Source organism: Dermacentor silvarum, chromosome 8 (genome assembly GCF_013339745.2).
Source record: "Dermacentor silvarum isolate Dsil-2018 chromosome 8, BIME_Dsil_1.4, whole genome shotgun sequence".
NCBI classification, from domain to species: domain Eukaryota; kingdom Metazoa; phylum Arthropoda; class Arachnida; order Ixodida; family Ixodidae; genus Dermacentor; species Dermacentor silvarum.
Window position 1 is genome coordinate 101,015,073 of NC_051161.1, and position 66,227 is coordinate 101,081,299.

At 45.7% G+C, this 66,227-nt stretch overlaps 2 protein-coding genes across 2 annotated transcripts; one reads left to right on the forward strand and one right to left on the reverse strand.

Annotated features, from left to right (window-relative positions):
- The first annotated feature begins 26,469 nt into the window (after positions 1 to 26,469).
- Positions 26,470 to 32,854, forward strand: LOC125939753 (NADH-cytochrome b5 reductase 2-like). Its single transcript, XM_049655134.1, has 3 exons — positions 26,470 to 26,585; positions 31,360 to 31,625; positions 32,551 to 32,854. Exons 1-3 carry the CDS (start codon positions 26,487 to 26,489, stop codon positions 32,762 to 32,764), a joined length of 579 nt encoding a protein of 192 aa, XP_049511091.1. The 5' UTR covers positions 26,470 to 26,486; the 3' UTR covers positions 32,765 to 32,854.
- A 123-nt stretch (positions 32,855 to 32,977) lies between these two features.
- On the reverse strand, positions 32,978 to 42,015 carry LOC119462778 (uncharacterized). Its single transcript, XM_037724037.2, has 5 exons — positions 41,888 to 42,015; positions 37,798 to 37,958; positions 36,140 to 36,204; positions 34,425 to 34,508; positions 32,978 to 33,146 (listed from the first exon to the last, which is right to left on the reverse strand). Exons 1-5 carry the CDS (start codon positions 41,978 to 41,980, stop codon positions 33,013 to 33,015), a joined length of 537 nt encoding a protein of 178 aa, XP_037579965.2. The 5' UTR covers positions 41,981 to 42,015; the 3' UTR covers positions 32,978 to 33,012.
- Between the last annotated feature and the right edge of the window lie 24,212 nt (positions 42,016 to 66,227).

A 66,227-nucleotide genomic window follows, 5' to 3' on the forward strand; every position in this document is an offset into this window, starting at 1 on the left:
CCAATGGAACAAAGCTACCTCAGTCTCCTGTTATGTCTTCACAGGATGTGCCCAGGTATGAAGTTTAAAGAAGGAAGTATTATCAAGAGACACTCACACAGAGGACAGAGATGCTGACAGTGAGAAGGTCATGACTTAAGCAACTTCTGGCGTCCAAGATAATTTCTGCGTAAACATGCATAAACGAACGGTTGTTTTCTCGTTGAGTTCAATCTATCTTTGAGAGCGAATACATTTATTTCATGAATGGCTGTTATCTTTGTTTATGTTAAGGAAATATAAAGTCATAGTTCCTTGCCTTTTCATAGTACCAAATTTTCTATTAAAGCGATATTTTAGATCTGGTTCTGAAATTCCTCATCAGCAATTTCTTTCCTTCAGACATTTGGGTACGCTGGAGTACATAGTACAACTTGTTTCTCAACTGGCCTAAGACGTGACCATCTCCTAGGTCATCCTAGGCCATCTCCTAAACAAAATACATTAACAGTGGCGGAAACCTCACAAAATAACAAATAGAAGAGAGCGCCATACATTGCTAAAGAAAGGTGTACATACAACATGGATGTGAGAGGATCAAATATGCGAAAATAATGTAAATGTCTTAACAAGGAAAGAATGACAATTGGTTGAACACTATAAGGAAAAGATGTCCAAACAAACACTTTCTTATTGTTATTGTCCCTATATGAATATATTTTATTGACAGCTAGCTAAAATAAACCTATTTAGAGTTTTGGGCGATACATATTTTGTTTTAGTTGATGTAAATTCTTCATTAGCGCGACACGAGTTTATATGCAGAGTCAGTTATATTGCGTGTTGTTCCTTTACCTTTAAAATCTCTATTTTTCTCACGTACATCTCGCACTAATGGCCGATTTCTTTCCTATCCGTCTGTTTGGGTACGTGTCATAGTTGAGGAGCACCACCATCTTCATCAAATCAGAACTTCTCGAAATTAGAACTTGAGAAACATTACCAAATGCAAGTATTTAAACATACTTCACTTTTTATCATATTTATCTACCAAGAGAGAAGGGCAGCCGTCGCCAGAAAATGGCATCTTCTCTGTTAATTTTTATCGCATAAGGAAAACCACATTCATCATGGCTGCATGCCTAATCGGCCACAGGACCACTCAAATACTGACATGCAAGGCATACCCAAGTCGTGCCAATAGAGTCTCAGTCATGAGCCGATGGCGGAACTGCACCATCTGTTGACGAAACTGTGGGTCGGCATCAACAAGATATGCAGGACTGATCTATTATGGAATGGCCATGACCCTAATCAGAAGCGTCTTACTCGATCTTCAAGGGGTGACCTCTTTTGAGGAGTAGACGAGGCCGGCGCGCTGGGCCAGTGACACCCTGCTGGCCCTTATTACTTGCGTGCAGGAAGCCAGCATCCTGCTGGCTGTACCTATCATTATTCCGTTCACTCCCACCGATGCCATGCGCCAGCCTTTGTAATTCAAATTTAGTTCTATACACAGGGAAGGGCTTGCCGCTCTGTGTGATTTTCTCCAATCGAAAAATTGTTGAGTCTGTTAATTCCTACTTTATGTACTATTAATAAACTAGTATTTATAACTTCTTTCCGACCTCAATCGTATAGCGAAACTTCTGTTATTATTAACTGCAATTTTCCATTCTTGCAGACCTAAGACAGGCTTTATTCTTCACTTCCGAGTTTCACATTTCTCTAGCCTTTGGTTTCATCCCTGCGGGTATTGAATCCAAGTATCTTTTTTCGTTTGTTTGCTTTTTCCCCATTTTGCGAGTACTGGCAGCTGAGGTCTTGCCGAGTATACAGAGTGCTACATATTTCGCTGTGTATGTATGAAAAAGGGTTTCGTGCTCACTGCTCCACTGTTCCTGCTAAAATCTCGGAGTAGGATGGCATTTTGGAGTGTACGCCCTTCAACACTTGCTATCGTTAATCACCTGGTTTAAAAAAAAGGGGGAATTAGATTTCGCTTCTGGGGATGCGAACGGTGCAAGCATAAGTTTGTGTCACCGCCTGCCGGCAGCTCCTGAAATCAGCGTTTCAGGGAGGGCTTCCGCGTGTTCCAGGAGCGGGCACACGCGGCCACCCTCCCTCATCGGTTGCTTTTTGCAGAAGCCGGCAGGCGGTGGCACAAATTCATGCTTGCTTCGTCGCGGCAGCAGCTCGCATCCCCATAAGAGAAGGCAAACTTCCACTTTTTTCTTTAAAACCAGGCAATTACCTACGGCAAGTTTTGCACTGAATGACGTATCCTCCAAAATGCGAGCCTCCTGCAAAATTTTGTTCATGAATGTGACTTTACCGCAGCTTTATCACTTCAGCAGCAATGAGCAGTTACGAAACATATTACGATCCTAACAACGTGGGTCCCGTTCTGCTGCAGAAAAAATTGTGCTGTTTTTTTTGACAACTGTTTAAATTGTTACCTGTATATACATTGCGTGACCGCCTTGTTTAATGAACGAGGTTTCCGCTTACGAATGAAATGGTTAGTAATAAAATAAAAATATTAAGTAAAAGGTTAGTAATAACAGCATACCGTACAATGTGAATCGCACTTGTCATGTGGTCAAGCGACCGGCTGTAGACTGGGCGAGCGTCTGAGGCAGTGGTATACGTCGTGTTGCAGGTCTGTCTCATGGTCGAAACATGCGGCATGACCATGCAACTCTTAGTGCAGCGTTCGACCATGTTCTGTCTTTTTTTTGCGAAAGAAAGAAATAGAAACTTTTTTTTTCAGTCTTCTTGGTTACGTCCTCTACCACGCAGTCACGCATGCTACGGAAATTGTGTCCTCACAAATCGCCATTGGGTTATTTTTATGCGATCCACGTTGGATATTATGCTTTACAGAGCAAGAAGGCAATGCCGAAGCACAAAGATTATATAGGTACTATAGGTATATAGCTTAGCTTATAGTTACTATACCATACTACCGACAAAGTATTTATTTAAACTAAAAATATCACTGGAAATCAAGCGCCAGCACAGAACTGATAGAACGCTGTTTGAAGAAAAATATCAGGTTAAACAGACACTATACGAATCACAAAAATATAAGAGTTAAGTCCACATCACGTACAAATTATGGCTCAAAAAAATTAACATCACTAATACCAGAACTCCTGAACGAATTTAAGCTGACACCATACGAACTCCAAAAATTGTAATAGTTAAGTCCACATCACGTACAAATTATGGTTTATAGAAATGAACATCCCTAATACCAGAACTCCTGAACCAATATCCGAATACATTAAACTTCTGAAGGAGGAGACTCTCCCCTAATACAATTTAAGAAGCAAGTTAAGGCGATATTACTTTGTGAGAGCTAAGTTGTGCTGTGCTTGCATTATAGAATTCATTTTGTTGTATGATGTGTGGTTAGTGTAAAAAATCTGATGAATGTGTAACATTGTTTGTTTGCTCCCCGTATTTTTCTGCAGAGCAAAAAAGAATTGTTGTATGCGCATTGCTGTATATATCTCATCGTGAGTATATGATGTATAGCAATACCAAAGTGGTCACACTGCTGCGACTGTTGTCCTTATGACATAGCCTATATATAGTCAGGCACTTTCCTGGCCTTTTGCTGTGCCCCTCAAAGCAATTTGTACAAATTGTCTTGAATGAATAAATGAATGAAATAATTCATTATTATGTATCATACTGGTTTACCAAACACAGTAATAGCTGTTTTGAGCAAGGCCATCGGTGTCATACAGGAGGCTAACGTAGACTTAGTACAATTATTTCAATGCTACTTGACTTGAAAGCATGACAACGATGCCGATAGCTGACGTAAATGTTTTATAAAGACTGGCGCTTAGATGTGTCGCGCTCGTCTTGGGTTGGCTGTACATGAGCAATCTTATTTTGTAATTCCCACGCCAAGCGATCAGAAAGTGAGAAGATTTTACAATTCACGCTGGCAATTCAGAGACACCACAGCTCTTTGTTCAATAAAAACTGAACCAGCCAAAATAGTTGACAATAGGCACACACGCTGCGGCTAATGATGCGTGTTCCATTTTATTGCGATAGCAATTATATGGACACTCAAAAGCAGATTTCTGCCGTCGGCGTCGCCGTCGTCGTCGCCGTCGCCGTCGCCGTGAGGTTCCGTATGACGTCAATGGAGATGAAATCGTCGCCGCGCGCCGAACGCTGTATGTGCGAGTGAAAGGGTGCGAGGGGCGCGCGCTTTCACGGGGAGTGAACGCACGGCGGAGAACAAACGCGCGTTCTGCGCCGTGCTCCCTTAAGGGCTGCAGAAGTAGGCGTCTCTTTCCTCCTTTACAATCACCATATATGTAGAGCAAACGCGCCTTCTTCCGACGCGCGAAAGGCCGTGGGGAAGGGGAGGAGGGGGAGGGAAGGGAGGCGACGTTTAGCTGCGGCACTAAGTGCCTATTTGTATCAGAGGCTCCGGCAACAGTCACCAACGCCGCACGCATTTTGAGCGAACGCGGGCAAAACGCCGACGGCGTCGACAACAGTTCTGCGTGTTGCCGGTGCTGCTGCATGTCCAAGTTTATACAGCTGATAAAGCTAATATCATTACTCCGTATAGCTTTCTACAAATTTGCTATCGTAATTGATGCTTCGCCTTTCAGGTGAAACTGCGACAACTTTTTGCACAGCCAAGATTTATTTCCGGATATATTGTAGCTACTGCTGCACCTAAAGGCTGCACAGTGGTTGTTCTATTGGTGTGTTGATGCGTGTTCCATTTTTGCACAGCCAAAAGATATCTCCGCATATTGTAGTTAATGATGCACCTGAAGGCTACGCAGTGGTTGTTCTATGGGTGTGTTGATGCGTGTTCCATTTTTGCACAGTCAAAATATATCTCCACATATTGTAGCTAATGATGCACCTAAAGGCTACACAGTGGCTGATTGATGACCTCGTATGAACTGACATCACGTAAATTTCACGCAGAAGGAGCTAAAAAAATGTCCAAATTGCTCCGCAGCATGCGATGGCAACACATTCAAGCAGTGCCACGTCGGCTTACACAAACCAAGAGGAGAAAAAGCTCGCCGCGTGCCCTTTCCTCCTCGCGCCATGAAAACGTCCATAGATGATAATCGGTGAATGTGTCCGTAGCACAAGAAGTACACCTGAGTAATTATGGCGCAATAATATTGGGCTTCTTTTCAAAAATGTTATCTCAAACTTTGCTATCCTTTCGTGAATTGCACATTTAGCCGTTATGAATACTTTCCAAGGCTAATATGTTCTGCTATTATTTCAAGAATTTACATCTTACGCAGCCCGACTTTGTCTTCTAAGATTTATATCTCCTCATATGATTAACCTCCTACTTTTTCGCCCGTCCCCTGTAGTGGGTATGCATCATCGTATAAGAATCAAGCAATTACCAGAAGAAGAAGAAGAAGAAGAAGAATGCAATGGGTTTTTTACAGCTATCGTCATGTCAGCGGCGTCCCCTACTCTTTGTCCTCGCTACGATTGCTACCGCAGCCGGGGCCCTGGCACTGCTTTTTACGATGACCCGACGCCTCCGGTTCCTGCTCGGCGGAAAGGCGGTTCTGCTAGTCGACCGCAATGCCCTGTACACGGTCGTGCTGCAGCAGAGACAGGCACTCACGCATAATGTGTGCCTCTTGCGATTCAGTCTAGAAAACAGCAGACAGGTGAGTACTTAGCACGTTGGTCAGAAGTTTCGCAGTCAGCGCTTGAATGCCCAGACTTCCTATTGCCCAATGCGGCTGGGATGGCGATCTTCTCTCCCATGCAGCCATAGAGTGAGGACATACACTGTGATGCTGGTCAGATTACAATAATAAGTGTTAAAATATGCTTTGAAGGCATCTTTTCGAGAACTTACTGAAAAAAGTATCACACGCGAAAACCATTTCAAGCTTAGTGGGAAATACTTCCCTGTGGATGCGAGGTTACAAAAAATAACCACTCGAAAGTAATACGCCCACATTTCGTCTCAGAAAAGCTGCTTGAGGACGCTTTCCGCCACGAGCTGTTCATGAGCAAATTGCTCTGCGTTTTGCTACTGTACAAAGTATGGATGATTTTAACATTTATTATATACCCTTCCTGCTAAGATAGCATTGCTGTATTCAGTATTTGGGAAATATTAAAAAAGTTACGCATGGAACACGCATCATATCTCAATTTTCTCAATACATATTTTGTCGTCTTATGTTTAATTTGTCAATTATGTGCCGTAAATAATGTCGCCTTGAATACCATTGTAAAGCAGGTACTACGAAAAGGAAACTGAATTATATAACTTTTAAGGTGGAACATTTATTTAGTTAATTTGTTATAACGATTTGTAGTGAAACAACTTAATGTGTAGGGCACATGTTCGGTAGTTTCGCGGCCAATCACTTAAATAAAAGAGGCGTAGGTATCTTAAATAAATAAAGCGGTGGAATCCATCTGACGATGACTGTGGAAAGTTATCTAGACCTAGCTAAAATATGCTATCATCCCCAGTGAAAATCCGTCCCATGCATCCCCAGTGGAACTCCGTCCCATGCCGCCAGCGTAAGGTGCCGTGGCGCCATCTGTTGAGTAAAACTTAAAACACTTTCTCGGCTCTCGGTGGCGTCTCAGGCCTAACAGCGTCGAAACAAAACAACCGATCTCGATAATAACGACAAGAGAGCGCCGATACTTAGTCTTCAGCTAGCGATGAGGTGAAGCGATGACTGATTGTACTATTTATTTTTGCTGTCACAGCAGAGAGCAAGTTGCAAGAGCGAATTCAGATCGAAGCGGGCAGACTGATTGCTGCCATGTTGTTGTGCAATCGCTGTCCCCGGCGGATGTCGTCGCGCTGACTTCCGGGCGACGAGCGATATTTTCTGGCTGGCCAGAAACCGGCGACACGACCAGCGACAGCGACGGATAGCCCTCCGCGACGGCAAAACCTGTCGCTCGTCGCCGTCGCTTGTCGCTGTCGAATGCTTTTAGCGTCGGTTTAATACAACGGCACAACGTATTGCCACCGTCGAAACGAGTTATGTGAGAGGCGTGTACTGCAGCGGGACTCCTCTTTCGCGCTTACCTAAGCACGCTCGACGGCGCCTAGCGCCAACACCGCGAAGCCTGCATGTGGCCTTCGATTTGAAGGGCGCGCCGGTGCAAGGGGCGCGAACGCCGAGAAACGCGTCATGCGGCAACCAGACTCCTTCCTCTCTGCGCTTCTTTTAGGACACGTTGCGCCATCTAGGGGTACAGTCGAGAAGTGCGCGTGTGGCCTCCGAGACGACAAGCGCGGCGTGCGTGGTGCCTGCGAACGCTTGCCGCATCCTCAGTGTCACAACTCAATGACCCAAGTTGGCAAGAGTTTCATCGATGACCGTCACATACCCAGTGCATTCATTGCGCAGCTCGCTAAAATGCTGGCGTGAAAGGCGTTCATTTAAAGGCGCAAATACCTAGTGCATTTGTGCACCGGCGCAGTCTGCTAACGCGTCGGGTTGCTGTCATTGGTTGGATCCTGGCGGTAGTGCAGAAAGGGTCCCGGCACATTGGCACATACCCGTGTGAACTAGCGAAGCTGAGCCCGGCTAAGTCTAGCTAAGCATGGTTGGGTCTACATAAGCTTAGTTAGTCATCGATTGCCAATCAATAGCCAATAAATAGCGAATCGATAGCCTAGAAATAAAAAATATATTCCGGGAACTGCTGGGGATGACTTGGTAGTGCTTAGCCTAGCCCAAATATGTAGCCAAAACCTTGTAATAGGCAATCGATAGCTAATCAATTGCTAATTGATCATCGATCAATAATCGATTAATTCTGAAAATGCTGGGGACGACTTGGTAGTGCTTAGCCTAGCCCAAAAGCCAGGACTACCTCGGTGCCCATCAGCTCCACGGTTCTTTAGCATTGCGCCTCCAGTGCAAGCTACGCTAGATTTTTGTATAGGTTTGTCAACCACGCAAAGTAAATCGGCAATAACCTTTGTTGTTTCCTTTCTTTTCGTTATTATTCTAAATGGCCACAAATTCAATTTGACCTGCTTGACATCCCAATTCCTCTCGTAAGCAATGGGATACTTCTTGACGTAAGGCAGTTTCTGGATTCCTCACCAGAAGCATCCGCGAACAACTGAAGAGGTCGCGCATGATGCACAGCATCGCGCCGAAGCAGGACGCCTGCGTTGCGGTGCTTGAACGCCAGGACAGCGATGACATTGCTCTAGCCACTAGCATGAACTCTAAGACGAATTCTGTTTTCGTATGCTGCTGATCGTCAGAGTGACCTAATGCACAAAATGACACCGACGTAGGCATGCTGTTCGAAATGACCGTGCGCTGAAAAACCAAGTACATTGACTTGCTAGCGTACTTCACATATAACGGAGTCGTTCCGCCTTTGCACACGTTTCGCCATTTCTGCAAACGTACCTTTTTCTTGTTGTATGCTACCAAGAGCCCAAGTACTGATTAAAATTTCAACTGTTTTAATTTCTTCATTTTTGAGACTTAGCAAACTGTCTGAGAAAACAAAACAATTGGGAGTGGTGCCCCCAGTTTTGGAAGTTTTCTATACACTCCATCTCTACTACATATTCTATTTATTCCCACAGAAACTCGGAATCCAGCCCGGCCAGCATGTGCTACTCCACGCGTGGATTTGCCAGCATCTTGTAACGCGCCCTTACACACCGGTTACCTTCTGCGATCAGCGTGGTCATTTCGACGTAGTTGTTAAGGTGTACAACGCCTCTGCCGCCTTCCCCACAGGTGGACTGATGTCGCAGTATCTCGACCGCCTCTTGCCAGGAAGCATCATTCAGGTGTGTTTTTTCACATCAAAAGATTCCTACAGGGTTTGCTGCCGACAAGGTGAAGGGTGCTACAAAATCTGATTTCAAGCGTGTGCTTATGCAACTACGTCGAATGTAATTGGTGCAAATAGTTATAATAATCGAAAGCGAAATATTGGCTAGCCTAGCACGCGGGAAGTAATGAGAATAATTGCACTCATAGCACAAATTTAGATGCACCTAGTGCTTTGGGACAAAGCTTCAAGTCAGCTAGATCGCATTTGAAGTGAATGAAACTAGCTCAAGTGAGTGCGTGGGAACCGTACATGCTTCATTTTATTCGACTTGCAATGAAAAATGAAAACTAATGTGAAAGCAAGAACGTTGACACTACATGTTAGGTTCTAACGGAAGCTTATTTTGTGTTCAGTGGACCTTTGTTCACGCTGAACAAGGCAGACCCTGTTATTGTAAACGCTTCACCGAGGATGTTTGTAAGACGTAGTGCAAACATTTTAATCATTGTCAGACAGGGGTGTGGGTGGTATTCATTTAACATGCACGGCCACTAATGCGGTGGTGCATCTGCAGGCTTACGCTAGCAGAATCGGCTGCAGATTGCTAGAGCCACATAGTCACTGCATATTGGAGCTAAAGTTGAATAGTGACGTGAACTCAGATGCAGTTGTGCGCTATGGACTGCTGAGGTTATGATATTATTTCACCTGGACATGGCTGCACCTAGATCCGCACAGGACGTTCACGAGAGGCTCTGCGCCTAATAAATGGTAGTATTGTCATCCATCGGAGAGTAAAACTATACCAAGGAATCCAATGCGAGCTTTCCTTGTATCTTGTTTCTGTTATATTTTTGTATGGAATGTTTACAAGGTGGAGAAACATGTTCGGGTTACAGATGCAAATATCTTAGGAACAATAAAAAGCATGTGTCACGAGCCTATAATAAATGTCATCTTTTGGCTTCCGCATATAATTTATGAAGACAGTGAATTGAATTCAACTGAAAAACGTTTATTGTTTCAGGAAAGTGTTGGGGAAGTAGGTGGAACACTGAAGATTTATCTGCAATTAAATGTCTGTGTTTCTTCCAAATCATGGATCATTGGAACTTGAAGTGGCCGTTGCCTCTATAACAGAAATATACACGGTGTAGACACCAGAAACGTCACAGAATGTGTATAGATAAAGCCGGCCTTGTCTGAGAGAGCTTCTTTCTGGGCTTACTACATTTAGCTTCGCTAGCGTTACACTGTGGTCATCCGTAACAACACTGGGACATATCAGTCGGTAGGGAATATCACAACATGACAGTGAAAGTTTATTATTTCACTGCAGTGTTGTGAAATGACGGGCCGGATTTTTGCTTCTTAGCCCTCCCCCATAATGGTTCTGGTTGCATTGATGTGCTAAATGAGCTATGGTCTCCTTTTTTTTACTCATGTCTAAAAATCGCCTGCGGCGCATTATTATGCTCCTTGTTTAAAATCCGCGAACGAAGCCAATATATTTAAAAGCACAGCGCATGTACAGCACCCTAATTTTTAGATGCGAAGCAGCTTATGGCGGGGGCTTTGTCCGTCCCTCCCGCGACGTCCCACGCCCCCACAGCGCACTGCGCGTCCCCTCCCCTCTCTCTCCTCTAGCAATCCGGAGCGGCGCGCACGACAGGTGGTGCGACAGCTGCATACTCCGCTGGGGCGCCACGGTAGTTCCGTGGTATGAAAATGACGGAGCGCGCGCGCCTCATTCTCTCTCCTGTGCAGCGCTGCGATGAGCGCTCGGGCCGCTGCCGCGAAACCATCTCCCGCTCCAGCTAACCATCTCCCCGCTGCTTCGATTCCACAAATGGTTCTCTTTAGCGGGAGATGGAGCAATTTTTTTCCACTGCCTGTACAAAGCCAAGGACGCTAGAACGGAAGGTTATTAAGGCGAAAGCACTATGTGTTTCGTTAGTCAGTCGACCTTTAGCAAAAACGTGTCGGCTACACGAATGGTACAAAACAGCTACGAACCCTCGACCTTTCGTGAGAGTCGAGGCACGACCGTTTGTGGAAGTTGGACCCATGACCTTTGGTGTTATATGAAGGCGAAGTTAATCCAGGCGCTGTTAATTAACATAGAGTTAAGGCATACTTCTCACGACCTTCAGTCGGAGTCGAACCCTAGTCCTTTGCTGGGCGTCGAACCAACCACCCTTTGGTGGTAATGAAGGAGAAGATAATTAAGCCATAGATAATTAAGATGAAGTTATTTAGGGACTAGAACCCAGGATCTTTGCAGCAGTCGAACTCACAATCTTTAGTAATAAATAAGGCGATGTTAAGGCACACCTTATTAAGTTAATTAAGGTACTTGAACCCACGACCTTGGGTGGCAGTCTAAGGTCGACGTTTGGAGGGATGACTAAGCGACGTACACTAGGCGGATTAAGGGGGAAGACTCAGCGAATTAAGAAATGATAAGTGAATTAAAAAGGATGAGTAAGCGAACGTAGACTAAGCGAATTAAGAGTAATGTGTACGTCATGTGTCTGTCTTGAATGCATCAGCACTTGGGCTTTTGCCTTCAAGTCGTCTTAGGTATAACGTAGATAGACCCTGGGAATTTTCGCACCCTGACTTAATTTTAGTTTCCTGAGATCAATTTTACGTAAATGCCGACGTAGGCAGGGGCGTTTACCAACAAAGGTTGTTTGAGCAGCAAAATCAAACGCTCTCGTCGTTTAGAGGAGGTGACTTTTGTTTAGTTTCAAAGCAACTAGCATATACTACTTCGACCGGTTTGTTTTATTTAGGTGGCTAACCAGAGGCTAGGGACGCACATGCGAGAGGGTTTCGGTGGGGCGAGCCAACGTAGCGAAAGCTATAACCGATTGAGGAGGACACTGCCAGCGTCTGCAATTGGTCGGCGTTTCCTTGCTTAGAATGTTGTGGCTGGTCGAAAATCGTGGCGGCGTGAAACGGGAATTTAATGACGCCGCCAAAACGGATGCTCATTGAATACGATGTGGCATAGGGACGTCGTATACATGCCATGAGGGCTCGCAAACGTGATATTACCACGGAATTATTTATAAAAGGCAACGAATCTCGCCGGCAGCTTAGAGTAAACAGTGCCGGAGTGCTCAGTTGGCAACCACCTTCAACTCCTTACGGAATGGGACAATCTCGGCACCACCCCCCCCCCCCCCCCCGGCCTTTTCTTCAGTATACTAATGCATTTTACACGTTACCTTGACGAGGTCTGTTCCCGTGATTTTGCGACGTCGCGTGACCGACAAGCGAGCTAGGCGATACCCGAAAACATTTTCAGCATTTGCTGAAGGCTTCTGGTGACAAAGCTATAACGTCAGAAAAGTGCTTTCCTTTTGTTCGCCCTAATCATGCATTATCAGTGTGTACAGGTCATCTTGAGGTAAGCACTTCTCACGGTTTTCGTGATGTCTCGTGACAGCCAGCCGCAGTAAGCCTGGCCTCAGATATGTTTGACCAATTTGAGAAGGCTAAATAGGATATTACAATGGAAACGGATTGGTATAGCTTTAAGCTATAGCGCCTCAAATGTTTTTTTTTGTCAAAAAGTAAAATACTATACGGATGGTCCAGAAATGTTATAAGTACCTGTCGCTGGCACTCTAAACGCATGTGTTCTTTTTTGTGTGTAGGAATTGAATGAACTGGATGTGAAGAAACGGTTATAAGAAATAGCTGTGCGGGAACACCTACCTAATGTGTATTTTAGGTGTTATATTCCGTTTTAATTCAGCCTAACTTTGTCTTAAATGTGCAATGAAAGCAGGCAAAGATCAACTTGAGTGTGCCCTCAAAGCAGAACTAAATGAGAATTCAGCAGATACGAAATGGCAAAATGAATGTATTCTTGGAATAAAATGATCTTAAGCACTTGCTTATCTGATCGCGCACTTTTGCACTGACTTTAGAACAAAACGATATTGAGCTTTTGCTTATCTGATCACACGCTCTTGCACTGACTTGGAAACGTTTTTGCTATGTAGCTTAGGAACTCTGGGATGACAGTGCGGTCATATGGGCTGTTTTCGTGCCTAAGGTGTAAACGTCTTTAACCCTGTTATACGCTGTCTGTCCTATAAGATATGCTGAGTTTGATGTATCAGAATGCTGATTTAAGCGCGGGAAACTGAACGCCGTGCGCACTCCTGCGCAAATGAAATTTTAACCAATATAACATTCTGAATGATTTCGTATTTCGCGCAAATGTATACGGTTCATTACCAGAAATAGGGCGAACACATGTTCCACTCTTTCTTGAATTGGAACTATGTTTTGTGCTACAGGGTTAAGGGGCACTAAAGAGAAAATAAGGTGAGCTGCGTATAGTAAGCTAGTTTTCTGCAATGGCATGAAAGGTACGCTTACAGTCAAGAGAGGCTTCGTTAGCTAGAAAAGACGCGAAAACGAGAGATGCGTGGCCATGGCGCCTTAAAAGTGCCGATACACTTGGCATTTACGTCATAAATTTTAGTGTCACACGCTCTAGCTAAGTTATTTTCTTGTACTATAAGATTGTTGCACATGAAAGCTTAAGTCAACCGCAGGCTGTAACTACTAAGATTGGATAATTTCTACTGCAGAGAAAACGGCAGTAATGCGAAAAGTTATGATGAAATACCTGGCCTCATAGTGACCTTTCTTCGAGATACACAAAATGAACGGAAGTATATAACCGTCATTTTCTCTTCTAGTAATGAACTGCTTACTGCGAGATTTAGGCAACTGCAAGTTTCAGAGGCTGCTTAGCAGCCTAAACAAATTAAATTTTTCTTTTCTTCAGGCCTTTAAATAAGTTAATCGATTGCACTCACTTGACGGTACTATATCACTGCGGTGTGAATCTTATAGAACAGACTGACATCCTCGAGGGATGCGCACTTGTGTTCTTCCTTTGAATCCTACAGAGCACTTCGTATATTCTAGGTACAGGGACCAAGGGGACGGTTCATCTACGAAGGTCGAGGTCAGTTCGTGCTTCGCGGCGGACGTCGTCTCAAACGAGCCACCCAGATAGGAATGATAGCTGCTGGCAGCGGCGTGACGCCTATGCTGCAACTGCTGCACCACGTAATAGAGAGCTGCGACCGAACCCACATGGTCTTAGTGAATGTCAACGCGACCGAAGACGACATCATCGCGCGCGAGAAGCTCGACTGGTACGCACTACGCTTCAGTGCAAACATAAGGTATGCGTTTGAAAGTATGTATCAGATCTTCACTTCATGGTCGGGATTAAAGAGGTTATACTGCGCTGTTGTTTGCTGTGGCGGGGATCTTAGGTATCACATAGTTGCGCTATTTTAATAAGAAATATTTGCCTGATACCACAGACTGCTTTGCAGTAGATTCTTGGGAAGCAGGGTTTATCCAGTATCGCATCTTGCCCGGCCTTTTAAATAATAAAAAAATACGTGTATTGGAGTGGCATCATGCCTATAGGCGTTACATAACAGCAGGCTGATCTTTTAACCAATTAGGCAGCAATTTTAGCCCCTTTCCATTCTTTATTGCTGCGCAAAAACAATACAGAACCCGTCATGACATATCAACAAACGCCTATTGCAAGAAGCCCCTAATACCGTGTCGGTGCCTTTCATGACCCTGCTTGCGACTTCGTCTGTATGCGCTATAGATAAGTACACCAAGATGCATACCTACAAGCACGCTCGGGACGGTTAAATCTAAAAGTGCGAAGCACACCAATAAAGAGACAAAACTGAACACCAGTCAGCTGAGTGTTGAGGTTCGCATGTGCGTCCGTTTGTTTCGCGCTAATACATTTATCAATGCGATAACAGTAAGCGCAAGCATCCACCTTTGCGAATTCACTAGGCGTTTACGCGCAGCATCACTTGCCAAAAGACTACAGATGTGAACATTTTTGTGGTAGCCGTGTGGCTATGGCTTGGCATGGAGATGTATGTAACGGGTTTAAGAGCAGCCGTAGCGACTGCATTTAGATATGCAAGAACGCTCATTCAATTAGACTTAGGTGCGCTTGAAGAACCCGAGGGCTCAAGTATTTATTCTGGAGGCCCCCCTCTACAGCGTGCGTTAAAATCACATCAGGGTTCTTGCATGTGACAGCCGAGAATTCTATTTTATTTCATTTAACATTGCGTAGATTTGCTATGGCCTCACCTAGGCCGACATCGTAATAAAACTCCTTTATTGTTGTCGAAACTTCCCCCGCGTTTCAACCACACTGGCACACACTTAAGTGTAAAACTGGTTAACATAGAAACGGTTATTTCTTGCATGAGCGTTCGTAATATTATGCGTAGAAACGTCCAACCCGTTGTACACATGTTCCTGGACTATTGAAACGAAGGTTTGCTTTGAGACGTGCTCCAACGTGCAGGTCAGAAATGATCCTTCTCAATGACCCACACACAATCCGTTACTTCTTTGTCCAATCTCATGACGGCACGTCATTGAGACTTATCATGCTTCTGGCCTTGCCTAGCATGTCGTCACACCCCCATTTTAGTCGGTAGCCGACAATCAAACCTGAAAGTGTCGACAATTAAAGCCACTTGAGGCTGCGACGCAAAAAAAATATGTAGCGCAGTTCTTTGTATAAAACAAACCTGATAGCATCCCGCAGCTCGCTTAGTGCTAGGACTTCGCACTTGGGCGTTAGCATTTTTCGGTTAGATTGTCTGGTGCGCATCTACAACGTATTCTTGATGGTCTTGGCTACCGACGAAAATTCTGCAGCAGTCGTGGCTAGGTAGTCTTTTAATGTAATCACAAAGACTTGCTTAACATAGCACACCAGAGACTTAACATCCTTTTCTTCGAGCATACCGGGATCTCGATATGGCAAAACAAAACCGTTTACGCAGTGTGACTATATTTCCTACTTTCCTATGCAATACCTGGGCCATGACAAATCCCGCATTGGAGTGGGCTCCAGGTTGATTTTTACCACCTGAGGCTCTTCAACATGCATCTAAGTCTAAGCAGAAGGGTGTTATTGCATCCCGCCCCCTCCCCATCAAAAATGCGCTGCCGCCGCCGTGAACTGAACCAACGACCTCGTTCCGACAATGTCCTAAACTTAAGGAATATAGTATTGCCAATAACATGCTTTTTACGCTTCTGAAACACTTCTCCTGCATGAATTATTTCCCAGACGAGTCACTTAGAATGTCTCAATTTTATTCTGAGGTCGAAATTTTATTCTCAGGTGCGTGTTTGTGGGAAGCAAACGCGCGCCATAATTAGTTGGGTATTGCGCGGCATTCTAAAGCAGGTAGAACAGACAGCAGTTGCGCTGTCACTCTTGTCAGACGAAAAAAAAAAAAAGCCTATGCGTGACAAGGTGCGTTACTCTGAGCCACATCACGGCGCTAGTTCATCTTTCGAACAACCGTTTAAAGCAGTGTCGTATGAGTACAGGTAAGATCTGTGTGTGTCTGCGAATCCATCAGAAACACATGCGCTGTGTCTAGTAAAGATTGCATGTACTGCATCCGCAAATGATAACGTCGTTCGCTGCGCCTTCCTGAACAGTGAGAATGAAGAGAGGGAAGATTTAGTAAAATACAAAATAGTGATGATTGTTAAAAATTTACACCATTACGTTGGGTGTAATTCATTAATATAAGGATAATAAGTACATAAATTAAAGATATCCTACATGTTACTGCACCTACATTAGGCAACTACATAAGAATGTTTTATTTTAGTGCATGCAAAGTGCATCAGTTCGTTTTTCGAGGAGGGAAAACAATAGTGCAACTCATTTCTGAAGACAAGTAAGGCAGTGGAGAAAAACGCAGCAGTTCATTATGTTTAGCGAAAGCTGAACCACACGCAAGGATATCACAGTGAAAAAAAAACAAAACAAGTTCAGTAAATTAAACGTTTCGATTACAGTGAATCATGATGTCATGATGATCACGCAGTAAAATAGGTTTCTTGAGGATTCCGAATCAAAAAGCTGGAAAGTCAGTACACTGCAAGTGCAAAGAATGACAACGCGAAAGTTGAGAAAGTAGGCCGGGAGCAGAGACCCATGGAACTATCGCAAGAGCATAAAATTTAGAAATGTTAGATATATTCGCATTGTCACGACTATAATGACCATGAATCTAAGTCGTGGCAATTACAGTCCACCAAGTCGAGGATATAACGATTCGTGTATCATTTCCGCGAGTTTGCTTTAGATGCAATTTGATTTCCATCGCAGCCCTTTTCTCTCTACACCTGCTTGTGCTTTGTATGGTTGGTCTTCCGCAAGGGACAAAACTTTTCTTGCCAACCAACATTCGGATGCCACTCTATGCAGAATTTGGCACGTGCTGAGCAAGCTACCTTTGTCCGACGTGCCGAAAAACTTCGTCCAGGGACCCTTAACGAAAAGCATCGTGGCCGCGCTCCTGCCTCCACCGGACCCAAAAACTGTGGTTCTGTGCTGCGGACCACCAGGCCTTCTCTACGATGTGTGCAAGCCAGCGCTCAAGAATATCGGACACGACGCCACCCAAGTGCTGATTTTCTGAGCCGTAAAACTAAAGGCTGGTCAGGAATTATGGATGCGCTTTACTTTATCTCAAATACAAAAAAAAAGAGAGAAAGAGCTCGCACAATGCCGCTAATTCAAATATACTCCAATGATTTACCTCTCTATTCTGTGTCTAAACCATTTGCTCTAGTAAACATGCACTTTACCCAGACTCATTTATCGTCGCTCACCAATTTTGAGTGATGTATTAACATACTGGAATATTAAGTCTTCCATTTATGCCGGTCGTGATCCCTACAATAAAACTTGTTGCAAGGTTTGCGTTCAGAGACATCCATTGCAAGCGCATCGAACTCATCCCCAAAGTTAACGAGGACTTGCTACAGCACCAATATCAACAACATGCTTTGAGTGCTCAAGGTGTCATTCATCAAACTGAGACATCTTTCGGATTGCGTTTTAGGAACCAAGTGGTCAATGCTATTGGACATGCTCATCTTCCACTATCAAAGCACGTAGAAATGCCAGGTCACTCTTCTGAAAAAAAAATATAGCCACAATGCCATAATCTATATTTGATACTCACCATGAATGAGAAGTTGAATGTTTTCTGATTAGGAGGTATGACCCTTTCTATTCTAGCATACACGGTAGCTTGGGAAAAGTTTTTTTTTGTCTGTGTGATAACAGTGGCCATGCACAAATTCTTCCTTTTTTGCCTGTTTTATCTTGCCATTCGTTATCTTTCTGTAATTGTTGTCACTCTTTTGTTTGTTTTTATTATGGTGACGGTGTTGACTGGCTTACTTTTAATCTCAATACTGTGTGGCATAGTGTTGTGTGAATCACAGATGGCCGCCCTCACTGTGCCTTGATCTGCAATTGATGATATTATAGCTTCGCTACGCCAGATGGTCTATGAAATATGAAAATGATGTTCACCTGAACCTGGATCTAATCAACTGTTCAGCAATTACAGTTCACCATCTCCCATTATATGAACTTATCTCGCCGTACCATTTAACAGTGGTTTAATCGTGACTGTTCGGTTAGACGATAAACCACTGCCTTTATAATACTGAGTCGGCCACCGTGGCATCGTTTCTGAAGGGAACCAAGCTGATGTGGTTTCAGAACCATAACTAGACTAAGACAATCAGGGAAACGTTCCTTGGGAAATGAAGGGCTTTAGAGACACATTCGTGAAAAAAAAAAACACGCTGTGCGAACTTTGATGCAGGCTACTCAAGTCGAAGGCTAGACTTGCAGTCTACATTGAACAAATATGGCACTGGTGAAAGTCTGTTGACTCACGAAAGAGGAAAATATTGTTGGCCACGTCCCCACAAAAATTATCAAGGATGTCTACAACTTTTTCATAGGCGGCAGTTGGAGTCTGTATCCGATGAGATCAGACACCTGTCGAATGTTTGAAATCCTCAAACTCAGGCGCATTGCGCCCGCGCTTAGTCGACTCGCCACGTCATTATCACCGCTAGTATTTACGTGAGTCCTCTGTCATTCTCCGCTCATGAGTCCACTATACGACAAATAGTGCGTCGACAGCTTGGTCTACGCTAAGCGGTTCCCCCGCCAAGTGCAAACGTCCACAGTGCTTGTCCACATTTAGCCATCCGCAATTGTACAGGTGTGGAACGAGCATCTGATGCGCATGGATAATACTGGTAGGTGTAGCGCGGTGTGCAAGCCACCTTCGTACTTTATTGACGCGAAATAGTCAAAGGCTCATTGAGGTGACCAATCCGGCATCTGTAGCAGCGAAATGATACCTGAATTCCCACTAGTTGCGGCGCCACGTCACTAGCACGCCTCGACGGGGTTCCCATTGGCTGCGACACCAAAGAACGAGCGCGCCTCGACAGAGCAGAGCGGGCGAAAGGCTCTGTCGAGGCGCGTTATTGTCCAATTTAACACCTGCTCAGCGGTGTTAAATTGGACATTAACGTATCCGCATTGACAACTCATCAGAAGTGCTTAACTGTCCTCGGATTTTTATTTTAAAAGATGCTGGATCTCCCGTAATCGAGTGTAGATGGAAGCATGAAATGACTTTCATATATGGCGTCTTTTGCTGCCTGCGGTGCCGCCGCCTTCAACCGCTTTTCTTCTTCCAACGGTGCACCGCGCTCAGCGTCAGTCGTTAAAAAAGAGCACAGGCAACCTCTCTCACTGCCTTTTGAATATCCATATTGTAAATGACAATGCAAACTTCAGCGCACAAAAAGTTACTGCTTGAGTGATATTGTGATCAAACATTAGGGAGAAATCGAAAGCAATATTTAACTTGTTTTGGAAGTATCTAGCGTATGTAATGCGGTCCTGTACAAAGGGTTGGGGGCCGCATTTTCCTGACTTCTTTTCTTGACTTTAATTTTTGCTGTTTAGAACCGCAGTTGCGTATATATATATGCTGCTAGTAGTGTTTGATGGAGCTAGTGTCCCGAGATTTTAAAGCAGTGGTCGGCTGCAACTTTGCAAGTAAAATTTTATTTCTATAGTCATTAGCTTATTGCAACCGAGTATTGCCCAATCCCTCATAGTGGGTATGAGACACCAGTTAAGAGCAAAACAACTACTCTGACTGCTGTGTGTGTAATAGATGTGATGTGTTTACAGTATTATTACTATTCTTTTGTGTTCTATCACGTATTTTGCTGTCTTTTGTTCTCGTAATAAAAAAAGTAAAAAAAAATTAGTGCCATTCCACTGTGTGAAGGTGGATGACCAGCAAAGCTTTGTATGTGGTGATTGACCATTGCTCGGGTGAAATGTTCCAAGATTGTGGGAGCAGGGCCACATGGACGATTCGTATTTCTTGGCGCCTCGCGGTCCTGGCGTGGCAGAGCGCGCGTACTAGCGCTGACGCGCTCACGTGGTCGCCAGGGTGAGCTACGTGGAATAATAAAGAAGCAAACATGAATTCCTGCTAAAAGCGCGGTGTGGTGCACAGTTTTTTTTTTACGATCCCGAAGTTAGAAACGGCGCCATCCCGACATTTCCATACGACCCCACGAGGTCGCGCGAACGCCGCCATCCCGAAGTTTTCATACGACGCCACAAGGTGGCGCGACGCGTCTGAAATTGATGATCTACTTGCGCCTGTTGCGGGATGCGAGCTCCTGAAACCTCGCCAATAACAGCTTCACTGCAAAAATTATGTCATTCGGGCCTGACCGTTCTATCACATTGCTGATTTTCTCGTCGTTTCCTTAGTGAGCTTTACCTGTCTGTTCAACTAAAGCACTTTGCCAGCGCCACTCAATGATTGGCCAATCCTCATTAGTAGGTGTGCGCCAAGGCTTAGAGTTATCTTCATCATTATCATAATTATTCTGGGCATAAACTGCTTCTTGGCACTAATGGTGTTGTGCTTGATTGCTTCGCGCGAAGTGCTTTGTAAGCGTACTATGAGTGTAATTCTTGTAACCATAGTGAGAAACTCCATGCTTGTAACCGTAATGGCACATTTCGTTTGTGACAAAAATTTTATGCCTTTAGTAAAACATCAAAACTGATGTCTGGGGCCTGTACGCGCATGAATTATTAAATATAAAGAAACATTTAGGCACCATATTAGGGTAACAAACTATGGTTCATACGATCGCAGCAATTAGGCATTAAAAAATCGGAAAGTAGAAGTGGAAGAAGAAGCGATCGCTTTCAGTCAACAGCAATATCACAAGTATCTCATCTTCCCCGACATCGCAAATGTGGCGCGTCCGTAAGCTGCTCGTTTTTGCTGCTTCTGCCACAGCTGCCTTCGGAGCCATTGCGCTGGCCATGTTGATCATACGCAAGTTAGGTATCTCCCTTACAAGTGACGTGCTGCTGGTCGACCCCAATGCCTGGTACACGGTGCGGCTGGAGCGCCGAATCCCCATCACTCCCAACGTTCGCCTCCTACGCTTCTCCCTGCGGAACCGCTACCAGGTAAAGTAGGACTGCTTTCACGCCAACCTCTGAGCAGGCTTTTTCCATTAACTGACTGATTCGGCGGGCACGACACCACAGACCAACGACAGAAATGTTTCATACCCACAGTTCACTAACGAATTATTTTATGGATGGGATGCCGAAAAAAAGCTTGTCATGCAAAATAACAAACGAGCTGGAAAACAGAATAACGTATAGTAGCGGCATATAAATGATAAATGAATATAAACTTTATCTGAGGCTTGTGGTACAAAGCATAAACATATTGCATTGTTTTCTAGGATAAAGTGAGTGACGGCATGTCTTTCAAGTACATAGCAACGGGAGCCCCATTATATGACACTTGCTCATGTGTTGCTTTTCTTTCTGATAACATTTCTTCGCTAACAGGTTCCTGCACCCACAGCTATGGCAACGTGCCGCCAAGTGGCCGGTTAGAACGCAGTTGTTCACATTGTTCGCGTTCCCTTTGCTCTCATTAACAAGCTGCCCAGTTTAGCCTACGTACCAGGTGTCACAATATAGAGGGGCGAGCTTTAAACCACCCCGTGTTCAGCAATATTCCTCTCAGAAAACAAGGCCGCACAAAATGCCGTGTTCAAGGAGTTACTAAATGCGAAACACTTTGTTATAGGACATCTCTTTTTTACCGGATCACTAAAATAAAGAAAGGAGAAAAGCCGTCACTTTTCTTTTTAAGGATAGAGTGCAGTTCATACACTGTTCAGACTACAGCACGGGCTAAATGGCGTTTAAACTAGTTACATAATTTTAAATGTGCTTACAACCTTCAGCAGCATAGCGCTAGATATGAGTAATCTTCTTGTCTGTTACCTGTTTTATCGCCCAATACATTAGCTCCCGTAAAAAATCTCACTAACTTGAACATCCGCAATCCTTGTTCAAAGTGACCGCTTCATATTTATAGTTCCCCCGAAACTGTTAAAGTATATCGCTTTCTTCCTATAGCGGCGAATGGCAACTGCAACGAAATTCTGGACCGCGTAAAAAGCCTCGTTGAACATCACTTAGAGCCGGTGAGGGAGTGCTTGCCGCGTGTTTCCTGCTCCTGGAACACCCGGCAGCCCTCCCTGAAACGCCGTCGCGGCAACAGCTCGGATCCCCATAGGGGAAGGCAAACTTGCACTTTTTTCTTAAAGACCAGACAATAAACTGTGGGAAGTGTTACACTGAACGACGTGGGCACCAAAACGAGATCCTTCTACAAAATTTCAACAAGAACAGCGCAGCGGTAAGCGCAATATCTTTTTTCGAGCACGTTAAGCAAAATGCGCAAGACCTAAGCATTTATAGGCAATTCAGCCCAAGTGAAATTCCGTTGCTGTTTGCCTTGAAATCTGCTTTCTGCGCCTAAGTTTGTTCAATGTACTGTTTTTATGAGATTTGCTGTTATTGTCATAACCTCCTAGTTATCAATTGTTTTAAGACAGTCCGTCATCATACCACCATCATCATGCAACATCTTTACGTTAGCACCTGCAGTACATAACGCAATGTGGTCGCAGAAACGCGCTTTCTTTATCACTGCTGCTTCGCGCTGCAGCTCATAACAGAATTGCCTGTTCCAAGCGGGCTCCCAGTGAGCACGCGATAGGCTGTAAAAACTGCATATCGCATAATATTAGGCTATATCCTAATGCTCTCGTCAGTTATATTGCGAATTGATGTTGCGAATCCTAGTGTTTTGTTGCGTTTACATGGGTGCTATAACGTAAAGCTATTCCAAACTGTTTATATTCCAATCTGCTGGCGTCAAATTTACGTATCCACCGACGCAAGCATCGGGCGGTGACCCGCAGCGTTGTCTGAACAACCCAATGAAACACTCTCCTCGTTTATAGGAGGTCACCTTTGTTCGCTTTCAAAACGAATAACATTACTTGCACTGGGAGGCGTTTGTTATCTAATTGGCTGACAAGAGGCGAGGAGCAAGCTCTAGTGGAGAGGGTTTCGATGGGGCCGAGCCGGCACAGTAAAAATAGATAACTGCATGAAGAGGGTGGTGCCGGCTTCTCTGATTGGTCCGCTTCACCTTACTTAGCTTGCGGTGGCTGATCGAAAATCGCGGCGGCATGCAACGGAAGGATAAGAATGCCGGTAAAACGTATCCTCAGCAAGGAACAGTTGGCAAAGCGATGTCGTATGCGTCCCGAAAGGGCTCGATTACGTTTTACTGCCACGCAAAAAAGTTTATCATGCGCAAATAAATACATGCTTACCGGCAGGTGCGAGTAGCGAGGGCCAGAGCGATCGGCGGGCAGCCATCTTCTATGCCTTTCGGAACGGGGCAGTCTCTGGCTATTCAGAAAAATTTTCAGTTTTGTTCGGCATAATAATGCATTTTTTTGCGAACACGTCACTCTGACGCGGTGAGTTTTCGCGATTTTCTGAGGTCGCGTGACATACAGGCGAAGTGGGCGCAGCCCGAAAACATTGGACAAATAGCAGAGGGATAATGGTGAAAAAACGTCCAATAAGGAATAATTATTTTTCTATTGTGCGGTTTAGTCATGCATAATCAGTGTGTACAGGTTACATCAGATGGGGAGCTATCGTGGTGTTCGTGACGTCGCGTGACAGACCGGCGAAGTTGGGAGTGGCCCGAAAATGTTTGACCAATCTTGGTGGGCAGATTGCAGAATTGGAATAGAAAAGTTTGGACTAGCTTTACGTTATAGCGCCCCTGCGTGACTTGGATTGCCCTGGCTGGATTTTTTCATAATCTGCCGCATGCACGTGACCACCTATTGACCCTTTTCGCGGCGCTCCCGTGGGCGCTGCCATGTTTGATCACGTGGTGACGCGTCCATTGCTTGCCTCAGCTGCCTCCGTTGCCTCCGCGTTTACAATGCAAGCGCCTGACGCCGGTGCGGCACAGCAAACCTCCGTTTCGACGCATATCGTAGACGGTGACTGTACACGACACAAAGCTTTGGCCACAGCTTTAGAGGACATGCAAGTGCTTTTAGAGCTCATTACGCCTTGTCCAAATGGCGCGAGCAGCGTATACGGAGCTTGTATTAAAAGCGGTGCTAGAAATGTATTCCAAGCTGTCCGAACTTTCCGCTTATGAATTAAATCGGGATCAGTGTGCTCTGCATTCTTTATTTGGCAAACATTTTGAACCAGCGGCTTGCCATATTTCTGACTCAGTAAAGTTCCTCAGTGCGGCCACTATCTGATTGTTTATTTTCAGCGTAATCACTCGCGGATGTGCTCTGCTGTGATAAATTTGTTCTTGATGCGCACAAAGGCTTGGAATTTAAATGTTCTGTACTTTGCGGTACCTCGTAGCATGGTCCCATGGGACTGTGCTCGTAGCAAAAACGCATTATCGCTAGTCCCTCGCTTACTCTGCGGACCGTCACGAAACATTCAGCTTGCAACATATTCGTGTCTTGTCGGTGTAGTCGCCGTCACTCATGGTTCGGCACATTGATTCAAGTGTGCGCCTATTCACTCACACGTTGGCGATAGGGTGGGTGTAAGTTTTCGTGCGAGTAAGGGTGGATGTGTGTAGATAACGTGCGGGAAGCTTACTATGCCAGTAGTGGCACTACTTCATTTTGTAACGAGCGGTACTCACTCCCAAGTGCCGACGTTCCGGAGTTGAAGTCCTTTCTTTGGAGGTTAGCTATACAGCGCAGGCGAATGAATTACATTTTTTTTATCTTTGAGGAAAGCCATGCATCGCGAAGGGCGGCAACACGGGCAGTCCTTAAGTAGCCGCGGCGACACAGGTTGATTCATTCATTAATATGTGAATCACTATTTTTGCAGCGAACTAGCGTGCACACGTCTTCCCTTCATCGTTACACATTTTTCAGTATGAATTGGGCACAGTGCATTAGCGAACACCCAGTTGCATTTTCGACAGCTGATCGCACAGTAGCAGGGCAGCCATGTCATGTACATGACGTGGCTTCCATTGCACCTAGCACCACATCATTATTAAAGAATCATGGCGGCCACAGTTCGATGGAGGCTAAATGCGAGAACACCTGTGTACTTTGATTTAGGTGCACGTTAAGGATATCAAAATGGTTCAAATAATTGTGGAGTCCTCCACTATGGCATGCCGCATAATCAGACCGTGGTTTTGTCACATAAGACCCCATACTACATTTTTATTTTAAATGATAATTTGTTTGTGAATAAAGAGCGGCACATCCACATCGGCACATACCAAGTGACTCAAGTTGGCGTCAAAGTGGTTCATTGGCGAGCCGCACATAACCAGTATAGGCATGGCAGGGGCAGGGCAGGGCATACCACAGAATCGGCGAAGTTACCAAGCTGTGCTAATCGCATTATTAATGTTGCATAAGGACCCTCCTGAATGGCTGCTGCGGTGATGTGGGTTGTACACTAGGTCTCCGAAGGAAAAACACCTGGTTCACGCTTTGAATAGGGTAAGAGGCAGTCGCGCAGTAAAATAGGGCCAGAAATATTGAAGCAGGAGCGCTAGCATGTCGCCATTTGTAATTTCGTGCCGGTGCATTTCTCTTGCACACATTTGGTAAACGGCGGTTCTTGTGCTACCCCTAGCAGCTTAATAGCTTAATAGAACGTCAGAACTGCCAGTATTTATCTTGCGGTTGATAGGTTTTCGTTAGAGCATCCCGGCCACGGCGGCAGCATTTTGATAAAAGCGAAATGCAAGAAAAGCCCATGTGCCGTGCATTTCGTGGACGTTAATGATCCGCCGGGGGTCGAAATGAACTCGGAGACCCCCACTATGGCCGGAATGTTTATCAGATAAGGGTTTCGGCCCATATTATCCCGGAATCTTATTTCATTTCAATGCATAGCTGGCGTGCCGCTTTTAGTGTGTAGCCTGCCACCAGCCTTTTCTTATCTATAGTCAGGTGGCGTGCGGACTCCATAATTATCATATTTTTGCTCACCTGCTGTGTTGGCTTAGCGGCTACGGTATTGCGCTGCTTAGCAGCGCAATAGCGGAGTCCCCCGACTACGGCGTGCACGCCTCGTAGTCAAGTCGTCGTTTTGCCACGTAAAACCTCAGAATTCAATTCAAAGTTTTTACTTAGTGCACATTACTCTCGATTGCGCCTGCTTGCGCAGAAGGTGGGCATCGACGTCGGTCAGCACCTCCTTCTCTGTGCGCGTATCCATGGCTACCCCGTAACGAGACCGTACACTCCCGTGAGCCGATGCCGACCAGGCAGGCGGCTTCGACATCATGGTCAAGGTGTACCACACGGGCGTTTCAGAGAAATTTCCTGAAGTGGGCCTGATGTCTCAGTTCCTTGACACGGTGCCCCTAGGGGCGAAGTTAAAGGTAAGACTGTAAACATTGCCATGGCTAAGCGTCTCGCGTAGTTGTCAAGTGCACTATAGCAAGAAAAAAAAATAGAACCGGAAGAAAAATGTTACATAAATTCTGAGAATTGTCTACTAACGTGTAACAATCGTTTAGCTCGGCTGCTACTTCGCTTTTGCTTACTTGCTTTTCTTAGTTTATGCATGTCTAGCCATAGCTTTTCCGGTGCCAAAGAAATTAAATCCGTGTATATACTTACCGGCGTGGAGATGAGTTGTCAGGAAGTTGCATGGCCCCTTTAAAACGATCGTAGCTGAGCCGAATCGCCGTCACCACCGATTTTACCACAGCTGTTTTTCCATTTTCATTTTATTTTCTACTGTTCATTTTATTGCGAAAACAATTCTGTGGATACTCCAAGCGGATTTCTACCGTCGCCGTGAGGTTCCGTATGAAGTCCAAGGGCGACAAAATCGTCGCCGCGCGCCGTATCCTGTATGTGCGAGGGACGCGCACTTTCACGGAAAGCGAACGCACGGTGGAGAGCAAACGCGACGTCTCCGTCGCGCGAAAGGCCGTGGGGGATGGAAGCGAGGGATGGGGGGGACGCTGTTGTGGACCGCAACCAGCTGCGCATTTAGTGCCCTGCGCAAGGAGATTTTGCGATTCGATCTCGCGCGCGAAAGCAGGAAAGTAGGAAGGCCGCGCGAGAGGCAGGGGGGGGGGGGGGGCAGCTTCAACTCTGTCAACAACTGCACTTTTACGTTGCGCTGCTGCGAGCCGTCGCACGCAGCGTATCTTGAAAGCGACCTGCACACAGCGCCTACTTTTGTTGCTCACGCCAGCGTTTCGACAGCGGTTGTCTGCGGTCATCGAGGGTGATCTATTCATGTTTGCTTATAATTTATATATTATTATAATGCGTTATAGTTTCCTTCGTTGCTGAGCAGGCATCCCTATGACAGTATCCGAGGGTGGAGGCTCCCGGACAATAAATGTCAGGAATAGAAAAATCTACTACAAGTTGTATAAACTGTGCCCTTGTATGCTTTTCCTAACGAAGTGTCTAAAGCTACGTTAGACGTAGACGCGATTAATTGTGTTTGTTGCCTTCAAGATACGGCGGAATGGCGGATACGTCAGGAGAACATTCTTATGCAACTGCATTTTGTGAATTTTCGCCCTACCTTCAGAATACAACGGTTAAAATAAGTACAGACGTGCCTACCAAACACGCCTTCCTTCCCGTCGTCATATCTGCTAGCTGCTAGGAACATTCACAAATTACAGAGAGGAGTACGTGCCGTAGCAAATTTCGACAGCAATTGATGATAACGCGACAGATGGCTCACTATTCTAACGAAAGCTGGTGCTTAGAAGTTGCTCTAGGCGTTAAATAAGTTTTATGATAAGAATTTAGAGTCGAATGAACGCACAATTCACAAGAATGGGCCATCGAAACGCCGAGATTAACTAAAATGCGGCAAAGACTCTTAACATTTTTGAGGTAATGGTTAATATATCCTAGTAAGGACATATCCTAGTAAGGACCTGGGCTTGGTCGTAATTCATACGGACCGTAAACAGCGCGACAGAGCACGGGAACGAAAGTAACCAGACGGGACTTGCGCTGACTTCCAACTGACTATATTTATTCACAGTAGTCCGAATATATATACATGCGCGAAAAAATTTTACATGAAACCAAATAGGAACAAAAAAAATCTACAAAAACCAAGAAACTATAATGTGAAAGCTCAGCCATTCACAGAAGCCCGATGGAAAGAACTGGAAAAGCCGCTTGGCAAGTTCTAGGGTGCCATTCTCGTCACAACGTACTTTCTTTCGTTTATCTTTCTTTTCTTACTCAATTTATTTTTTCTCAACTGTCTCTGCTATGGCGAAAACTCTTTCCCCACTTAGATTCGAGAATGCAAATGACAGCACGCAACTGGTCCTCTCAGCCTTTCGACAGCCAGATCTGTTCCACCGTTTATTCCGCTGTTTTACAGCTGTTTATGCGGACCCTGCGGCGTCGTTGTCGGACTTCGCTAAAAATGGGCCCCGTGACCTAGCGGGACAGGAGAGGAAAAGAAGAGCTCAACACGTGGAAAGGGGTTGGAGTGCCCATTTCCCCCCATGAAAATGCTGTGAGAGTGTGCAGATAAAAAGGAGAACGGGGAGAGAGGTAGACGTAAGTCGCGCCGCCCAATACTCACGTTGGAGGGGCAGAGCGTGAGGCGCCCCAAACAAAGGAGATGTAGGAAAAAAGTGGGTCAACGGAGGAGTCGGGTGTGAGAGGAGTTCGCGCTAGCGTTGGTTGCATATAAGGAGCTTTAGTCAAGGACTCTTGTCTGGGAACGTCCTAGAAAAAGCGAGAGGAACGCGCTAGGAACGTCGTCGCCCGTGGACGCCGACGAGTCCCGTCCCCCGCAATTAGCGCCGTTCACAGTTTCGCTGTTCGAACATCTTCGCGGAGTGGAAGGGGCGGTGATTTTTTTTACTTGTGCTCTGCAGAGCATGTAAGAAGGGAGCACCAAGCTTACTTAAACGCATGACTCGGGAGTCCAATGCGTGTGGCCATCCGCCAGCAGTGAAGGCGCGCCGCTTCGTGTCGTCCAGCCTTGTCATATGTAAGTGAGGAAAAGGCCTTTTCCACGTCACGTTAACTGCCGCAGGCGAAATAAAAGGAACACAAGAAAAAAAAAAGGTGTGAATTGGTATCCAAACGATGTAGCCTGCGTAGCAATCCAACATTTTACCGCAACGCTAGCACAACTACCGACTTGCGAGAGCTTCTGTACTTGTATTATTAACAATTGATTGCGAGGTGTTCAGATTTCTGCCTCATAAGATTTGCTGATTTCGGTGTTTCTAAGAACCAGTTCTGTGCGCTTTACTTACGTTATCTATACCATGCTGAAGTCAAACATCCTCGGTACGTCTCGTTAGAAAAGCGATCCCCCAGCTACGTTTCACCGGCTACCATCGAAGTTAGGTGCTGTACCTGTATTCTCCATCACGTTTGTTCCTTCCCCATCGCCTCCTTCAATAAAAAGCGCATCTCTACAGCACTCACTATTTTAAGTAGACCTAGCAAAGACATGGTATAAGTGTGTATATTCTAGTGAAACTGCCAAAAATACGTTTAAACGCATGCAGAAACACGGCGTCTTGTACCGCGCCATAACTCGTTATACCAGTTTTGAAGTTTTTTTTATTAGAGGTCTGCCTTGCGGTATGATTACAGCAGTCTCCCGAAGAAGCGTCAAGAACTGCTTTGAGCGATAAAGCACATAGTACGAGGAGGGTCACTCGTGCCCGTTCGGTAGTGAAAGTTGAACGCGACTCAGAGCCGTCCGCGGAGGTGACTCTACGGAGAATAGTTGTGCTTCTTTGCGGTCGTTAGTTACTTATTCTGTTAATTTGTTGAGTGCAGTTCCGACTTCAACATCTTCGTAATTGTGAAATGTTGTAACAAGAATGGATTTCCATCGATCAATTAGTGAATCGATAGCGAAGCGTAATTGCAGCATTGCTCTGTCTGCTATGAGTACGCGTTGCCATAGCAGTATGGCGTCGAGGGGCACCGAATAAAATGCGCTTTTCTTGCGGTGAAAGTGCTCATCAAGGCTATGGATACAGATGTGACAGTTCCTACGGAAATCCAGTAAAACACGTTGTGGGGCTAGTTGGTGCATAGCGTGCTCATCATTGCCATAGGTTTCTAAAGATGCAGCGCCAACAGTGACAGCACACTAAGAAGGAACAAAGACCGAACAAGGCGCCTTGTCCTGTCTTTGTTCCTTCTTAGTGCGCTGTCACTGTTGGCGCTTCATCTTTAGAGACCTATGGCAATGATGATCACGCTGCGATCTGCGAGAGTCGCACCAAAACAAGCACGCTGCACCAAAAGATACAAAGAATAACCGCTGACGCGAAGGAAGCTTGGATTTAGCTGTTCAGCGTGCTTATGGCACTCATATACTAAAGTGAAACAGAGAAAAACCAAAGAAAAACGTCGGAGGTAACTCCGTAAAAGCACTTCCGAATCGATGTAACGTGTCTGTAAAAAATCGGTAGGGAAACGTCGGAGTTACATTTAGCCAGAGCGTTTTCGTTAATATTAAAAACGGCTGATGTGTCCTTCTTGCCTTTATTTCATCCTTCACTGTGCAATGTATTATGAATACAGGGTATTCCACCTAACTTGAGCCAGACATTAGAAATACAGATTTGTGCTACGAGAAGGCAAACAACTTAGTAATATCCACTGTCATTTAGAGCAACTCAAGGTATATTTTACTGTGAGGTATGATCATTACTTGCAAATATATAATGACGCAAATTGAGGAGTACCGCATAAAATGCAACATCTCCATTGGAGAAGACATGGCGCCTATTATTTAGTTACATCCAAATAATTTATTGCCCTGGAGATAGCGGCTGTGGTTTTACTTTGACCGGGCTGGATGGAAGGCGCGGCAGAAATAAAAGCAGTCACGTTTGATGTCGTTTGTTGTCATAGATGTTTGCGTTCTGCGATATTTCTGTCTTCAAACATGCTACCAACAAATGATCGATGCTACGCGTCGATGAACTCCCGATTTCGTCAGAATTTTGAGTTGATAGGGACAAATTTAGTTTACTTAAAGATCCACGATATCTCTCTTGAGGTCTATCAAAATACATGGTAACTCACGCCAGCCTTTATCGCTCAAAACCGCTTGTTTCGTTACATGTGCGGTCGTGATCCGCATTCTTATTCTTAACCTTCGACGTCCCACCGCAGATCCAGGGCCCACGAGGCCGCTTTGTGTACGAAGGCCAGGGACGTTTCGTGACGGTCGACGGCAGCCGGCTGCCGCAAGCAACCTGGTTAGGTCTGGTCGCCGCAGGAAGTGGCGTCACGCCAATGCTGCAGCTTCTGCGCCATGCGCTGGTGGACGAGACGGACGAAACGAAAATCAAGATGATCGACGTGAACAGCACAGAGGAAGACATCATCGCTCGTCGTGAGCTGGATCATTACGCCAAGGTGCATGCTGAGCGGTTCAGGTACGGAGCAGACACTCGCGCATTGGGTGCCTACCTTGACAAGATTAACCTGAATGTATGAAATAACATACGTCATTATGCGGTTAACACTGTGAAAAAAGTACATATTTTTTATATATCTTCTCTCCCCTAGACAGATGCTCATTAACTTAAAACACATAATGAATAATTAAGACAAATAGAGCTACCTAAACTTGCACCAAAACTTTCTACTCCTAAGAGCCTTATATCTCTCGTGGCGTAATGACGAGTAAGGTATCATATGGGAGGAGAACATCGTGACGTTTCGGCACTCACCACGGCTTGCTCGACCATCTGCTATTTTGCTACTCGTGGAGCGGCCTGTTGAAGCAGTGTAGCAATTAAACGACTGAACCAAAAGAAGTGCGATAACGCCATATTATGTAGCGCCGGCGGTAGCAATTTCTGCATCATGACTATTTTGGGAAAGGAAACCAAGAATACGGGTAGTTTGTAGAAAAGCTATCACAGTAAGTTGATTCGGCCGCTCTAGGCTTCTCGGTATTTATTATATGGTTTCGAGGTAAACTTCACCAAAGAAAATAAATATGAAGTATTATATGTCATATCAATGATCCTTAGTAAAACCCTCTACTGTATCAGCCGCACCTGTCTTTTATATTTTATGTCCACTGCAAGGCGAAGGCCTCACCCTGTGATCTCCAATTACCCCTGTCTTGCGCTAGCTGATTCCACTTTGCGCCTGCAAATTTCCTAACTTCATCACCCCACCTAATTTACTGCCGTCCTCGACTGCAATTTTGTAACTCTAATGGTCCACCGGTTATCCGCCATTCGCATTACATGGCCTGCCCAGCTCCATTTTTCACTCTTAATGTCAACTAGAATATCGGCTATTCCCGTTTGCTCTCTAATCCACACCGCTATCTTCCTGTCCCTGCAGTCTCTGCCACGTGCTAAGCAAGCCTCCCACGGGTGAAGGTGCCATTAAATACGTGAAGGGACCACTGACTACTGGCACCATGGCCGAGCACCTTCCTTCACCAACCGCCGATACCATAGTGCTCTTGTGCGGACCACAGAAGTTTCTGAGTGAGCTGTGCAAACCGGCGCTGTCTGCAATCGGACACAAGACGCAGAGGGTGCTATGCTTCTGAGTGGCATCGCACCATCGGGCTACTCAAGTGCATTAATTTATTAGAATATAAACGTTTCTGGATGACTTTCCCGGCGCATCATTGGTATTTCTTGACGTTTCTGCTGTTCAATGTAAAATGAGCTATGGCTTTTGTGTCATGATCACTGGCACGTGAAAAATTCGCGTATTGTGATGTTTACAAGAAAAATCTAAACATGTGACAACTGAAAAATGCCGCATAGTATAGGTATTTTATTCAGCCGCTTCTTATGCATCTTCCTGGTTGGCGCAAGTCTGCTTGTCGTAGATTAAAACTCCTTCACCGCAGTATTCTTTGTACTTTTGTGTGCATTTCCGAGGGTAGTGATCTTTGTACTCGTCGTTGACCCATAGCATGCACTCTGGAAGAAGAAAAAAAAATCAGTGCAGATGCTACAAAAAAAAAAATTGAGAAACGTTTGTTATTAAAGAAGAACACTGGCAATGTTCATGCGATATATTCGGCTGCGTAGCGTTTTTATGAGATTTTGCGTGATCGCAAGTGGAAGGGCGCTCCTAAAGGTGTGGGGCACTAATACCCCAACTTGGGCGACAGTATGCAACAGGCACTGTTCCGCAAAATTGCAACAAGCATAGGCAACGCACTACGGCGCTAAGGACAATTCAGGTATCAGGAATGCCCCTGATATACCTATGGCAGCTAGAAACTCTGCGAAATCATTACTGAGCAAACCGTGCATCAACATCTAATGTAATACGAAACAATGAAACAAAGAGCTAAGTTACTATAGTTTCGGGGGCATGGGTGCACAATAATGACTTACGACCCTGTGCGGCTCCGGTGCTTATGGCAGTACCTGAAATACGTTTATTTTCAAGAATGATGGATCACGAGCCCTTAATTTAAGTATTGACAGAGTATTATGCCTCGGTCGAAGGTGTTTACTCTCTCTCAGGGCATGATCGCTTCATTAACAGCCCGACAGGAGAGTTACAATGCTGGTGCAATAGATGAACATCTATATAACTTTCCCTCTAGGGCTTTTCAGTGTTTCTTATGTTCCAAGTTGATTGGGATCCAAGAAAGTGGTGACAATTCGTAGAACGTGGAGTATTGCCTGATTTGCTTTACGTACAGTGCTCAATGACCTATATAAGCATGGAATAAAACAGTAAAGTGAGATTTAGGCTCGTCCACCGGCGATAGACTCGACAGTTGCAAGTGTATTTTTGTACCAAAGTTACACCTGGCTTATCCGAGGTGCCGTATTGTTTCCTCAGTTTTCTTAACGTTCAACTGAATCGTAGTGTGTCCAATGCTTTATATTTCGTGTTAATCGCGTGGAGTCCACTAGGGTAAAGAATCGTGTATGTCAGTACGCGCTTAGATCGCCCTGGCCTCGGATCACTAACACTAGTCCGAAAAATGGGTAGTATTTCTCTTGTAGTGCAAATGTTCAATTGGTCTTGATACCAAGAACCTCATTATTTAGAGGTGTTACGTTGTAGACTATTTCCAAAATTCCTTTGATGCTTTCAGGAAAATTTATTTAACTAGCTCTTGTCCCTCAAAAATATAATAATTAGTACCTGCCTGAATGTTTCAGAACTATATTCATTAGTTATATCTGTGCACTTGTAATGTACTGCAATGTAAATAAACTCCTGTGACGACTCACGGCCTCCGAGGTCACCACTTTTCAGAATGAAGCACTTTCTGTAGTCAGTATAGGGCACTGTGGCGGTAAATGGATTCTCTGGATCTGAAATACAGCAAATATATTACCTTATTACACAAATTATTGGGAATACATAATTTTATTTAACTTTCTCGAGCTAATTACTCGACAAGACCAGACATACAAAGGTTGTTCACTAAGGGAGACTACATTCAAATTTTGATGTCTTAAAATATTCATCGGCAACATTTATTGCTTTCTACATGTTCCCCAGTAGGTGAAAATTCCCCCGTCCCAGCATTTCTACCAAGCCTACATAACATGAGGTATAGGCTAGCTCTTGCCACATTAAAAATGTCTCCCGTGCATTAGCTATGCTCTGATCTATGTTTTGTTCCATGTAATGTTCTTTTTATTGCGATAGCAACTATATCGACACTCCAGGCGCATTTCTGCCGCCGCCATCGTCGTCGCCGTGAGGTTCCGTATAAAGTCCACGGACGATAAAATCGTCGCCGCGCGTCGTACGTTACATGTGCGAGTGAAAGCGTGCGACGATGAGCCGGCAATCGCGGCTCGCGCACGCATGTGCAGGAAGCGCGTCGGATTCTAGCCGCGCACAACGCTCCGGAGGGAGGGTTAGGGAAGTGGAGGGGCCTCGCATTAATGTGGTCCCGTGCTCCCGCCGGGCCGGAAGGCTCCACAGGGAGGGTAGGCTGGTGGAGGGGCTACGCGTTACTGCGGCCGCGCGATCGCGCCGGGCTGGAAGGCCCCGGGGGTAGGGGAGGGAGGGTGGAGCCCGCGTACTCCGCCGCGCTACTGCCCGGGCGGCTGTATCTTGAAAGGCGTCTGCGACGGGGATAGAGTGTGCCTTTTCTGTGTTTTCTCGATTAAGATCGCGTTGATGCGAGCGCCGGCATGAAGCTCAATTCGCTTACTGCTGCTGCCGCGCTGACTCACTCCAGGGTTTTGACAGAGTTTGCTTGTGCGCGCGGTGGCACCGTGCTATTTAATTTAGTTAGTATACTTATGTTTACAAGCTTACACGGTCGATAAAACTACCATCCTTACTTTGTATAGCTGTCCACTAAGTTGCTATCGCAATGGATGCCTCGCCTTTCGGGCGAGACTGCGACATTCTTACATATTCCAAGGCATCGCAACGATCATCGTATTCGTTCTACAAACCAGATGCGGTACTCTCCAACGTTTTTACGTAACTCACGGCAAAAAAACGACATTGATTTGACACACAGTGAGGCGTTAAGACATTGGATGCAGTACTTGAGAAAATCGCGAAAGATGGATTGACTCATGTCACGTGGGCTTGGCAGAAACGGTCGGATGCGTGCAGCGTCAAAGCAGAAAAACAATTTCAAGTACACGCGTGAAAGATCGCTGCCTTGTAAATCTTCGGCCTTTATTGAAGAGACGGGACAACCATGCTACTTCTCCCGGTTTCGATTCTCAAGCACACCTCTACGTGGCTTTCCATGGCACCCTTACACTAGATTTACTTAGCTGATTATAGGCGATGTAGGAGCTATTAGCTCTTGTCTCTAAAGTCATCCATCTGACGCATGAACACATTCCGGAACTCAGTTATAAATCCAGAGTTCAAGATATATTTTTTATCACTTTAGGGAATATATAAGTTGCTTAGAAAGCTAAGTAAAAACTCTAAAATCGTTAGACATAGGAAAACATGCTATTACCATTGGAACCAACGACGGTGACTTCATCAGGCGAATCTCCTTTTGTTATCTGGTGGGTGATCGTCCTACGATGAAAAGAAGAGACTTCACATGCGAGACACGGCAGCGCTTTCAGTCAATTCTAAAATGACCTGTGGTAATAACTATAATATTTGTGCATGGAACCTTGCATATATTGAAATCTCTGGTTGGCGCAGCATGTGCCTTACAACATAATAACAAAGGTGTACCATACATATGAACTAAACTGCACCATACGTCACTGCAAGCACATCAAGGCCTTACAATACCTTTGTTGTGGCTATTTGTTTTTGCTATGTTCACATTAGATTTTCCTATTTTCTTTGTATATGCACTTTCATATGTATCTGCTTAGGAAGATGCATGTACCTGTGCACCAACGCTACTTCATATACCTGTGTACTTAATTTCAACTCATAATTTCATGCGCCAACTAAAAGTTACTGTCTTCTTGTATGAGTCTCGCGTTGACGCTTCCTAAACGCTTTCATTGGCATGTTCATTTGCATTCCACTCTCGCTTGAAGGTGATAGCTGATAATTTAAAAAATATATGCCTTCTCTATATTATTTGACATAAAGCTACAGTGTTCATTTATGGCAGCACAAGGTTCACATACTGATAACTTAAGAATGTTTCTTCTGATAACAAAGGTATTTATTCCTTCTAAAATGTGATCACTGAATTGGTCCTTCATAATCACGATGAGGCAGCTGTAGAATTTTTAGTATGCCTCTCTTTTCTTTTGTTGTAAACACTTTTTGCGAAGAGAGTTGAAATGACAGTTCTCAAAATTCCGCGGTCCTATTTACAATGTTCTAAACGAATAAGTTTGAATACGTGAAATATAAATCATGCAATTGATTCTAATTGTCAAGCGACATACACTGCTTTCATTTAGATGCAATAATCTAAAGTGCTCTAAATTGCCTTCAGTAATGCTCCACCAAAAAACGAAGCTAGCCTTTGGCTGAAGTTCATATTCTTTGTTAGTCTTTTAAGGGTTAAGTTATTTGCGAAACCATTATGTGATAATAATTGGACGTGGTTGGCTAATCTGACGTGCGTTCAATCAGAATACTTAGTGACTGCTAGTGATTACAGCGCAATTGTCATCCCATATTTCGCCAGTTTTTCTGACAGGACTTCGATTTTCGTTCTTTTGCGGGCCACTGCGTCAATATTTAGGAAATATTCCATAAACTTAGGCACATTGTGCTGAGGAAGCTTCGTACGTACGTTTTGTTTTGTATGTTTTGAGCATCTACGTCAAGATTCCGAAAATATCTTGTAAATTTAGGCAGATTGTACTGATGAAGCTTTCTGTTTTAGAAAAAACTGTATACAATTATGTCCCACATAATATTGATAAAATGCTTTGAAAACTTTGACCACGTCCAAAAAGAAAGCAGGACGAAGCACCGTGTATGCAGAACGGCCAGATATCGGGCTTTTATATTCACTGAATTACGCATTTGTGCGATGGGATTGCGCCAATTGTAGATTAGATACGAAATTGGTGAGTCTGCATAATATGATAAGAAATTGTATTGAGTATAAACAAGTGTTGTGGAACAAGACCGCGCTCACAGTGAACTAAAGCAAAGCCCATAATGGACGGCTACATTCTTGCTTACATTTCTTTACCGTCATCGTCTGTCACAAACCAAAGGTAAGTGCCGGTTCCTGCATCCAAGTCGTATTCCGTCAGTTGCGCGTGCAAGCACTCCAATTGAACGTCGCCGGCCGTAGCAGTTGATGCATAGATGGCCGTCATATGGCGAAAGTATCCTATCATCTAAAATGGTAAAAAGTACGACGTTGGTAAAGATCTAGACTGTATTTCTGGGAAACAGCTGTTACGTAAATGTATTCTGATTCACTGCTGTCTGTTGAACCGCAAAAGACCGGTAAAAAATTCAGAAGATGATGACAATTTGTACACGATTAGCATATACGACTTGTATTTTTTGCTTTTTCGTGTCAACGCTCCTGCGTTTAATTTAGGTGTCTAAAAGGCCCATAAAAATTTCTTGTCGACACACATGTTTTGTTTCAAGGGAAAGTTAATTAGTGCAGTTAAGCTTCTCACAGCCACATCTACTCGCCTACAAAAGATTGACCAGTGCTCTTTTACAAGGCCGCTCAAACTACGGCTGGAGGATATATTACAGTAGAAATTGTCATCCTTACGATGATGACCTATTTTAAATCGTGCTTTTGACCACGTGCAAGTACGCTTCTGAAGTTAGAATCAACTCATGTTCGCTTATCGCAGAACTTTTCTTGATGTGATTTTTCTTGCTCAAAGCGACTTCGCGTCCACTATGAAGCCCAGGCATGTGAACAGAGCTCCGCTAGGCTTTGTTTTCTCTCAAAGCTGCTAATCTGAAACGGTCATAGTATCATTAGAGGCCCGCTATTGCAAGTAATTTAAGCACAGTGCCAAAACAATGCACGAACATTTCTACATTCGACTGAAGGTAGTAATGTACGTGTTTGAAAGGTGTCTTTTTTCGCGAAAGCTTCACCGCATTTATACAGCTACGAAGCTCAAGCTTTGGCAGTACTTGGAGAAAAGATTCGGAGAGGAAAATAAAGAAAGAGGAATGCCAGATGGAGGAATAGCGTCTATTTCTTTGCTTTATGCAGCTTCAAATACCTCAACGCCATGAGAACTCGGCTACTATCGCAACACTATTTTCCCTTATGTATAATACTATAACAACTTGCTGAGTTGTAACGCCTAATCAGTCCACATCGCACTTTGCCACTTCTTCGAACGTGCTCACGCAAGAGCTGATTAGCTATATTTGTTCTGGTTATCAAATATAAAAAAGTATGCGCACAATTATTCACACTTCCTTTATAACCATACATCTTTTATACATTTTAAGTAAGTTCAGCGCTATCGGCCAACTACATTAAAAAAAAAGGTGCCTCTCTCAGAAGCATTGGGAAACCTGCATACTTACCTGAAGAACTAATCTGCAATTATTCCGTCACCTTATATACATAGGTAAAAATCGTTGGCTGATAGCTAAACATGTCGACCAGCATTTTCACTGTTTTACCAGTGCCCTTTTAGCAACACAACACTTACGGCAAACCAAAATGAGTATCTTTCCTCTCTGCAAGCCATAAAACGAACTGTCGAAGTGAGTGGAGAAAACTTATGTAATCGGGGAATTACAGCATGGGTTCAGACCAGGCAGAAGCTTAGAGGATAATATGTTCGTACTAAATCCATGCATGGAGATTTCCCTAGCTTACAATAGACCTTTGCGAATAGCATTCCTAGAAATTAAGGAAGCCCACGACAAGGTAGACAGGGAATTATGGGATATTCTCAAGCATGTAGGCGTAGATGACGATTTCGTGCAGCTGCCTAGGGAAGATATACAAAGACGACCGAGAACAAGTTGTATACGAAGGTCGAAAATGCAATTAAGTGGTAGAAATTCACCAAGGACTGAAGAAGTGCTCTTTCTCCATTGTGTTTGACGCTTTATGTTAAGAGCGTAGAAAAACGATTGGAAAACAATGAATTAAGGTTTGATTTATCATATATGCGTAATGGACAGGACAAATGATGCAAGAAAGGATCTCCGGACTGATGCATGCGGATGAGCTAGTGCTACTACGGACAATGCAAGCTATTTACAGACACTAGCGAATATCTGTGGCAACGCAGCGACGAAACTAGGAGTAAAGTTTAGCACCGAGAAATCGGACATTATGATCTTTAATGAAGAGACGAATAATTACGGGGTGTCAATTCAAAAGCAAGTGATACCCGTAGTCAAGCAATATAAGTACCTCGGCGTATACATAAACGAAGGAAAGACTTGCTCAAGCAACTACCAAGATAATCTGAAAATGAAGGGGAATCGGAATACAGCAATAACGAGACATAGAGCACTTTGGGGTCACAATAAAATGAGGTGGTGCGTGGAATTTGGAAAGGAGTAATGGTGCCAGTGATAATGTTCGCAAATGCCATTCTGTGCTTAAAATCGGTTATCTTGTCGGGGCTGAAAGTAAATCAAAGATCGGTTGGCCGTTTTGCTTTGTGAGCCCGCGGTAAAAAAAAATGTACCAGTGCAGGGTGACACGGGTTGGGTGTCTCTTGAAGTCAGAAAAGAACAGAGCAAAATTAGTTTTGAAGAAAGACTCAGGAACATGGATCAAAACAAGTGGCCCGTTAAGTGCACAAGTATCTGTACCTGAAAAGCATGGACACAGAATGGAAGAAGAGGTCAAGATATTTGGCAACCAAGTACAACAGTAACTGAAAGTGTAACAAGACAACGAGGAGTTTTCAGAAAGTGAGAGAAACAGAGATAGTGAATTGGTGCAAAGAATGGAAACTGAATAAACCATGGAGATTTACGAGAATGAGAAGAAAGAAATCAGAAGGCAAATTCTCTGCCATAACATGGAGGGAAGTGCCTTGTGATCTGAGGCTCGAGCTGGTTGACTAAGAACAAAAACATAGGGCAGCAAATGTTTGCAACTAGATGAGGCATGTGTACGCTGCAGCAAAAATCCGAAGACCACTCAGCACATCATCATGAAATGTGAAGGGATTCACCCAGTGAGACACATAGGTAAAGCGCATCTTCCAGAAGCGCTTGGGTTTAAAGTGGACACCATTAATAAAATTTTACCATACCATGCCATACCACCCCGTTTGTCACCGCCCCACTTGAAACCCTATGCCAACAAATCATCATCCTTATAAATCTTCATTCTTGGTGCCCTCCACCTGGTGCAATTGTGTTACTGAACTAATTGCAATTCTCAAAGCAAAATGCGGCAGAAAACTCGTAAAGTACGACTTACACACAACCTGGAGTTGTGATAGCATCTGATTGTAATTCGAATATACGTGAAAACATGATTGTGTTGCACAAAAACTGAAACACAAAGCATTGCAGCTGCCATTTGTTTTGGTCTCTCCGCCAGGCGCAAGTACCGTATCAAAAACATTGAATTGGTCAAAGTAAAATGTATCAGGCAATTCGTAAAGTCCATCCTATACACAACATACAGACATGATAGCCACGCACTGTGATTAGAATATACGAGAAAACAATTCTTTTACGCGGTTCTCAAACACAAACCCCCTTTTCCAGCTGCCTTTTTTGGGTGAGTCAACATCATCATCATCATCACCATCAGCCTATATTTATGCCCCCTGCAGGACTAAGGCCTCTCCTTTTATTCTCCAATTGCCCCGGTCTTGCGCTAGCTGATTCCAACTTGCGCCTGCAAATTTCCTAACTTCCTCAGCCCACCTAGTTTCCCGCTGTTCTCCAGTGCGTTTCCCTTGGGAATAATTCCCAAATTCCCAAATTATTCCCAAATAATTTGGGAATACAGCTAGTTGTTGAGCTATTCATATTTTATACAAGCACTTCTGAGCTTTCAATAACCTAATTTACGCAAGGTCAGCGGCGTAAAGGGTGTGGTACAAAAGCATCTCCTTTAATAAGCTTGGAATCTGGCGCACCAGGGATAAAACCCCATGTCGCTAGTGAAGAAGTTAGGTTGATAGAAGTCGCAGAGTTTTTTTTACCCGGGTTCTTCTCTACCTTCTCAAGCCTGTGTAGTTCAACCTGTACCAATGCACGGAAGGTAAAGCGCTCGTAATCATATTTTATAGATAAGTATTCTACGGAAGACATAAGAAAAGTGTCAAGAAATTCAATAGCAGTCGTCAACCTTTATAACGTCCACTGGTTCCAATGTTGCTCCATTTCCAGCGGCTATGAGCAGCACCGTACCGATGAGCTTGTATCCAGCAACACGTGTCATCTCTGGAGATTCGGGCGGCCAGCTGCTTCGTTTAACGCAGCCCATATACCCCTGTCAGGGCACACTACGGAGTATATGAACGCTCACTGCCTAGCTCTACTGCAGCTGCGTTGTCGACAACGTGGCGGAGGTTATCGACAAGCACACGTTGTGTGAGGGTGATCATCCAACCACCTGTTGAGCGGTTTTGTTTTTCGCGCCAGACGATTCTGCCTTTTGATAATGTTTGCTAGCTGATTACAAAAATTTAGTAGAAAAGTTGATGCACTTCTCCTTTATACGAGCCCTAAAGTCAGTCAGCTTAGAAATTAGTACATGCCACCTTGAATTGTCAAATCTTGAGCACTTCCAGAATTTTATTGTTTTGGTATACTCTTCAGCCTAAGAAACGAATGCAGACATTTGTCCTTTTAGGAGTAACTGACAAGCGACTAACATTCATCCATTTGGGGGATACCATCGAGGAGAGGAACTGGGACTCACAATACGAGGTTTTATCCGATTCTGGGGTTCGTGGTTCAGACTCGGGCGTCGCTCACAACGCCGGGGTTGAACAAGGTAGCTGGCCTGCACTATACCGGGGCGTGGCACTGAACTGGGTAAGCGGAACCACGCCATTGTCCGTCTCTATCACAAAAAGCTGCATGTTGGTGAGGGGACGAGGGTGTGAGGTTGGAAGGAAACGAATAGGCTTGTTTATGTATTTACAACTAACATCGCTCCATGGTTATGGGAGCACACTCTATGCCAAAACACTAGATGTCTGATCCTACTACCTATCTGAGCACACACACGTCGGCAGACATCACTACTCCAACAATCCATCACTACTCCGCGTTTAAAATAGTCACTTCTCCTATAGGTAAAAAAAAAGACGACTGAATTTGATAGAAAATGTCCCAGCCAGCCGTAATGGTTTAACTGTTCGCAAAATTCCACCATACCGCCGGACTCCGCCTCTGATGTCCAGCCTTCGGACTCGCCTACGATGCCATGACGAGGAAATCGGGTAACAGATGTCCATGCTGTTCCCATAGAAGTTATCGATGTTGGCCCCTTGCATCAATTAATGGACTCTCCGTGACGGTCTGTTCGTAGCGAATTGAGAAGCCAGGCCTTGGCGCACGTTAGCACATCCACTGAATGCGGCGGTCAGTGTCCCCTCTAAGAAAACTTCTTTGACCCGTCAGTTGCTCGCTTCGGACTCCGCCGTCGTCTAGGCGGGTGCTGGTTGTATCATGGAAAAATCTAAAGTATATCCTTTGCCGTTTTGAGGCCTGATAGACTCCTACGCCTCCGGGAGATCCAACCTGCTGGTGATCAGCTGCCAGGTTACTCGCAGCGTCGGTGTTAGTCACGACCTCGGCGTCCCTTCTACTAGCGTTGGCCAACGACACACTGCGGCGTGAGTTCCTAGCATTCACTTCGTTGTAACCTCCATGGGAACACACAGGAACAAACACAGGTCACTGAAAAGCATAGTGCTCTCACTGAGAACCATCGGGTCTAGCGAACAATTCTACGCCCCTGCTCTATCTATAAGGACAGAATCAGCCGTCAAATGACTAAACTTTCTCTGAAGCAAACAATTTTGAAAGTGTACTAGGAAATACAACCTTCTCGCAACATATGACACGGAAGATTTTTTTTTTACAAATTCGAGGACAGCTTTAAGAGTGTGTTTTCAATACATTGTGTCAAGTTCTCGCATACTTGCGTGTAGAGCAGTGCATAAGGGCAGTTGCAACCGTTTTTAAGGCGAAAGCCTTAGGTGTCTATGTTGGCGGTGCCCTAGGCTGTGCCCTAAGCGGTGATCTTGTCGGTGACCTTGTCGGAATTGCGCCGTGACGAAAAATAGCCGACGTCGCAAATAATAATACACATCCGAATATGCTCGGATTAGCGGCACATTTCTCAGGGAAGCTCCTGTAAACACAGCCAATTAGTGGCTTTGAAAAGAAACTTGGGTACATTCCAGCCGGGGGCGGGGGGGGGGGGACATGGAACCCAGGCCTTTACGGTGCGAGACGAGTACACTTCCCAGAAACCACAGCTGTTCGACGGATTTGGCTTACACAAGGTGTGCCTAGTGCGTGCCTGATTGCACTCGTCACGTGGTCACACAGGCGCGCTCGTGGCACTGCTCACATGTTCGTCCTCGTCAAATTCAATAGCTGGCTCCGACGCCGCTCATCGTGCCCGCGTTCCCATACTGCTCCTCGCACTCGTGCCAATGCTCGCGCGTTCCTTCTCGTCTTCTTACACAGCTGGCTCCCATGCCTGCGTCCCATACTGCCCCTCGCTCTGCGACGGCGCTGATGGCACTGGCCCACTACCAGTAGCGGCGGCAATTTCAGTGAATTCTTTCGTGCGCTCCGATGCAATCAGGCATTCGCCTTCAAGTTTTACAAACGTGCAACACTTGCTTAATATTTTTCTTTCCAAATGCGCCAGGTTTTACACTTTTCCGTGAAATCGTGGAACGTGAAACATGTATGTGGCTGCCTTCACTGCCTTCCGCCCGCCGTTCCGCCTTCGTATTTTCCTTCACCTGCTGTCATTGCTGCTGTTATTGTTCGCACCAGAGGAGGTGCTACCACGTTGCAGGACAGTGAGTACACTACCTTCTCCACATAGACAGGAACGTTGACAATCTGGCCGACAAATTCAAGCTGACTCTCGTGCATGAGATGTTTCAGTAGCATGATTGGTATCCGGGGCCACACCAGGCACTCGGTGATCTCGCTGGGGGGCGGCAGGTACGAGGGCCTCTCGGGGTACCAGAGTCCATTGCTTCGAGAGAGGCACGGGACTATGGCCCTGTTAAGGAAACCCTTGCACATGGCGCACAGCCCCGGCGAGCTCATGTCCTCCCAAGAAAACACTCACTCGAGGATCGCCACTTGCGCGCGCCGCAACAGCCAGACGACGCCCGATTGGAACCAGAAGTGAACGCAGACGTTACAGGCCACACGCAAATTCGGGTTCGGCGAAGTGCTTATGAAAGTACGCGTCTGCTCCTCGCAAGTTTCGGTCCTCCAATCGGCGCCTCTTGGTCTCAGCGTCCCGTTCGGTAGCTGTCCGCTTGGAATGCCCTTGTTCTTCGGTCACTCGTCGCTTTCCTTCTTGCTCGCGCTGCTCTTCGGCCACGCGTTATATACTTGCTTGCACACCATGGCCTCGGCTGTCTTGACGATCCGTCACTTTACCTACTTGTTCTGCGACCTCCCCGCTTCGGTACGCATCGCAAACCACTGTGATATCTACAGGGTCTTTGCACTCTTACGCTTCTCTTACGACTGATACTTTCTGGGGCCCATTGTTGTATCTTGAAGTAGAGGCCTACGAGCCGCATGGGGAGTAACAGTTCCTCTCCTCGATGTTACTCCCCAAAGGGATGAATGGATGCGGCAAGTCAGTTACTCCTAAATAGAAAAAATGTGGTTGATCCCTCTTATATAGGAATCGGTATAGAACACGAAAGTGAAACGTGTCTTCACAGAAGTAGTGTAATGTTTATTGCACATTGATATATAATGTCTATTGGTGTTTTGTGGCTAAAGCGCCCTTAGGCGTTGATGCACCCACGCTGACGCCTGGTGGCACGTCTCCTCCATCACGACTACCAACGTCGATGACCATGAGCAACCGTCGTGCATATGGAAGCTGCACTACGCTGCACACGCTAGCACAACGTGAAAGACGAAGCACGTAACTGACACACTAATACAACGCGCTAGACAAAGCACGTAACTGAATCGTCACCGAGTCAAATCAGCGCGTACAGCGCGTCGTAATTGCAGCCTCCGCGATCAACTTCAGAAACATTTTCAGAGCTAATTGCGGAGGCCACGCTCCGCTGTGCTGAGTACGGTGAACGCCACCTAGGTGGCGTTGGTAGTGCTTCTTGATGCCAGCGTCCCTTCGAATGCTGGCATCGAGGCGTCGTAGTGCTGAGACCACCGAAGCGTTCACTGTCGGTGCGCGTTAGTGTCATATTGCAGTACTTCTCTTTTCTGCTCGTAGGCGGCGGCACCGCCCCGAGCAAGAGCGCGGGTACACGGAGGAGTGTTAGATATATAAGGCGCGTCTGTGTAGCTCTCTGCAAATGCGTTTGTGGCGCAATGGGTTAAACGCTCGGCGATCTATCGTCGCGGACCGAGAGGTCGTGGGTTCGATTTCCAAATTTTGCATGTTTGTGGAACTTTTTCTTCTGGTTTCTTTCTTTGTATTATGTTCGTGTACATTGTAAGAACGTCATTCCGTATTTCCGTATGACGTATTTCCGTGACGGAAATACGTCAGTGAAGTCTTGGTGGACCCCGGCATAAAACACTTCCGTGTTAAAAAACTCTGTATCTGTTTTTTTTAGAGTGAAGAGTGTAGCAAAATAATGAAATTCTGCAGGCGCTCAACATTTAACAATTCAAGTTGGCATGTAATAATTTCTGATGTGGCTGACTTGAGAGCTCGTAAAAACGTAAACTGCCGTCACTTCCTTGAAAAGTTTTTTGTATCCAAATAGCAAACATTATGAAAAGGAAGAATCGTCTAGCGCGCAAATCAAGACCGCTCAACAAGATACTTGGGTGATGATCCTCACACAACGCGTGCTTGCCGATAACATCCGCCGCGTTGTGGACAACGCAGTTACCGTAGAGTTAGGCATTGAGAGTCCATATACTCTGTAGTGTGCTCTGACAGGGGCGTATGGGCTGTGTTAAACGAAGCAGCTGGAGGCGCGTACCTCCATAGATGACACGTGTCACTGGATACAAGCTCATCGGTACGGTTCTGCTTATCACCAATGGAAATGGAGCAACATGTGAACCAGTGGACGTTACAAAGGTCGACAACTGCTATTGAATTTCTTGACACTCTTCTTATGTCTTCCGTAGAATACTTATCTATAAAATATGATTACGAGCGCTTTAACTGCCATGCACTGAGATAGGTTGAACTACACAGGCTTGAGAAGCTAGTGAAGAACCCGGGTAAAAAAACTGCGTGACTTCTATCAACCTAACTTCTCCAATAGCCACATGTTTTTTTTAGCCCTGGTGCGCCAGATTCCAAGCTTATTAAAGGAGATGCTTTTGTACCGCACCCTTAACGCCGCTGACCTTGGATAAATTAGGTTATTGAGCGCTCAGAAGTGCTTGTATAGAATATGAATAGATCAACAACATTCTGCATTCCCAACTGATTTGTGAAGCATTTATTATCTATCATCTTCTGGCATATCACTTTCAGCGTAGGGTAATTGGCTAGACCAGCTGAATCATATGCGGTGAGTTAAATGATTCAATCTCCAATCACTGTAATTAGGACGTCGCATTTTAACGCGAAGCTGTTAGCCTCTAGTGCGTTGGGATTTATCATGACTTACCCAAAAAACGGCATCTGGAAAAGGAGTTTGTGTTGGAGATCCGCGTAACCGAATTATGGTTTCTCGTAACATCATCATCATCATCATCATCATCAGCCTGTATTTATGTCCACTGCACGACGAAGGGTTCTCCCTGCGATCTCCAATTACCACTGTTTTGCGCTAGCTGATTCCCACTTGCACCTGCAAATTTCCTAACTTCATCACCCCACCTACTTTTCTGCCGTCCTCGACTGTGCTTCCCTTCCCTTGGTATCCATTCTGTAACTCTAATGGTCCACCGGTTATCCATCCTACGCATTACATGGCCTGCCCAGCTGCATTTTTCCCGCTTAATGTCAACTAGAATATCGGCTATCCCCGTTTGTTCTCTGATCCACACCGCTCTCTTCCTGTCTCTTAACGTGAGGCCTAGAATATTTCGTTCCATCGCTCTTTTTGCGGTCCTCAACTTGTTCTCGAGCTTCCTTGTTAACATCCAAGTTTCTGCCCCATATGTTAGCAGCGGTAGAATGCAATGATTGTACACTTTTCTTTTCAACGACAGTGGTATTCTCCCAGTCAGGATTTGGTAATGCCTGCCGTATGAACTCCAGTCAAATTTTATTCTTCTATAAGTTTGTTTCTCGTGATCAGGGTCCTCTTTGAGTAATTGACCTAGATAAACGTACTCCTTTACAGACTCTAGAGGCTGGCTGGCGCTCCTGAATTCTTCTTCTCTTGCCAGGCTATTCAACAATTTTTTTTGTCTTCAACGCCACTCTTACACTTTCTCGGTTAAGGTACTTAATCATTTGCTGTAATTCGTCCCCATTGTTGCCGAATAGGACAATGTCATCTGGAAACCAATGGCTGCTGAGATATTCGCCGTTGATTCTCGCTCCTAAGCCTTCCTAGTCTAAAAGCTTGAATACTTCTATGCACGCAGTGAATAGCATTGGAGAAATCATGTCTCCTTGCCTGACCCATTTCTTGATAGGTATATTTATACTTTTCTTGTGGAGAACCAAGGTTGCTGTGCAATCCTTGTAGGTATTTGCCAATATATTCACATATGCCTCCTGTACTCCTTGAATACGCAATGGCTCTATGACTGCTGGTATCTCTACTGAATCAAATGCTTTTTCATAATCTATGAAAGCCACATAGAGAGGTTGATTATACACCGGAGATTTCTGTATTACCTGATTGATGACATGGAGATGATCCATCGTAGAATACCCCTTCTTGAAACCAGCCTGTTCTCTTGGTTGGCTGAAGTTAAGTATTGCCCTGATTCTATTGGAAATTATATTGGTGAAAAGTTTCTCGTATATTTCTCGATAACTCTATTTTGTGTCTGTGCGGATGCAAAATGCGCCGTCTGTCATTGCTGAACACGCAGCGCAAAGAAAGGCGAATGGACTACACGGCCGGCTAGCGTGGTGCGTATACAAAAAGTTGTCGCAGTTTCACCTGAAAGGCGAAGCATCAATTGCGATAGCAAATTTGTAGAGAGCTATACGGAGTAATGATAGTGGCTTTATCAGCTGTATAAACATGGACATGCAGCAGCACCGGCAACACGCAGAACTGTTGTCGACGCCGTCGGCGTTTTGCCCACGTTCGCACAAAATGCGTGCGGCGTTGGTGACTGTTGCCGGAGCCTCTGATATAAATAGGTACTTGGTGCCGCAGCTAAACGTCCCCTCCCTTCCCTCCCCCTTCCCCCCCCCCCCACGGCCTTTCGTGCGTGAGAAGAAGGCGCGTTTGCTCTACATATATGGTGATTGTAAAGGAGGAAAGAGACGCCTACTTCTGCAGCCCTTAAGGGAGCACGGCACAGAACGCGCGTTTGTTCTCCGCCGTGCGTTCACTCCCCGTGAAAGCGCGCGTCCCTCGCGCCCTTTCACTCGCACATACAGCGTTCGGCGGCGCGCGGCGACGATTTCATCTCCATTGACGTCATACGGAACCTCACGGCGACGGCGACGGCAACGGCGACGGCGACGCCGACGGCAGAAATCTGCTTTGGAGTGTCCATATAATTGCTATCGCAATAAAACGCATGGTCACCCGCTATCACTACCTTGTCTGGGCGCCCGGTTACACACGTAAAGCATGGCGGCACGGCGCTACACGGGCCGCCGTGGCAACGTCATACTAAAGCCACATAGGTATGCAGTGGGGGCCTGGTGGCGGGAAAAGAACGCACAAGGTGGGAACTGGAACAAGTAATCGATGAGCAGGCACTCGGCTCTTCTAGCCACGCATGCGCAGTGGACATCTATCTCGAACCCAGCGGCCAACCATATAGACGGCGCCACCTTGGTCCGCAGAGCCCCGGCGGAGCGTTCTAGACAAACCTGCCAACCACTGTACTCTCGTACCCTTTCATTGAAACAACTACGTCTATTATATATACACCATTCCACAATCCTTAGGGATCGTAGGGAGTTTGGGCATACCCAAACCCCCTACTTCTTCACAAAATGTACCCCGACATTCAGACAACAAATGCATGTGCACTATGAAATGACCTAGCGAGCTTACCTCACATGCTCTGGCGGTGTCCCGCGTTAAGCGGCGATGAAAGCAACACTTCTTCACGTTGGGGTGTGGTTCTACGCAGCCCCAACCTCGAAGAACAGTTATGGGTTGTCCAACGGGCCCGCGACGTGGCGAAAAGACTCGGCCTCTCTGTCCCGACGTGGGAGCGGCTCGCTGCGCGCTAGCGCGCGCCCTAAAGGACACTAATAAAGTTCTTCATCCATCCATTCATCCATTCCAAAGGCAGTGGAATTCGGTAAACTGCCCCCGATGCGTATTCAGAGCCATTTTGCATAAGCAGCATGCCGTTATTTGTGTATGGTTACAAATAAGTTAACCCACTTACATAGCGCGGAAAAGACAGTTTTTATCCGGTACCGCGATTGGCCACTGTATTCGCATTATGAGACTAACAGGAGAGATACGACAATGCATGATGCATCCTTCTTTCAGCAGTTGCTTGCACTCAATCTTTAGAACACATTCAGTAGTACCATAGAAATTACTAGCGGAGCGTATGCAGCTTTGATGAAGCACTAGACCTCGCGTCCTAACTTTCCCTAATATTATAAACATAATTTATGAAGTGTTGAGTGACAACGTACCGTCAGGATTGACCTTTTTGTAAACCTAACTGGACAGTATTCTACGGTAGTACATCCAACCGACATAATCATACTTAAGAAATGGCTGTAAATCAATCAGGTTTAATAGATACTTGGTTGGCAAATGTCAGATAGATAAATGCTTATTTCCTGCCTGTGTTGGCCTTCTATATATTGAAGTGCGTACCTATATAGTTTACACCTCCCTTCTTTTAACACGAAAGTGTTTTATGCCGGGGTCCACCAAGACTTCACTGACGTATTTCCGTCACGGAAATACGTCATAGAACATAATACAAAGAAAGAAACCAGAAGAAAAAGTTCCACAAACATGCAAAATTTGGAAATCGAACCCACGACCTCTCGGTCCGCGACGATAGATCGCCGAGCGTTTAACCCATTGCGCCACAAACGCATTTGCAGAGAGCTACACAGACGCGCCTTATATATCTAACACTCCTCCGTGTACACGCGCTCTTGCTCGGGGCGGTGCCGCCGCCTACGAGCAGAAAAGAGAAGTACTGCATTATGACACTAACGCGCACCGACAGTGAACGCTTCGGTGGTCTCAGCACTACGACGCCTCGATGCCAGCATTCGAAGGGACGCTGGCATCAAGAAGCACTACCAACGCCACCTAGGTGGCGTTCACCGTACTCAGCACAGCGGAGCGTGGCCTCCGCAATTAGCTCTGAAAATGTTTCTGAAGTTGATCGCGGAGGCTGCAATTACGACGCGCTGTACGCGCTGATTTGACTCGGTGACGATTCAGTTACGTGCTTTGTCTTGCGCGTTGTATTAGTGTGTCAGTTATGTGCTTCGTCTTTCGCGTTGTGCTAGCGTGTGCAGCGTAGTGCAGCTTCCATATCGACGTTGGTAGTCGTGATGGAGGAGACGTGCCACCAGGCGTCAGCGTGGGTACATCAACGCCTAAGGGCGCTTTAGCCACAAAACACCAATAGACATTATATATCAATGTGCAATAAACATTACACTACTTCTGTGAAGACACGTTTCACTTTCGTGTTCTATACCGATTCCTATATAAGAGGGATCAACCACATTTTTTTTCGTGTTCTTGCGCGCAGCCTCCCTGCACTTACCCTCTTGCAGGCTCCATGCGCAGCCATGAATGAACAAACGGAGACAAAACAGCCGGCTGACATAATCCTACAAACGGTGCTGTAATGCCATTGTAAGCCATCAAAAAAGCCTAAAATACGAATGAAATTAACAGACCGAATTTTAAAATTGAGATATTGACAATGATGTTTATCGAGGCACCTCCTCAATTTTTACCTTTGACACTTAACAAGCTTGTACACGAGCTAAACATCGCCAAGCCAGTTCATACGTGAAACTTCCCTGCCTAAATTTTTTTCTGGCGGATCAACTCCGGACAGGCCTTATACAAGTATATATGGTGTACCTACTAACGTTAGCCCAGCCGTTGAAAGAAAGAACTGTAATAGAAATCATTCTGGAGAACAAAACTTTAAGGTCCACGTTGTTCGGTCGTCAGACCTCTGACAACAGAACACCGAACTTTATAGGGCTTTATAGGGGCGAAGCACCTTAGGGCCGAGCCTTGCCCCCCCCTCGTCGTCGCCCGTCGTCCGTAGCTCTGGTTTGCATGGAGTCCGCTAGGGGCGCTGCGGTACACAAGGGCGTTCGTTCCCGACGCGCGCTCTCTTTCTCTCTTCAGCCATGGATGATAACGGTCGCTTCTGGTAACGGCGCGCCCGCTATGGATGAAAAGGCGAGAGTGGCGGCTCAACTGCAAACGGAGTCGAGGGCTCGCAAGGCTGTTGAAGAACGGCGACGCCGGCATAAGGACCCAGAGCTGAGGGCTCGCAAGGCTGCAGCAGTACGGCAACGCCGGCAAGCGGACCCGGAGCTGAGGGATCGCGAAGCTCGCGCTTGAACCGAGCGTCGGCGCTACCAACCTCAGTTAGAGAACGCTTCCGGCGTTTTGCCGCCGCTTCACGCGCTCTCGCCACCTCTGAGTTCGCTCGCGGGCGTCGCCGTGCTTCTTCACTGATCACAAGGCAGTCTTAATGAAGGGAAAACGAAGTTCGCACCGCAATACCATATACGACCAATAAAACAACATTGTATATACTGTACACATGTGTTGTCACTCATTTCCATGTTCGAGTGGGCTATGTACTCTCGTACATTGCCCACTCCCAGTCAACCCAGGTGAACTCACGGTATTCACAGTTACCCGAGTGATCCCCCGGTGCGTCGCCCTCTCATCATAAGTCACTTCGTGGATATACGAGGTTTTTTTTTTTTAGAACAGCGTCTTGCACAGCGCTTTTTCAACTATTTTGTCCGTGGAACGATTTGGATGACGTTAGCCGGGACATACTGTGTATCATAGTCACATAGCATCACTATATATATATATATATATATATATATATATATATATATATATATGCGTGTAATATCAGTATTTCATGAAATTTGACTTTTCGAAGATAACACGTGGGTTGTGAGCGACGCTGTATTGAGAGCTTCGGACTAATTTTCAACATCGGGAAACTTCCAAACAATGTAGGGTACAACTACGTCTTCACTTTCAGTACCCACTCGAATGCGACTAGTATAACCGGAAAGTGAATCCATGGCGTCGTGCAGTGCAGCAGAACGATAAAGTCTTTGAGATACCGCTGCCTAGTGGACACAATGAAAGTGTCCGGAAATATCGGACGCCTGAAATTGAACAGCTTTCTTTGGCACCTTCTCGCGTTTTCAGGGCGTCTTTCACTGCCGATCCAAAGGCGCGTGCTCAAGTTGCTGGGGCAACCGTCGCCCGACCCCAATTCTTTTCTATTTGTAAGGGGTCCGGAAACACTTGTGGAATTACGAAAACAAATATATATATATATATATATATTGCCACCAGCAGTAGTGGGTACAGTGCTAAGAGGCAGGCACGGACAAGAAGAAAGAAGTGCGCGTGCTTCTTTCTTCTTGTCCGTGCCTGCCTCTTAGCACTGTACCCACTACTGCTGGTGGCAATATATATATATATATATATATATATATATATATATATAGAAGCCAACAAACTATGACACCAAGGACAACATGGGGGAAATTACTTGTGCTTACTAATTGAAATAAACAAATGATAAATTAATGGAACATAAAATGAGTGAAAAAAACAACTGGCCGCAGGTGGGGAAGGAACCCACGTCTTCGCATTACGTGTTCGATGCCCTCACCATTGAGCTACCGCTGCGCCGTTCTCCCATCCACTTTCTGGGGTATTTATGTCGTACAACTAACCTTGGGCGTGTTAGCCAGCGCCACCACTCACAAGCCTAGGCGGCGGATGTGTAACATCCTTGCTGCCGCAGGCGTCACGAGTACGTGATCTTTTTGGGTCAAGGCAACTGGTCAATAAACCAACATAGGCTACCTGATATATATATATATAAAGTTGCAAAAGTTGGAAAACATCATGTGGACAATGCTGGTCTACCACCACAGTTGGGCTTAGCTGAGTCTGCTGCGCGTGACCTCTGAAATTCCATACCAGTGAAGTACTCGTACTGCGTAGTCTATCCAAGCCTCCTTGAGTCTATCACGCCTGCCATGGTGTTCCGCGATGAGCCCTTTAGCGTCTGAGCAAATCAACTTTTACGCCCGGCGTTACCCCCTTGGCTTCTCCACTGTGCTATCTTCCAGCGCGCTAGCTGAGAAGCAAATCGAAAGAAAGCCGCGTATCCGTGCGATAATTCCAGCTATACTTCAAGGATTAAAAACAAAAACAAAATTTCAGCACAACAGACGTGAGACGACATACTTTAATAGTGAGGCCATTGTGTGATTAGTTAAAAAGTGTTCCACGGCGCCTTTAAGACGCACGCACTGTAGTATGATTGCATATGCTACAATAATGATTGCCTATGCTTGATGACGCACGTTGCCGGGAGTGGCTGCGCGAGCGAGAGCGCCCCCAGGATGTGGGGCGGCCGCACGCCACCTGTGGCTCCTCTTCAGCCACCTGTGCCTTCGTACGCTCCTCTCGAGCGTCCTCCCAACCTCTTGCACGTTCCACGTATGCGATTTAGTATCGCTGTTTGCACACCTTGTCAGCCGTTTTATCCAAGCCACCGCACAACTTGCATTTTGGCTCACACACATGTAATGCACTTGGCTTACGCAAACCGCTGCCCCCCCCCCCCCCCCCCCTCATTCCCTAGTTCCAGGCGCCTGGCAGACGTCCGCTCGATGACAAATCCTACCACAAGTGTAGCATACATCAACTTGTGTGCGATATCGAAAACAGCGCACCAAGGTAGGTCCGTATCTCACAAAGTTCGGCCCACGACGTCCGTCGAAGACGAGGATAATTAATCCAGAATTCTTGATTCTCTTGACGGCGAGCGCGAGCGGGTTGCTGTCGTTCAACATGTTTCTCTCAAGGGATGCAGGCCTTTCGGCAATGTCTACATTTCTAATAACCCCCTTGCACGTATCCCTAGGAGCAGTGTCATAGGCGGTAACTTCATAGGCCTTACCAGCCGCGGTAATAGATTTGATGTGCACATACAATTCTACGTTTTCTCTAAGCGGGGTGCTGGCCACCGAAATGTTTTAAATACCGTTTCGACAAATTACACCATCCATCGCTTGCTCAAGACTTAGTCCTGCCGCCTCCGTGATTGCTTTGCCCACTGAAGTGGGACCAATGTTGTCCAAGTTCTAGCCGCCTCTGGGGCGCAGCACAAGTTTGATATGCTCCTGCGGCTTGGGAGACGTGCGCATAGCCTTTACTACCCGATTCATAATGATTGAAAACGGGCAATGTGCGCTCACCTGCCCCGCGACAGCGTGGCCGCCTTGTTGAGATGCCGGGTTAGAAGGGGAGAACCGCCCAGCCTTTTTCGCTCTCCTGCCTTAAAAAAAAGAAAAAAAAACTTTGTGACGTTCATCTCAACTGGCAACGACGTTTCCGGTTTTGTTTCTTTGGTGAAATGCACCGGTCACGGTTTAACTGTAGTATTCAGGGCAATGTGCTTTGTTCTTTGCGGTGCGAATGTTCTTGTTTTCTTTTGTTGTTTTCTTGTAGACTAAGTATGTACAGTGGTAGATGCACTAACGAGTGCTGTGACTTTACGTCATCAAGTTGCCGATAGACCACGCTCATAGTATGCGTTTAGCATAGCAATGCAGGCAGTCGGTGAGTTTGTTGATGCTTTCTTCATTCGTTGCAGGTTCTTCTGTCTTTGTGTCTTTTTAGTTTTTTACATTTCTTAGTCGCTCGAGTTTACTTTTAAGGCGAAAGCCTTAGGTGGCTATGTTGGCGGTGACCATGGGGTGACTTTTCCGTGACCTTTCCGACGAAAATTAGGAGACGCCGCAAAGAGTAAAAACACGTCTAAAATGCTCGGATTGGCGTCCCATTTCTCAGGGAGGTTTCTGTAAACAAAGTAAATAAATGGCTTTGAAAAGAAAATTTCGTAACTTTCGGTATGGGTGGGAATCGAACCCGGGCCTCCACTGTGCGAGACTAACTCGACTCTCTGAAGCCAGGGCTGCTTTTTTTTATTTTCTTTATTACATGGGAGCAGAATCATCAGCCAAGCAAGAAAAACCAAAGCGCTACAGAACTTTAAGGTGCCTGGCAACACATTCAAAAGTCAGCCAACCATGTGCAAGCGTCCAATAAAGGCATCCAGTCCAGCGCTGTTTCTTGTGCAGCGTATACACTACGAACGTAAGCAGCAGATTCCCGAAAAAATGACCGAGTCGTTCACGGTGGTTAAGCGTGCCTGTCACATATTCCACTGTGCCGAAGACTATGTACGCCAAGTACCATGAACATGTCATATGGTGGATTACAGTGATCCTTAAAAGGTAGGAAAGGAATTGTGTATGGTGTGATATGCAAATTTTTTTCAAGTGTTCCTTGGGGAATGACCCAGAAGAACACCACATCCCTACAATCGACAAATCTCTGATCAATCGATCCAGCATGTGGATACAAACGGAAATTTGTCAACCACGGTACGAAACAGCGCTTTTTTCTAACCAGGTTTTGACAGGAAGGGCTGCCGAATGTAACTTAAAGAATGAAGGAGTGATCCCAGGTGGAATGATCATTTAGCTTGTGGGAACAGAAGACTCGGAACAAGTAACCATTTATTCAGTCGGGGCAACTACGCTGACTGTTGCGGCCATGATGTCGAGCTTCTTGTTCTGCGGACGCCAAGCGCACTGTCCACTACATGGCTGCCCACCTAGCGATGAAGGCATTGCCGTCGAGCGGTTTATCTGCTTCAGATGGTGTTGCCAGCGTCCATGTGAGCTGGCTTCAAACGGTCTATAGATATCGTCTCTTCGCGTCCGTTAACAAGGAGAGTGAAGTACTTAGGATCGCGCTTCAGGACTTTAAAAGGACCGTCGTAAGGTGCTTGTAGTGGAGTGCGAGTGGCATCATGGCGGATAAAGACATGGCTAGTATGAAGTAATGCAGGGCTTATATACACGGTCTTGCAATCCTGACGAAGCGGTGGTGGTACGACAGTAGCCATAGTGGTTCGCAGGCGGTCGGCGTAAGAGTGTAGCTCAGCTGATGTCGGTTCCGAGGCAAAGAACTCGCCGGGTACGCGAAGTGTCGTGCCGAAAACCAGCTCTGCGGATGAACACTGTGTGTCTTCTTTCACCGCGGTGCGAAGACCTAGTAGAAATAGAGGCGGGCGCTCTGTCCATGGAACTGTTGAGTCCTGCGCACGCAGTGATGCCTTCAGTTGACGGTGGAAGCGTTCCACCATGCCGTTGGAACTGGGGTGGTAAGCCGTAGTTCGTATGTGTGTTACGCCTAGAAGGCGGGAGAGAGCCCGAAAGAGGGACGATTCCAATTGTCTTCCTCGGTCTGTCGTTATGGTGTGTGGGACGCCATAACGAGCGATCCAGGTGTGCACAAGAGCCTGTGCAACAGATTCTGCAGCGATGTTGCTTAGCGGCGTTGCTTCCGGCCAGCGGGTAAATCTGTCGATACAAGTGAGTATGTAACGTTGGTTCGCGGACGGTGGTAGCGGACCCACAATGTCGACCTGAACATGGCCAAAACGAACGTCTGGTGGTGGAAAATGACCCGGCACGCTCATGGTGTGTCTGTTGACCTTGGCACGCTGGCATTGGATACACGACCGCGCCCAGCAACGGACATCAGCATTCATACGGGGCCAAAGGTAGCGGGAGGTGACAAGACGTTGCGTAGCTCGCACTCCTGGGTGCGATAAGGAGTGTAGAGCGTCGAAGACCTGTCGTCGGAATTCTTGTGGGACTTACGGTCGTGGCCGACTTGTAGACACGTCGCAAATGACGGTATAGTCGCAGCCAGGTAGCAAGACCTCTTCGAAGCGCAGGGAGTTCGCAGTTCGGAGTGTCGGAAGTTCGGGGTCATTGCGCTGAGCAGTAGCTAGGCGCATGAAGTCGATGCCGGAACGAGCGACTTGAGTTGCGTTGATGTGAATCCGTGACAGGGCGTCAGCAACGGGATTGTTGCACCACTGATATGGCGAATGTCGGTAGTGAACTCGGCAATATAGGCAAGCTGGCGAATTTCACGTGGCGTGTGTGAGGAGCTGTTGGAAGTAATAGCATAAATCAGTGGCTTGTGGTCGGTGAGAATAAAGAACCGGCGACCTTCGAGGTTATGACGGAAGTGGCGGACTGCGAGGTAGATTGCCAGGAGTTCGCGGCCGAAAGTGCTGTAGCGAGTTTCTTGCACTGTCAGCTTCCTCGAGAAGAAATGTATGGGTTGCCAAGCATTGTCAACCAGCTGTTGAAGAACGGCGCCAACAGCTATGTCGGAGGCGTCCACCATAACGGAAATTGGCGCATCTGGCTTCGGGTGTGCTAGAAGAGTGGTTGGAAGCGAGAGCATTTTTGGCAGTGGCAAAAGCACTTTCGGCAGAACCCATCCATAGTAGAGGCGTGTTTGCTTGGGGCTTTTTTGAGAGCAGACTGTGCAGCGGCTGCAAGATGGATGCACAACGAGGAATGAAACGGCGGTAGTAATTGACGAGGCCCAGAAATTGCCGCAATTTCTTTGTGGTCGACGGTTGCGGGTAATCTTTAATGACTTGAACGCAGTAGTGAGACGGGCTGGATGCCACGTTGATCAATTCGATGCCCGAGGAAATCGAGGGAATCGACGCCAAACTCGCTCTTCGAGACGTTGATAACGAGGCCGTATTGACGGAGACGTTCGAAGACCTTACGCAGGTCCGATTCATGTTCCGCAGCAGATCGGCTGAAAACGAGAATGTCGTCTAAATAGACGAAACAACAAGTCAGCCCACGTAGCACTTGGTCAACGAACCGCTGAAATGTTTGAGCAGCATTTCTGAGACCGAAGGGCATGCGAGGTATTCAAACATGCCGAATGGTGTGATGATTGCTGTTTTAGGAATGTCGGAAGGCTCCACAGGAATCTGATGGTAAGCTTTAACTAGATCCACTTTGCTGAATATGCAGCAACCGTGAAGAGAAGCGGTAAAGTCGTGAATGTGAGGAATAGGATACCGGTCGGGAATCGTCACTTTGTTTAATGCGCGGTAATCTCCGCATGGCCTCCAATCACCTGTCTTCTTTGGAAACATGTGTAAAGCGGGCGCCCAAGGGCTAGCAGAAGGCCGAACGAAACCCAACTCGAGCATATGATCGAATTCCTGTTTTGCAATTTTTAGGCGGTCAGGTGCTAAGCAGCGTGGTCGGGCATATACTGGTAGTCCTTTCGTGACAATGTGGTGCGTGACCTTGTGCAGGATTGGGCGATCAGGCGAGGGGGGTTGAAATAACTCTGGAAATTCTTGTAGGATGGTGGACCAGGGTGTCACTACCTGGGTGTGTGCTTGTAGGAGACGCAAGAAGGGCGGTGCAGTTGTGGTGATGCCTTGTACCGACAGTTGTGATGCCTTGTACCGATATTATTTTATGGTATTATATATATATAGGATAATTAGTACAAGAAGAAGTAGGTTTTCCGTCCTTGCCTACATGACACGAAAAATTACAATAAGGTTAAATAGCTCCAGAGAAAACACGGGCTTCATCTTTCTGGAGGGTCACCTTATCTTTAAATTCACCTAATTAAAGGAAATCACTGCGAATTCTTTCTTCTCTCTCCTTTGATGTTCTACTAACAAGTGCACACTGAAAACACGGGCGCTATAAAAATGTAAAAGTAATTCAATAAGCCATAACGGCAGCAAAATGTACGTAAGCCGTTCGACCGGTCAGAAAACCATCAATGCAGTGACACTTTGAGAAAATTTTTTAACCGTTTCTTAGCAGAAATTATTAACAATGATGATCTGCTGAAATACACACCCTCCTTTTTCTTCCGCGTTACACTTATAACCATAAATTATTCCTTATTGACTATTATATTAAATTATCAATTGTAAGATTTGTAAAAAAGACGTTGTCTCTCACAATGATGATTGTGAAAAGCCCTGAATTTTGTATCTGTCCGCTGCATTATTGAAACAAATTACGATGGAGCCTGTTGCCCCGCTGAATGGCACCTACTCGAGGTCATCGTCTAAATGAAAACGTCTGCTCAACCAAGTACGCCCAGCAAAAGAAGTGCCGAAGTCTCTATGAAAAATTGTGCCTTTTGCAGGAAATATACGTGACAAACAACGTAGTTGTGCAACACCCTAATGCATTCCTTTTTGGCTCTATTTCCATAGTGAAAAGCGAGGGGATCGAATCGGAGCCTTTCCCACTGGAAACTTCCTCTAGAAGGCAGACTTGCATCATCATCCCAGAGCAGTTAGTTTACAAACAATAGGTTTAAATTCATCCGCCCAATGCCAGGAAAGGTAACGTTAACCGCAATCGCGTCTACGACGCATACTTAAGCTAAATCTCTATAAAAATAGCCGGATATCGTCTTCAGCTCTGGTCTCTTTTGAGCGTGTGTCTATCTGCGTGTCTTGCGTAGCGGGGGTTGAGGTGGTTCGTGATAACGTACAATATTTGAAGACACGCCTCAGGAGATACAAAACTAAGGGTAGATGCCCTTTTCGGCGCTCTTTTTTCAGCAGAAACGCAGAAGTCGCCACACCACAAAATGAAGGAATGCGATCTTTCAAATTTCAGTATAATGCAGAAGACACATTACGGGATTTTTATTACGCCATGGATGGCCCTGAGCGCATATGTAAGGAAGAAATCATATGAATTTACTGCACGCTGTGGGATCTGCCTAGAAATGTATGGCAGCAGCGGAACGTATATTTTCTGGTTGGATTCGCTTGTGTAATAAAGAATATCCAGCTTTATTTTGTTGTTTCCGACAAATGCGTGTTTGGAAAAATAGTTCATATCGCTCCGCTTGGTTTGTAAAAGGCAGATTTTGTAAATTATATTTCCGCGTTCGGAGTACAGTCCATGAGGGGTGTCGTGTTTTATTTTTGGCATAATTATTAAGTGTTACGTTGCTCTATGTTGCAAATGAATTATGCGGATTCGCTCCAGTTGCAGAAAGTCTCATGAGTGTGGCATGAAGCTACAAGGAAAACCCATGCAGGTTTTTCAGAAAGAAACCTTCGCAGTTGAGGCAAAACTCTTCGCTGTTTTTCCGGTTCTCACAGTCTTATATTGAGAAAAACCTACAATAAAGGCCGAGGTGCGTAGATTGATAAAAAACAACGACCTACATAACACTGCGAAATCAATTAGGAGAGTCAGGAACAGCAGAGGTGTCTTGAAGAAATTCGTTTTGTTAAAGCTACACAACTTTATCCAACATTTTTTTTTTGAGGAACGAGCTGAGAGAAATAGGAGAAATTTTCTCTAAGGGGAAGGATTTTCCGGGTTTTGAAATACGAACGACCGCGGCCTCTTTTCACTGTTCTGATGCGGTACCGAGTTCCCATACCTCATTCAATTTGGTGGTAAGCTGAATGCCGACAGAATCACAGATTTTATATCGTGTTGAATACCGAATCTGGTCGGGACCAAGGGCTGCGAATGTACATGAGCGTATGACGAGTCTCAGCGGCACATATGGGCGTTTTCAAATAAGCCAGCTTGTTATGAGGACCCATATAGTACGCGTTACGTGGCTTATTTGCACGGGGGACATAACACTGTCGTAACTATGTAAGAAGTAGGGAATTTTTATGTTCGTGGTGGGGCGAGGTTTTCGAATGCTGCTCGTTTTCCCTGATTTTGCATGGCTAGGCTCTATAAGATGATGTAGTATAGAGCATGTGTGCTCGGTACTGAGATTGCCATTTGGTTTCTCATAAAGTTAGTGACAGTTATTGCTAGTAAGGCTATCAGCATAACTGACAGCTTCAGTAGAGAGATTGTGCGATGCACAGCCTCAGCTTTTTATGACGCTGGCAGCAGTCATTGACGGGCGCAGTCATTGACGGCTAGTCATTGGCGCAACGGGCGCAGTCATGACGGGCGCAGTCATTGCAAAGCCGGCTAGTACGATAGACGCGCACCTTTACCTTTTTCAAGTAGTGGCTACTTGAAAAAGGTAAAGGTGCGCGTCTATCGTACTAGCCGGCTTTGCAATGACTGCGCCCAAATTTCGAACGTGTCAGGTGCGGAAGTGAATGAAGATGATGCAAGAAAGACCTGAGAGTTTCGTTAGGCATATCTGACGTGTCTCACGCGGAAATGATTCAGTAGCGATGTCGGAAGCAATGCAAGCATGAATTCAACCGCGAGAAGTCTCGCCCATCACCTCGCCACTTTGCCCTGTGCATCGAAGTGGGCATAGGTCTCTTCGGGGCGAATGTGCATGTGGGGTAGATGAATAAGTTGCCTGTTGCGCTTGCGGGCACTGGTGGAAACAAAGTTCAAGCAGGACATGCGGAATTTCTTTTCTATGAAATATAAAGTCGACATGAGTATGGTACCCGCCTGACTAGCGTGTACCGTACTACTAGATATGTCAATATCCAGGAAGAGTATCTGAAAGCGGATGGAGTCCATTAGAAAAAATGACGTCTGCTGAAGAAATGCATACCTTGAAGGTACCGAAGGAGGCTGTCATGCTTCTCTCTGGAGCTATGGAAATTTCACTGCCGCATGACAAGTCCTGAACAGGATTGTGGTGTGGCAAGTGAACCTGCGCGTTAAATTTCGGTATCAGTTCGACTAAGGCTACATGAATCGATACACTTTAGCTGCATCCCATTCACTGCAGGAAGGCGGCGCAAACGTTCAGTTGGCGTGCTACGAGCTTTGCAGGTAGGAGCGAGGTCAGCACAAGGCTTTCTTGCGGACATCTTGTGGCTGTGGACACAAGTGTCCAACTGTCATAACCAGGCCCAGTCGCTATGGAAACAAGCTTTGGGGAAGGTCCCAGTGCGATAAATGGTGCAGAGACGTAAGGTTGCCTGGGTGGCAACTAACAGGCATCCGTGGTGATCACGTTTCGGCCGCGGCTGGACTATATATAGCAGGTGCTTTGGCTCATTCAACCCGAAAGTAAGGAGCAGTGCCAGCTGCCAGACATCTCACAATGTTGGCCTGTTGAGGAGTGCCACCAGTGGCGTTGAAGGCGTCTAACTGCGTTGATACACGAGAAGCCACAACGTTGTACGAGACTCCTTGCATAAAATTCATGGAATATGGTTAGCGTTTGAAGTTTTCAGACGACTGTATGCATCCAAGTGTGATGCACATAGCTGCCCAGCAGCAATTCTATTATTGGCGGGCACAATGCTCATGCCAGCCGCGGAAAGCAGAACGGCACCCTGGCTCCGCTGCAGAGCCAATTGAGTGGAGCTCGACTGTGTGGCCACTAGGCTTGGTACTAGTTTATGCAGCCAAACGCACAGGGAGCCCATCGGGTCGCCAACCCACCACGCGCGAGCCGCACGTGCTCCATTGATACCATGAAAGCACGACAAAGACGATGACATCGAAGGTGCGAACGTACTTCGAGTGCCGGGGTAATTGGTCTGTAATAAAAATGTCGCGTCGAAGCTGTACGGAAGCAACGCGAAACATGACGCTTCCGGGCAATACAATGGTCCGCGACCAAGTGTTACGGGTGTTCACCGGGTCAGCAGAAATCAATTACCTTTATGACGGCTGACCGTCGCCAACAGCGACGAGGCCGTGACGCGTTGTTGGAATCTTCATGACGAAAAACGGAATTACTCACAATGACTGCTCCGGATGCTGCGCTCGCAGCGCCCGAGAAGGCTAGACGCGTCAAGAGAGCAATCGAAAACAGGCAGGTCAACACAGGCACGTGCTGGTTTTCGACCACCCAAGGATAAAGGTTCTCGTGAGTACAAGCTAGATCGCTCCGGAACGACCAGGTGAAGATGCCATACGATTTCTTGCGGTACGTCTAATTCTAAATTATCCCTGCGCATGTAAAATTCGGGTAATGGTGGACCGTACTTATTACAGCGAAGCTGTCAAAGGCTAGCTTTCAGGAGATCGCCTCCGTGCACACTGGAAGTAGGCAACAATCTTGTGGCGTCTCGTTGACTTGCTATTACCAAAATTGACATGAAAGGGTATGAATGTGTGACTAACATGACTGATAGGCCATTACATCAATAACATCACATGCTCGTCAGTTACGTCAAGATTAACGATAATGAAATAAGTTGTGGCACATACCCGCATTGTATATGCGCGTGGGAGCCAGGTATATGGGGCTATGAGCTAGGTACAAGAAAGAAAGAGAGAAAGCAAGAAGGAAGTAAGGAAGAAATAAAGGACGGAAGGAAGGAAGGAAAGAAATAATGAAAGAAAGAAAGAAAGGAAGAAGGAAGCTAAGAAAGAAATCACGTGCAGCTTATGCCCGCGTTAGATCTGTGGGCATGGCGCAGCAAACATACTACTTGGCCATCGCGCCGGGCGAAAACAAGACGCCAGTGTCCTTACTCTTCGACGAACATGCCGAAGACACTCAATATAGTCAATAATGATAATATAAATTAATCATTATCATCAGCAGCAGCATATATTTATGTCCACTGCAGGACGAAGACCTCTCCCTGCGATCTCCAATTACCCCTGTCTTGCGCTAGCTGATTCCTACTTGCCCCTGCAAATTTCCTAACTTCATCACCCCACCTAGTTTTCTGCCGTCCTCGACTGCGCTTCCCTTCTCTCGGTATCCATTCTGTAACTCTAATGGTACACTGCTTATACTTTCTACGCATTACATGGCCTGTCAAGCTCCATTTCATCCGCTTAATGTCAACTAGAATATCGGCTATCCCCGTTTGATCTCTGATCCACACCGCTCTCTTCCTGTCTGTTAACGTTAGGACTAACATGTCTCGTTCCATCACTCTTCTTGCAGTCCTTAACTTGTTCTCAAGTTTCTTTGTTACTCTCGAACTTTATTCCCCATATGTTAGCACCGGTAGAATGCAATGATTGTACACTTGTTGGTGTGGGGCTGTCTGTGCGGCGTCTCATAGTGTGTGAGTAAAACGTGTTATGTTGTCCGTGCGGTTGATCGGCCATGCCGGAGGTTACTACAACAAACCCGCCTACATATTAGCACTGTATGTCGCCCTAAATATAGTGCACATGAGCACGAATTCACATTTTTAATATAAGAAACAAATCGCGACACGTTATCGATTATATATCGTCGTATAGGTAATCATGGCCATTCGATACGTTAGCGCATCCTATCTATTTATTTATTTATTTAATTATTTATTTATTATAAATACTTTCAAGGCCTGAAGGCACTACAGAAAGGAGTGGTATGATATTACAAACGTATGCAGTTAAATAACAGATAATGAGTTACAAGGCATTTTCCAAGGCGATCTTGATACGTTCTGTATCCGCAATGGCAGCAATGGAGGAGGGAAGGTGGTTCCATTCAGTGCTTGTTCTTGGGACGAAAGAATCATGATATAAGTTAGCGTGACACAATGGCAAGCTTACTTTGGAAAGGTGATCGGTTCTAGCTGAAACGTAGCAAGGCGGTGAAAATAGAGCGTGTTTCGACACTTGATTGTAATGGTATATTTTATAAAAAAGATTCAGGCGGGAGCATTTGGGACGGAGGGAAAGGTCCGGTAAACTTAATGTTATTTTCATGGATGTGACGCTAGAATGATGGGAGTAGTTTGACAGGATGAAACGCGCGGCGCGATTCTGAACTGCTTCAAGGGTAATAAATGAGGGATGATTGACTAGGGTCCCATATGGCGCATGCGTACTCTAATTTTGAGCGGACGAGGGTTTTATAAATCATTAACTTAACGGGAGATGGGACAGTGGAAAAATTACGACCCAGATAACCAAGCATGCGGCTCGCATTCCTAGTCATATATTCAATATGAATATCCCAGGACAGATTAGACGTAATATGAACGCCGAGATATTTATAACAGCCAGTGGGGGGTAAAGAAACATTGTTAAGGAAGTAGGTAGGCATGCTTTGAGTAGAAGAATGCCTAGATATACGCATGCTTTTACATTTAGTTGGATTGAGTGTCATGGAGCCAATTAGTGCACCAAACGAAGATACTGTCGAGGTAACATTGAAGTTCAAGCGAATATGTTGTGTTAGTGATCTTTTGGTAGATTACACAGTCATCTGCGAATAGCCGGATAGTTGAAGTTGAAACGCAGGAAGAAAGGTCGTTGACGTAGATTAAAAAGAGCAAAGGACCGACAACGGACCCTTGCGGGACGCCAGATGTTACTGCAGTAGGGAGAAGAGAAAGAG

What these genes read in the sequence shown, in the direction of transcription:
- LOC119462778 (XM_037724037.2), bottom strand. Translation starts at nt 41,980, where the DNA reads ATGACACGTGTTGCTGGATACAAGCTCATCGGTACGGTGCTGCTCATA. An exon ending in AACCAGTGGACGTTATAAAG is followed by an intron (nt 37,959 to 41,887) that starts GTTGACGACTGC and finishes TTACCATTTTAG; the next exon opens with ATGATAGGATACTTTCGCCA. An exon ending in CACCGTCGTTGGTTCCAATG is followed by an intron (nt 34,509 to 36,139) that starts GTAATAGCATGT and finishes GCTGTATTTCAG; the next exon opens with ATCCAGAGAATCCATTTACC.
- LOC125939753 (XM_049655134.1), top strand. Translation starts at nt 26,487, where the DNA reads ATGGTCAAGGTGTACCACACGGGCGTTTCAGAGAAATTTCCTGAAGTG. An exon ending in CCCTAGGGGCGAAGTTAAAG is followed by an intron (nt 26,586 to 31,359) that starts GTAAGACTGTAA and finishes GTCCCACCGCAG; the next exon opens with ATCCAGGGCCCACGAGGCCG. An exon ending in GTGCATGCTGAGCGGTTCAG is followed by an intron (nt 31,626 to 32,550) that starts GTACGGAGCAGA and finishes CTGTCCCTGCAG; the next exon opens with TCTCTGCCACGTGCTAAGCA.